We start from the raw sequence: 72,089 nt of genomic DNA on the forward strand, positions 1-72,089 counted from the left end.
AGCAGTAGTGTAAAAGGTCTGCCGTTGAAGTTTGCATTATGCCATATTGTTGCCCCCAAAATACATTTAATCTGAAAGCATTTCAACAAGAAACCATGCAGTAATGCAGCGGTTCCTCCAAAGTAAAGTTAATATGGCAGTCGTTCACCAAATATAGACTTATGCTTCATACACACTTGAGATAAAAGTCTTTGGAAAATGAAAGATCACAGACCAATTTTACCCCCTTCCATGTAATATGAGAGCCATACTCTACACAGTCTATTGTATGGAGCTGCACTCCCCATCAGATAAAATCTTTGCAGGATGCTGCACACAAAGATGCCCGTACACACTCAAAAGATCATTATCTGCAAAAGATCTGTTCCTGCAAAAGATCCATTCCTGCAAAATGCATTCATAGTCTATGATATCTGCAGATCCTCATACACACTTGGTTTAACAGACAATCATCTGCAGATCAGATCCACCAGGATGGATTTTCAGATCTGCAGATGATTGCCAGATATGCAGATGAAGTCTGTTAAACCAAGTGTGTATGATGATCTGCAGATCTCATAGACTATTAATGCATTTTGCAGGAATGGATATTTTGCAGGAACAGATCTTTTGCAGATAATGATCTTTTGAATGTGTACGGGCATCTTTGTGTGCATCATCTTGCAAAGATTTTATCTGATGGGGAGTGCAGCTCCATAGAATAGACTGTGTAGAGTATGGCTCTCATACTACATGGAATGGGCTAAAATTGGTCTGTGATCTTGCCTTTTCCAAAGACTTTTATCTCAAGTGTGTATGAAGCATTAATCTTGCATAAGTCGTTCCCCCAAATACCCATAATTTGGCAGCGGTTCCACAACATATGGTTAATCTGGCAGCGGATCAACAAAAATTCAAGTAATCTTGCAGCAGCAGTTCCTCCAAAATACACAATCGGGCAGCGGTTCCCCAAAAATACACTTAATCTGGCAGCTGTTCCCCAAAATAGTTAATCTAGCATGAGTTCACCCAAAATATGTGCAACCAGTGTAGTTAACCAGGTCAAAAGCTATCCCAAGTGGAAGTAACCAGGCCTATACGTGTTGCCTTTCTGGGTATCCAGGTTTATAGGTATCCCCACATAGGTAGTTAGGTCTCAGTTTGTCCCCAGAATAGGTAGCCATGTCTATGTGTGTCCCCAGTACAGATATCAAGGTCTACAGGTGACTCAAGAATAGGTAGCCATGTCTATAGGTGTACCCAGTATATGTAGCCAGGTGTATAGGTCTTCCCTAGTATATGTAGCCATATGTATAGGTCTTCCCAGTATATGTAGCCAGGTGTATAGGTGTTCCCAGTATTTGAAGCCAGGTGTATTTGTGTTCCCAATATATGTAGTCAGCTGTATAGGTGTCCCCAGTATAGCCGGGTCTATAGCTGCCCTCAATATAGCCTGGTCTGTAGGTGTCCCCAGGAGGGTAAACAGCCAGTGAAAGGGAGCAATGAGCAATCTGCGGAGAAGGGGTAATGTTTCCCCCCCTTCAATCCCCTTTGGGGCCCCCCTTCCCGGCTCTCCCCTCCGCATTAATAATCTTTATTAGTATAGGCGTAGCGGCTGATAGCGGGCAGAGACTTACCTCTGTTCTTCCAGCCGACGGAGGGAGTTGTTATATGAGTGCCGCAAGTCTGGTCTTGAGTAGACCAGACTATCGGCACAAAGATCAAATCTCCATCAGGTGGCTGTGACAGCAGTAAGTCAGGCCCGCTGTCAGCCACTGTGCCTAGACAAAAATATATTATTAATACAAAGGACAAAGACGGGAAGGGGGCCCCAAGGTGAGGGAAGGGGGGGAAACGTTCGTCCATCCTTCTCCGCCGCTTCCCCCATCACTTCCTTTCACTGTCTGCTTCCCCACCTGCTCAGTGTGCTCTGGCGGGCCACCCCTGACCACAGGCCCTTGGTTTTTGTCCGAGTGCCCGAAAGGTCAGTCCGCCCTTGTCCCTATTTATGGCTTACCTTACTTCAGGTTGACAATTGTGCATTATTAAAAAATAGGATGATGAACACAGAAGCTAGATTTCTTAATTATCCGCAGGCATGTTGGTGAGTAAAAACGCAAATCGAATTTGTGGTCCGGAGACAAAAGGGGTAGAGGACAACACCACTGTTGAAAAATATCAGGATTCCAAGTTTTCATCGTGTTAGAGGTTTGTATGTGTTTAAACTGGCAATACGATGTGCCGGTATAGCTGATCCGATGGAAAGGTGAAAAGTAGCTCGCATCGACAAGCTATCGTAATTTTTGGACTATTAGGCGCAATTTTTCTCCCCCAAAAGTGGGTTGACAAAATTGATGCGTCTTATACTATAAATGCAAAATTTTCAGCCTCCCTTGTCCCCTGTGCTTTGCCCCCCCTGTTCCCTCTAGTGTCTGCTATGCCATCTCCTCAGTTCCTTCCTTGCAGTGTTGATACCTCCTGCACCCTCTACAATGGCCTCAATTCACGGAGCTTTATCAAACACTTTTTCAAACGTTTGATAATTTACCTCATTGGTAAAATTTAATTTTATATTCACTAAGGTGTTATATATTTATCGAATGTTTTACCGAAATAAAATTTAGATTGAAATAAAAATTAGATTTTACCCATGAGGTAAATTATCAAACGTTTGATAAAGTGTTTGATAAAGCTCCTTGAATTGAGGCCAATGTCACTGTTCCCTGACCCACCGTCCCCTCTGGCGTCCATTACATAACAGAGGTGGTGGCTCTACAAGTTTATACAGGGTAGGTCCCCTCCGGCTTCCAATACATCACGGTGATGAAAGCTGCAACAAACTTGTACAGGCTATGTCCCATCCGGCGTCCATTACATCCCGAGATGAAGGATGCAATTACCCAGAAATGAGTAGGAAGTAGCCGCACAGTTTTGATAAATATCGGCAAAACAGGCTGAAGGGCGCTACCCCAGACCTCCAATGGCAGCTCTCGCTGCTCTCTTCTCCTTTGCTGATATCTGTCGAGGTCTTTTGGGTGGGTCGATTTTCCGTCATTGGGGCCAATCACTGCACAGCGTGCAGTGATTGGCCAAAATGAAGGAGACTCGTCCCGCCCGAAAGACCGTGACAGCAATCAGCAAAGGAGAAGAGAGCAGCGAGAGCTGCGATTGGGGGTGTTGGGCAGTGCCCTTCAGCCTGATTCGCCTATATCTTTCTAAACTGAGCGGCTACTTCCTACTCACTTCTGGGTAATCGCATCCTTCATCTCGGGATGTATTGGAAGACGGAGGGGACCTACCCTGTATAAACTTGTTGAGCCATCACCTCTGTTATGTAATGGACGCCGGAGGGGACAGCGGGTCAGGGAACAGTGACATTGTAGAGGGTGCAATAGGTATCAACACTGCAAGGAAGGAACTGAAGAGATGGCATAGCATACACTAGAGTGAACAGGGGGACAGGCATTCCAGAAAACACCGGGACACTGGAGGACAGAAGGACACAGGATGACAGGTAAAGAGGACGAAGGACACCTGGGGACAGAGGACATAGAAGACACAGGGGGTCAGGGGACACAGGATACATAAGGACACAAGAGGTACTAGAAAGGCAAAAGGTGGACAATAATTATGGGAAGTAAGTTACAAAAGACGCAACCGCACCATGGAGGCACCAGGTTCAATATAATTTCTCCCCTCCAGTTTTTGGCCTCTAAACCTAGGTGCGTCTTATAGTCTGCAGCGTCTTATAGTCATAAAAGTACGGTACTTATCACCTTGAATACCATTAATTACTCTCTATATTACATTAATAATTATGCTTGTTTAAAAATAAAGTTTTGCAATCCACATTACATGACATTTACATTACAGCCTATGCCTGTGCAAAGTTCACCTGATATTAAAACACTTTGTAATAAAAAATTACGTGATAATCTATAATCATTTACACAACGACATTATAAATATTAAAACTTTTTTATTTTAAACAAGTTCTATATTTATTATAAATTATAAAAGAAAAATATAAAAAGGTATAAGCAAACAAACAAATGCTAGAACAAAATGGATAACAAGTAGTTACTAACAATATGTAGATTTTTCATATCTTCTTCTATTACTTCTTCTATATCTTCTTCTATTACTTCTTCTATATCTTCTTCTATTTCTTCTTCGTCCTCTTCTTCTATATCTTCTTCTTCCTCTTCTTCTATATCTTCTTCTTCCTCTTCTTCTATATCTTCTTCTTCCTCTTCTTCTATATCTTCTTCTTCCTCTTCTTCTATATCTTCTTCTTCTTCTTCTATATCTTATTCTTCTTCTTCTATATCATCTTCTTCTTCTTCTATCTTCTTCTATATCTTCTTCTTTATCTTCCTCTTCTTCTATATCTTCTTCTTCTTCGTCCTCTATATCTTCTTCTTCTTAGTCCTCTATATCTTCTTCTTCTTCTATATCTTCTTCTATATCTTCTTCTTCTTCTTCTTCTATATCTTCTTCTTCTTCTATATCTTCTTCTTCTTCTATATCTTCTTCTTCTTCTTCTTCTTCTTCTTCTTCTTCTTCTTCTTCTATCTTCTATATCTTCTTCTTCTATATCTTCTTCTTCTTCTATATCTTCTTCTTGTTCTTCTATATCTTCTTCTTCTTCTATATGTTCTTCTTCTTCGTCTTCTTCTTCTATATCTTCTTCTTCTTCGTCTTCTTCTATATCTTCTTCTTCTTCTATATCTTCTTCTATATCTTCTATATCTTCTATATCTTCTTCTTCTTCTTCTTCTATATCTTCTATATCTTCTTCTATATCTTCTTCTTTTTCTATATCTTCTTATATATCTTCTTCTTCTTCTATATCTTCTTCTTCTTCTTCTTCTTCTTCTTCTATATTTTCCTCTTCTTCTATATCTTCTTCTATATCTTCTATATCTTCTTCTTCTTCTTCTATATCTTCTTCTATATCTTCTTCTTCGTCTATATCTTCTTCTTCTTCTTCTATATCTTCTTCTTCTTCGTCTTCTTCTATATCTTCTTCTTCTTCTATATCTTCTTCTATATCTTCTATATCTTCTTCTTCTTCTTCTTCTATATCTTCTATATCTTCTTCTATATCTTCTTCTTCTTCTATATCTTCTTATATATCTTCTTCTTCTTCTATATCTTCTTCTTCTTCTTCTTCTTCTTCTTCTATATTTTCCTCTTCTTCTATATCTTCTTCTATATCTTCTATATCTTCTTCTTCTTCTTCTATATCTTCTTCTATATCTTCTTCTTCGTCTATATCTTCTTCTTCTTCTTCTATATCTTCTTCTTCTTCTTCTTCTTCTTCTTCTTCTTCTATCTTCTTCTTCTTCTTCTATCTTCTTCTTTGTCTTCTATATCTTCTTCTTCGTATTCTTCTTCTATATCTTCTTCATCTTCTTCTTCTATATCTTCTTCTTCTATATCTTCTTCTTCCTCTTCTTCTCTATCATTATATTATGTGTCTTGGACACCTCTAAATTAATTACAATTTTTTTTTCCTAATTGATGCAGGCAGGAGGCAGTTATTTTTGAGCGTAATAGCTGGTGGCGCATGGGCAGCAGCACCTTTGAATGTGTTCCCTGGCAGTGGAGACACAGACAGCAGGAGGAAATACAACAGCAGGCAGCATGAGGAGGTTGAGTGTGTGGCAGACTGGCAGCAGGCAGGAGGGCAGGCAGCGAGACATAATAGGCCCTGGGTCCTAGCGGTGGCTCCAGGACCGTAAAAAAAAAGCATGAGGATCCAGACAGTGGTCGTGAAGCCCACATTGTGTCCAATACAAAATTGGGACAGCACAGTTTTCAACCCGGACACCTGTAAAATAGTTTAATAGACTACATTTTGTTTAAATAGTGCTTCCAAATCTAGATTGTCTTTTACTAAGCAGTTCAGTTTTGTCTGGCATAGGTACTTTTGCAATGTTTTTTGGTAAAGTGGCAGACATGGACACCCATGAAGAAGTTTGTGTTCCATCGTGTAACTGTAGTGTATCAATAAGAATGTCCTGCAGGAAATCAAAAGATCGATCTGTGTACACATTTCTTGTTGTCCACTTTCCTTTACCTTTTGGTGCATAATATTTGACCCGTTTTGTGCCCAGTTCTCCGCTACGTCGTGATTTTCTTGTGACAACTAATTGTTCTTTATCCGTGTTGTAGTTGTTGGAAAGAATAGCTAGAATGGTTCTGGCTTGCATGCCGTCATATCCAAAATGGATGCGTTTGGTTCGGTATTTCAACACCGTGCTGTGAAACACCTCCAATGGCCCAGTGTGACATGACCATGTGAGGTGTTTGAGGTCTGTAATAATGTCATTGCTCTCCACAATACTACAAAGTTTGTCATAAGCTGTTGTCTGTTTGTGAAGCCAGTTTCCATTTTCAAGTTCTTCAAATGTTAGAGGAAGATGTGAACATTTGTGGAGAACTCCATCTTCATACCATTCATGCTCGTTGACAACATGATGAAGTAAAGATAGCCAGTTTTCTTTCAATAATTTTTCATCATTTCGGCAATTTTTCACACACCACCAGAAGTGGTTGTTGATCTTGTTTATCCACTTGTTTAAAGTAGAACAACCACTTTTACGGCTTCCCTCACGCACTTTTTTGGAAACACTTTTAGCGAAATGCCAGACATCGAATTGATGATCGATGTCCGGGTACTCCTCTCTCATGCATTTTCTAATGCTTACGTGACGGTCTGTAGCAAAATGTTCAATGTCTATATTTTTCTCCACTGTCCGAGTCATACATTTTTCAAATCCATACTTTTCCATGGCATTAGATGATTTGCACTGGGTGACTTGCACTAGTTCAAAGTCTAATATTTTATAGGACATTAGATCCATCATAGTGTAGACGCAATATTTTGCATTGTGGCCAGGGCTGTCACACTGCCCATCTCCACCAATTGTGACCGGTCTTCTTGAAATTTGACTTACTACTGAGTTTCGTTCCTTTTCCCATGCGTTATGGATTGCTGGGAAACACAGCGTTTTCTGGTAGTGATGAAAAGTTACCTCTGTGAAAAACTGTAAGCCAAAAATGTTGAAGAAATGAGAAATTTTTGCAAAATTACATCCTGAACAAATCAAAGAAGCAGATAATAAAATGTTCCCTGCATAACTTTTTTGGATCTTCGGTTGTGACTCAAAAATTTTAAATCGATGTCCGTCCTCACAAACACCGCGAACTATAATTGCTGAACCTTGGGGTTGTTTGCTTATATTGATGACAGGTTTTTGACATAGCTGAGTGTGTTGACATTTGACCTTTTTAAACAGATCATCCAAACATGACTCGAATACAATAAATTTTCTCATATTCACATATTTGGTGTAGATGTTGGATTCTATTTCTTCAGTTTCTAGATGTAGATCTTGATTGTCTTCCATCATGGTCATCATTTCCGATTCCGTTAATGTTACATCGAAAGGATTGAACTCCTCTCCACTGGATTGTTGATGCTGATCTGAAATGTCTGTAATGTCAGCTGACTTGATTTCCGAATCATCAATTTGTGTTGGTGGCTGATTTGCTGTTGTAGTTTGTGTTTCCATTTCTATATCATGATGTGGTACCTGGATTGTTGGAGTCTCCCGTAAGCTGAATAGTGGTGGACCGAAAGTGATCGGACTTTCTTGCAGTGATGACATACCAAAAGGGGTAGATTCCGGAAAAACTGTAACTTCCTTCAATGGTGTTGAGAAAGATGAAACCTGTATATCTGTTTGTGGTAGATTTAGTTGTCCTTGATTAGAAATATCAAATTGTAAGTCGTCTGTTTGTGTGCTTGAGTCAACAAATGTTATAGTGGTTGTCATTGATTTTTGGCATTTAGTACAAATGTTAGAACTTTCCCCAGTCTCTACTTTTTTTTTCTTCACAGGGGGTCGTTTTTTCCCAGATGATAACACCCACTGTTCATCTATTACTTTATTATTTTCAGCCTGTGGAAAAATGCTTGGTAAAGCCAGTCTCTTTAGCACTTTTCTAGTGCCTTTTGATTCATAGCTCTCATTAGTAAAATGGCTAGAACACATTCGGTAGGTGTCGTGCTTCTTCCCTTCTACGATTTTCGCTATCATGCTGTCAATATCATCAAAAACTTGTCCGGTGCTCTCCAACCATCTTCTTATTGCAATTGGTTCACTTGGAAATACATGAAGTATTATCCCTTGTTGTGTTAAATTTTGAGCAGAAGAGTGTGGACATTCATCAATAATACAGCTGGGCATGATTGAAGAAACTGGAAAAATAAAATTGAAATAAATAGTAGAAAAAGAAAATGTAATTTATCATAAATAATACATGAAATATAAATAATACATTATATTAATTAAAAGAAGATCTACATTACAATATTTAATCCATGCAAACAGTATAGGTAGATATAATGGAACTGGTTGAGGAGTTTAACCGGTCAGTAAAAATTTAATTGATCAATTTCTTTGGGAAGCTTTGCAGGTGGATGGCCATGCAGTGTGTTATTTCAAAGAAGGTTAAGCCAGACTTTAGTTGACTTAGCTGTAGTGAAGGCCACAGTACTGACTTACCGAAATACAAAGCACCTATAAATAACTATCTATAGTCAAAGCACCTATACCTACCTACATATAGTGAAGTCCCCTATAACTACCTACACTGAGGGACACTATACCCACTTACCTATAATGAATGCACATATACCTACCTATATTGAGTGCCCTCAGTCGTACTGTGGTATGATGAAGTCCACTACACCTACCTATATTGAGTGCCCATATTCACACTTACCTATAGGGAAGGCCCCTATACCTTAAAAATGTTGCCTAGTATATTCATACTTGCATATATTGAAAGCCACTAAACTTACCTATTTTGAGTGCCCATATTGCTACTTACCTATAGTGAAGGCCACTATACCTACCTATTTTGAGTGCCAATATTCCTACTTACCAATAGTGAATGCCCCTACACCTACCTATATTGAGTGCCCATATTCCTAATTACCTATACTGAAGGCCCCTATACCAACTTACATATAGTGTAGGCCTGTATACCTACATTTAATGAGTGTCCTTAGTACTACTATGCTATGGTGAAGGCCCCTATACCTATCAATGTTGAGTGCCCATATTCCTACTTGCCTATAGTGAAGTCCAGGGGCGTAGGTATAAATGGCTGGGCCCCATAGCAAATTTTTCTCTTGGGACCCCCCACCCTACCCGCAGCTCCTCCTGGGTAAGGGGGGAGGGAGGTGTAGCTTTGGGGCCCTAACGGAGGAGTGGGGAAGAGGAGGGTGCCACTCAGGAGGAGGGTGCCACTGGATGTGGAGGATGATGCCACTAGGTGGGTTAAGGGTGCCACTGGGTGGGGAGGATGGAAGAGGAGCATATAACTTGTGAGGAGGGTGCCACTGGTTGGGGAGAAGGGAAGAGGTGGGTGCAACTATGTGGGGGGCAGGGAGGTGCCACTGGCTGTGAAGAAGGTTGTTACAGGGTTGGGAGAGAGGAGGGTGGTACATGGTGGGGAGTAGGGGAGAGGACGGTGCCACTGCGGTGGGGAGGAAGGGAGAGGAGGGTGATAATTGCCGGAGGAGGGGAAAGGAGGGTGCCACTGGGGTGAGCACAGTCAGTGTCGTGACTATGTACTCTGTAAAATGCTGCAGAAGATGTCAGAGCTATATAAATATATAATAATAATAGTAATATGGTAGTGTAGTAGACTATGACTATGGTAGGATTAGATTGTGTTCTTCTTTGGAGACAGTCAGTGACATGACTATGTACTCTGTAAAGTGCTGCAGAAGATGTCAGTGTTATATACTGTAAATACATAATAATATGGTAAGACATTTGAGTAGGACTATGGTAGGAGTAGAGTCTGAGCTCCTCTGAAGACGTGAGTGACAACGATGTACTCTGTAAAGTGCTGCAGGTGGGTGGGCTAAAAAATTACCTGTTCGGGAGGGTAGTTGAGATAAAAGATTATCTGGTCGGAAGGCAGTGTGAGCTAAAAGATTATCTGGTTGGGATGGAGGGTTGGTGGGTGTGTGGGCTAAAAAATTACCTGTGAGGGTGGGTGGGCTAAAAGATAACCCGTGATCTAAAAGATTACCTGGGTCTGGGTTGGTGGGCTGTAATATTACCTGGGTCTGAGTTGGTGGGCTGTAATATTAGTTGGGTCCAGGTGAGTGGGTGTCCTGTAATATTACCTGGGTCTGGGTGGGTGGGTTGTAATAATACCTGGGTCCTGGGCTGTAATAGGACCTGGGTCTGGGTGGGTGGGTGGGCTGTAACATTACCTTGTTCTGGGTGGGTAGGTAGGTCGGTAGGTTATTACCTGTGGGTGGTTGGTTGTTTGATTACCTGGAGGGTCCTTTTGATTACCTGTGGGGTCTGGGTGGGTGATTAACTGTGGGGTCTGGGTGCATGTTTGATTACCTGAGTCTTTGGGTGAGTGATTACCTGGGTCTGGGTGAGTGTTTACCTGGGGGGTCTGGGTGGGTGATTAGCTGGGGGAGCTGGGTGCGTGTTTGATTAGCTGGGGGGTCTGGTTAGGAGGGTGGGTGATTACCTGGGGGGTCTGTTTGGGAGGGTTGCTGATTACCCGGGGGATTTGGGTGGGTGATTACCTGGGGGGGTGTAACGGTGGTTGGTTGGTCAGGTGGAAGATTGCCTGGTCAACTCAGGAGGGTGGGTGGACTATTTGCAGAAGCTGGGAGGGAGGGGGGCCCGACTCTTATCACTCACTCTCACCTCGGCGGGCCCCCATCCTGTTATGCGCGGCACCGAGGCGGAAGTATCTGTATCAACTATAGTCTCTGGGCTGCAGCAGACTATAGAGCTCCAGCCGTCTGGTCCACACTGTCTCCTCCTCAGCAATACCGCTCGCACGCACTGAATCAGGAAGTAGTGCGAGCGGTATTGCTGAGGTGGAGACAGGAGTGGACCAGGCGGCTGTAGCTCTAGAGTCTGCTGCAGCCCGTAGACTATAGCTGTATCTTCCGCCGCAGCGCCGCGCGTAACAGGAGGGGGGCCCGCCGAGGTGAGGGGGAGTGATAAGAGTCGGGCCCCCCCGGGGAAAAAAGTGAGGGAGGGAGGGAAGGGAAAATAAAAATAAAGCCAGGAGCAGACCCCGGCCCCCCCCCTTCCCTTCTTTGGCTACGGGCCCTATAGCAGCCGCCATGGCTGCTATCCTTATTGCTACGCCACTGGTGAAGTCCATTATACCGACCTATTTTGAGTGCCCATTTTCATAATTACCTATAGTGAAGTCCACTTTACCCACTTACCTATACTGAGAAACCCTATACCTACCAAACTAACCATAATAAAAGTTTCTATACCCCCTTACCTACAGTGAATGAACCTTTACCTACCTATCCATACTGAAGGCCCCTATACCTACCAAACTACCTATAATGAAAGTCCCTACAACCACTAATTTTTAGTGAAGGCCCCTATACCTAACTATACTGAGGGCCCCTATAAGTACATACGTATCGCGAATGACCCTATACCAGGTTACCTACAGTCAAGGCAATGATAAATACCTATATATACTGAAGGACCATATACAGAACTATCTATACTGAAGACATAGATACATACCTACCTATCCTGAAGGCGTGATCTTTACCTAACTACCTAAGCAGAAGCAAAGACCCTGGGTAAGCAAAGCAACAAGCCCAGCAAAGCAAATCACCAAGAAAAGGAAAGCACAAGGTAAAAAAAAAAAACCAATGCCCCCTGTCTCAGCAAAGTAAAGCCATAGGGCTCCAGCCAAGCAAAGCAAACCACACCCCCCCCCCACCCCTATCCCCTGCCCTACCTTATGCTGCGAATACACAATAAATTTTTCAGTTATACTGGGCATACATGGTGCGTTTCTGCGGCTGAATTGAGCCATTAGATGGCTTGCTTGATAATTTCAGACATGTCCAATCACTCTCCAGATCTATTCCACGCTTCATAACGCGGTCGGGACAATGGAAAAAAAGAGCAGACGATAAGAGAAGTGCCCGCGTTGACGAGCTAAAATAAATCAACATGCGCTTGCGGACATGCGGCAGTCTATCCGGCGGCATTATCAAGCCTCAGAAAAGCACCATGTATACCCAGCATTAGATTTACCTGCCAGATAGATAAAGTTCTACTTGTTTGAAATTCTCTATGTTACCATCTATCTGCCTAGTAATTAGGCATTGTTCTACTCAGCGAAGAGATAAGATAAACAGAAGACAATGCACCAGAGATAATGGCCAGTCTCTACAGAAAATAATCTAATTATGCATTCTAACAGAAAAACTAACAAACAATGTTATGGTGTATTCCCAGCATTAGAAAAGCAAAGCCCAAAGATCAACAAAACAAATGACCAGTGCCCAAGCTTAGCAAACTACAGGCCCCAGCAAAGATAACCTCTAATGCTGGGTACACACTATGAGATTTTCTGGTCGATTTATTGTCAGATCGATTATTTACAACATGTTCGATTTGCTTTTCGATCGTTTTCCGAGCATTTTCCGATCAATTTCCTATTAGAGTGCACGGAAATCAATCGGAAAATGCTCGGAAAACGATCGAAAAGCAAATCGAACATGTTGGAAATAATCGATCTGACAATAAATCGACCAGAAAATCTCATAGTGTGTACCCAGCATAAAGGTGGCCATACACTGGTCGATTTGCCATCAGATTCGACCAACAGATAGATCGCACTCTGATCGAATCTGATCAGAGAGGGATCGTATGGCCATCTTTACTGTAAAACAGATTGTGTATCGATTTCATCCTGAAACCGATCACAATCTGTGGAGCTGCCGCTGCTGATGACCCCCCCGCATACATTACCTGTGCCGGCCGGCGCCAGTCCCCTGATCCCTGTCTTCTTCTCCGCTCCGGGCTCCAGACCGTTCCTGCAGCTACTGAACTTCCTGTCCAGGGGAAGTTTAAACAGTACAGGGCGCTGTACTGTTTAAACTTACTGCCAGGACAGGAAGTTCTGTGTAGCTGCAGGAACGGTCTGGAGCCCGGAGCGGAGAAGAAGATGGGGACCAGGGGACTCTCACCGGCCGGCACAGGTAATGTATACCCGCTGTATTGCGTTGGTCTTCGGGCATTCGAACGCCGCTATCGACGCACTCCCAAACCGCCGGCGAACGAGAAAAATCTTACGCACTGATGGATCGACGAGAATCGACGAGAACGATCGATTTCAGACGGAAATCGATCGGTTTGTCAGCGGTGTGCGCAGTGATTTCACAGCCGATTCGATCACTGTGATCAAAACGGCCGTATATCGGCTGGAAAAGCGTTATGTGTATGTGCTCCTTTAGCCTTGACAATCCACCATCAAAGCCTCTGGGCATCATACAAGCAAAGCGTCCTAACAATCCCCTCACCACAGCAAAAGATAATGGAAATCACCCAGGACACACCAAGAACGGATCAGCATAACAGCGGAATGACCACACACTTTTTTGCTGCATTATCACACACGGTCACTCGGTTTTGGTGCACAGGGGTGCCCATGATCTCACAGAAATCAAGAAACTCCACTTGCACAAGCGCTGAATAACAGCAAAATGCTGCATGTAAGGCGTTTGTAGTACATTTTTGGGCATGCATTGTACATCCAATATGCCTGTAGTGGAAACAGGCCCTAAAGTAAAGATCAATCGCATAAAAAATGCAGCATCATGAGCATTGTGCTTGCAATACGATAAGCTTGCACTGATAATAATTGCTGCTGCCATTTACATTGTTGTAACGTATTGTGAGTCTTTCAATCAGAATCACATCACAAATCAAGGGTAAAGGCCCATACACACGTCAGATTTTTCTGAACGACGGATCGTTTGAACGTCCCGTCGTTCAGTCGTTCGCACGCGGAATCCGACGTGTGTACAGACTATCGTTCGCGTGATAAGACTGGTTGGAAACCAGTCTTATCACGCGAACGATAGTCTGTACACACGTCGGATTCCGCGTGCGAACGACTGAACGACGGGACGTTCCAACGACCCGTCGTTCAGTCTTATCACGCGAACGATAGTCTGTACACACGTCGGATTCCGCGTGCGAACGACTGAACGACGGGACGTTCCAACGACCCGTCGTTCAGAAAAATCCGACGTGTGTATGGGCCTTTAGTTCCAAAGGTCTCTTATACTTGGAATACACAATACGTTTTTCAAGTTCAATTATGCATTCGATCTATTAGCATAATTAGCACCATTCTATTCTCATCTTCTGCTCGTTTTTATTATCTTTTTCCCATTCACTTCTATTAGAAATCAAGCATAACATAATCAAATGTATAGTCGGACGTTTAGTATAGTCCGACGTATAAACGTATAGTCGGACGTATAGTTGAAACTGCAGCAGCAATTTTGTATTTGTGCTCTTTTCCACTAACAATTGCTAGCGTTCACGCTAAATGCTAGTGATTGCTATGCATCAAAAGTACAAAATTGTGAGGTGATTCACCGACATTCACGATAGTGATTTTGCTATGCTATGCAGTGCATAGCAAAATCGTCGCATTAATCTTTCCAACACGCGACTGCGATTTGTTAAAAAAAGGTTCGCGATAGTGTAAAGGACCTACCGCGATTCCTATGTTCAAAAGCAAACTGTAGCGATTTGCAAATCAATAGCGGTTTGCGTTTTTTTTAATTCAGCCATCGCAAACACAGTAGTGGAAAAGAGCGCAAAATTTGTCATATCAATAAATAACATATAGAATGCAATTTGATAACATATAATTAAATAAATAATGCATTGCTGAAATTGAAATATCTCATATACAATGTATATGTAATGAATAAAAATGTATTTAGGTTTTTTTTTTTTTCTATTTGTAGGCTATAAAATTTACAATCATAAATATTTTCTTTGGAGTAATACAAATAAAATTAAATTGATATATAAAATGTTATACTTACATTTGTATAGAATGCTGTGTGTAAGAAATAAACCTTCTTCCAGTGTCTCCCAAAACGTTTGGACAATGGAGGGCAGGGCACAGTTGTAAATAATGACTGCTGTGCTGGACAAGATATTTAGAAAGCTGTGCAGTGCACGATTGTATTGTATGCTAATCGCGCCGTGCACGCGCGCCCCCGCGCCGTGCACGCGCGCGCCCGCGCCGTGCACGCGCGCGCCCGCGCCGTGCACGCGCGCGCACGTTTCTGATATTAGGGCACTAGCACAGCGCAGTATAGGCTGCGGCGCCGGCGGCAGCAGGACCCAGGAGTGAAGGGAAGATTTATCTGTTTACATTCCTGGGTCATTCGCCGTCAGGCGCCGACAGGGCTTGCTGTCAGGGAGGATTAGTGGGACACGGAGGACTCCAGAAGAAAAAAAAAAATGCAGTAAGTCTTTTATTTGCCTAAACTATTTAGCAAACTGTCATTTTTTAAAAAAACGTTTGGCTTAAGTGCCTCTTTAAGTTACATTAGTTATGTTAATTAGAATAGATAGGTAATATAATCTCTTACCCACCCCATTTTACATGAACAGGCAAATGTTTGTATTTCATGGGTGCTTCCATCTTTGTCGTGGGGCAGCCATCTTTTGGTTGAAAGGAGGTGACAGGGAGCAGGAGACACAGTTCCAACTGTCCTGTGTCCTGATCACTCCTCCCAGCTGCACGTGCTAGGCTTCAAATGTCAAATTCAAAATGTAAAAAAAAAAAAAAATTGCACCAAAACAGCAGACTGAGAACAACAACATCAGAAATCCCATCATGCTTTGCACAGCATTAGGGGAAAAATGCCCAGGCAGTTTTTTTTTGTGCAGCTAAAAATGAGGCTTGTATAAGAGAAAAAATGTTCTGATGCTGTGAAACAGTTAAAGAAACACCAGGCCTTTCCAGTGCTGCTGAGTCAAATTTTAGTCTGGAGGTTCACTTTAAGGATTTGTACTTTTTCAAAAGCAAGCTTACATACCTTGGCCGGGAATTGAACCCAGGCTGGGAATTGAACCCAGGTCTCCGTGTGTAGTAGGTATCTGACTTACCCCCTAGACCACCAACCACACTACATGCTAAAGCTAGCCTAGCATGTACCATTATGATCAATCCAAGAGAAAAAGTAGCATGCTTAAGGATTTGTGCTTTTTCAAAAGCCAGATTACATACCATGGCTGGGAATTGAACCCAGGTCTCAGTGTGTAGTAGGTATCTGAGGTATCTGACTTACCCCCTATACCACCAACCACACTACATGCTGAAGCCAGCCTAGCATGTACCATTATGATCAATCCAAGAGAAAAATGAACTCCAGGTATGGCCTTGCCTTTTGTGTTCAACAGTTGTCCGAAGAGAACCCCAGATAGCCAGGTAGATTCATCTCTCTCTCTCTCTCTCACTCTCTCTCTAGTAGGGATGGTCACCGCTTTCCGCGGAATTGTATTTTCTGGAATTTTTAGGCGGAAATTGGTCATTCCATTCCATTTGGTCGGAACGAAATTGCTTTTTCAATCTGGCGGAATTCCAAAAATGCCTGTGAAAATCTGCCGGTATCCGTTGATGGTTTTAAGCTGAAAATTCAGTTCAATGGCATCAAGTCCTAGAGAGAGAGAGAGAGAGAGACAGAGCTCATTTTTCTCTTGGATTGATCATAATGGAACATTCTAGGCTGGCTTTAGCATGTAGTGTGGTTGGTGGTCTAGGGGGTAAGTCAGATACCTACTACACACTGAGACCTGGGTTCAAATCCCGGCCAAGGTATGTAAGCTGGCTTTTGAAAAAGTACAAATCCTTAAGCATGCTACTTTTTCTATTGGATTGATCATAATGGTACATGTTAGGCTGGCTTTAGCATGTAGTGTGGTTGGTGGTCTAGGGGGTAAGTCAGATACCTACTACACACTGAGACCTGGGTTCAAATCCCAGCCATGGTATGTAAGCTGGCTTTTGAAAAACTGCGAGAGAGAGAGAGAGAGAGAGAGAGAGAGATTGATTTGTGTTTTCCGGAAAATTCCGCAGAAATAAAACCATTTCCGTGGAATTCCGTTTCAGAGGTTTAGCAATTCCGTTCCGACTGCCGGAATTGGAATTGACCTAATTCCGGCTGGAATCGCGGAATTAACTATTCCGCGGAATCCAGCGAGCATCCCTAGGAGACACCCTGCCAGAGGCTTACAATCTAAAGCAGTGGGGTGGAAACACTAGGTGAGGCTGTTAAATGTATTTCAGTAGAGAGTTACTGTGTGGTAGGGGGTGGGTAGGCCATCTTAAAGAGGTGGGTTGTGAGAGTTTGCTTGAATGTGCTGAAGGAGGGAGCAAGTCTGATGGGCGGTGGAGGGGCATTTCAGAGGGTGGGGGCGGCTCTTGAAAAATTTTGCAGGCGGGCATGGGAGTGGAAAATGCGTGGGGCGGTGAGGCGAAGGTCATTGGAGGATCGGAGGGGATGACCTGGTGTACCTGTGAACAAGCTCAGAGATGTAGATAGGGCAGGTTTTGTGCACATATTTATATGGCAGGCATAGAATCTTGAAACTTATCCTGAAACGGATAGGGAGCCAGTACAGGGATTTACAGAGGGGAGATGGTGATGCGGAACGTTGCGAAGAATGGATGAGTCTTGCAGCCGTGTTCACAACTGATTGAAGGGGGGCAATGCGTTTCAAGGGGAGGCCAGAAATGAGGGAGTTATAGTAATCGAGGTGGGAGATGAGGAGGGCATGGATGAGCAGTTTGGTCATGTCCAGGGTTAAGAAGGGGCGATTCTTGGAGATATTATGGAGGTGGAAATTGCAGGCACTGGTGATGTTTTGGATGGGGATGAAGGAGAGGTCAGAGTCCAAGGTGACACGCAGACAGCGGACCTGGGAGGTAGGGTGAATGGTTGTGTTGTTGATTGTGAGGTGGAAATCTGGGAGGGGTGCAGCAGCATCGGGTGAAAAGATCAGGAGCTCAGTTTTTTCTAGGTTACGCTTCAGGAACCTAGCTGACATCCAGGAGGAAATTGTTGAGAGACATGAGGAGACCTTGTTCATGGTGGTGGATGAGATATCGGGGGTATGGAGGTAAATATGAGAGTCATCTGCATAAAGTTGATATTTGAAGCCCAGGGAGGAGATAAGTTTGCCAATTGAGGAAGTGTACATGGAGAGCAGAAGGGGGCCCAGAACAGAGCCCTATGGGAGTCCAACTGAGAGGGGGGGAGGGGTTGAGGAGAAACCATTGAAGGAAGATGTGAAGGAGTGATTGGATAGGTAGTAGGAGATCCAGGCCAAGGTGAGATCATGGATGCCCATGGACTGTAGTGATTGGAGAAGGAGGGAGTGGTCTACAGTATCAAATGCTGCGGAAAGGTCAAGGAGGAGCAGGACCATCCATTGGAGTTCTGGTTCACCATGAGATTGCTCGGTAGTCTGATACTCTGGGTGTTTCAAGTCCTACCCCAAAGAGCCACATTAACCCATGCCATACACTGATGAGGATCAACCAATACGAAACAGTCTGTATGCATGTTGGATTATTGTGGCTCTGTACAATTAACAAGCTGAAACATTATTGCATACCAGCGATCCTGGAGTTGTGTTTAGCTTTCAAGAACAAAAGATTATTTGCATATTCAGCAGTGATGCATCGTGTATGTATGTATGTATGTATGCTCGCTTCAACCTGAATAATCGCAAATACCTTCTGTTTTACCTTCAGTTTTAAAAAGGTAAACTTTTGTTTTGCATGAAAGATTTGTAAGTCTTTTATTAGCTATGTGTAATCATGTCAAGCTTCTGCTTACCGTATAGGCTAAAATGTCTATGAGCAGCCAATTCTCTGCCAGGATTTCTTAAAAAAAAAAAAAAAAAAAAAAAGTGATCATGAATTTCTTTAGGGAAAAAAAATGATGATCTCTAGTTGCAGGTTGCAGCGCTTTCATCTTTCTGATTCAGCACAGAATTTTGTTACTGTCACAAAAACTACACACATAGGAAACAAGCACCATGCTATTTGCATGCAGGGATACAAGGGTGCCAGGATCATGCTTTGGGCTATTTCATGAGCCACAGTGTAGCAGTTTACCCTTCAGTGCAGGAAAGAATAAAGAATAAAATAATACCATCACACTAGTGGTACATGGCATTCAATCATTACTACAATGAAATAAGATTTATAAAGATAATAATGCCCCCCCCCCCCCCCCCACACACACACACACCAAACACCCAACACCCCTTTCACTTGTCCATAATGGCTTAATTCTGTACATTTTGTATATTTGCAACTCCATCAGACCTTCAATTAGTCACAGCTTGAACACTGGTGATGAATGACACCTCTGAATGGAGAAGGCACTTCACTGAAAGTTATGTTAATGTTGAGAATTGCTCACTACTTCTGTGGTGGAGGGAATCATCCAGTTACTAAACAATGGTCCTCTGCAAGTTCAGCACAAAAACAAACCAATAACATAATATACTTGTAGCTCGCAAGGGCACGGCTCTCTCATCTTTTTCTGTCTTGGAATTTTCTATATATTTTGTTTATCATGTTACATTTGTCACTGTAATTACTAAAGCCTGGGTGTCCTGAGGAGGCATAAAAACACATGAAAGAGCTGTCAACATGGGTGGCTCTTTTTACCTTTTGTAACTAACTGTGCTTCCGTAAAAAGATCTTGCATTCCAGTGCTGGAATCCATCCTACCTATTCTGTATTCTGTACTAATGTCTATTTTTTGTGTGTGTGTGTGTGTGTGTATACAATTGTCTTACTCTGTACAGTGCCAAGGAATATATTGGCACTTTAAATATTAATAATAATCAAACATGGAAGAAGTGAAAGCCTTTAATAAGTTACTTCTTTCAACCATCAAAAGCTAAGAGCTTGAAAAAATATTGTCGTCACTGTGTTTTCCAACTTTTAAAATATACATAAGCAACTACACTCACCTAAAGGATTATTAGGAATGCCATACTAATACGGTGTTTGACCCCCTTTCACCTTCAGAATTGACATGGTCAAGCTTTGTGACATGGTGCATTATCCTGCAGGAGGTAGCCATCAGAGGATGGGTACATGGTGGTCATGAAGGGATGGACATGGTCAGAAACAATGCTCAGGTAGCCCATGGCATTTAAATGATGCCCAGTTTGCACTAAGGGGCCTAAAGAAGTGTGCCAAGAAAACATCCCCCACACCATTACACCACCAACACTAGCCTGCACAGTGGTAACAAGGCATGATGGATACATGTTCTCATTCTGTTTACGCTAAATTCTGACTCTATTGAGACTCATCACACCAGGCAACATTTTTCCAGTCTTCAGCTGTTCAATTTTGGTGAGCTCGTGCAAATTAAAGCTTTTTTTTTCCTATTTCCAGTGGGGATGAGTGTACCTAGTGGGGTCTTCTGCTGTTGTAGCCCATCCGCCTCAAGGTTGTGCATGTTGTGGCTTCACAAATGCTTTGCTGCATACCTCGGTTGTAACGAGTGGTTATTTCAGACAACATTGCTCTTCTATCAGCTTGAATCAGTCGGCCTATTCTCCTCTGACCTCTAGCATCAACAATGCATTTTCACCCACAGGACTGTTGCATACTTGGTTTTTCCCTTTTCACACCATTCTTTGTGAACCCTAGAAATGGTTGTGCGTGAAAATCCAAGTAACTGAGCAAATTGTGAAATACTCAGACCGGCCCGTCTGGCACCAACAACCATAGCACGCTCAAAATTGCTTAAATCACCTTTCTTTCCCATTCTGACATTCAGTTTGGAGTTCAGGAGATTATCTTGACCAGGACCCACACCCCTAAATGCATTGAATCAACTGCCATGTGATTGGTTGATTAGATAATTGCATTAATGAGAAATTGAACAGGTGTTCCTAATAATCCTTTAGGTGAATGTATGTGTGTGTGTGTGTGTGTGTGTGTGTGTGTGTGTGTGTGTGTGTGTGTGTGTGTGTGTGTGTGTGTGTGTGTGTGTGTGTGTCTATGTACTTTTTCAGTATGCTACTAATGCTTATCTTAATTCATATAAACATACAGGACTAGCTCAAGCTCACAATGATATGTTCTTGGCCTTGTGATCCAAAGATACTTTGACTTCAAACAGATTGAATATATAAGTATTGCAGGGGCTGTTTGGAAAATATATTCCTTGATTGAAAAGTATTTCCTGTGCATACCATGTCATTTATTTGGATAAATAAGCTATACTGCATCGATTGTTAGAGGTTTGCTGAAGAATAACTAGTATAGATGCATTTCTATATAAGCTGTCCTATCAGCAATTATCTACCTGATCCATTGTCAGTGGGGTCGCCTCTCTCAGCATTAGTTGATGGATGCTTTTTATTCATTCCTAGTCAAGTATACTCTAATCATATGTATAGAATTCTGGGTATTAATCCCAAGAATGTTTTGTATCTGACTATATGTTTTAATGGGTTAGATTCTGACTCATATATGTACATGGACATAAGTAGACATCATTTTCGGAGGTGAATATATATACATTTTAAAACAGATACATGATACAGTTGTGCTTAATTCCGTTTCTTGTCCTATTGCATATCACAATAAGAAACTGTATGAAAAGCTTTATTAAGCTGTTTGTTATTGCTTTTTGCATGTAGTTTTTATGTCACAAATACATTATTCATGAATTTTCACTGCAGACTTATTTTCAGCTGTTGCTGTAAGTCAGCAGCAGATTTTATAGCTGCCTATCTTCCTAAACAATGTGCATTAAATTACTGTAACATTGTTGATTTTATGCCAAATGAATGCTGTGATTATGCTTATAATGTGTGCTAATATCTCTTTTTTTGTGTGATGCTAATTTGCTCTTCAGTTCATACGAAGAGGTGAATACATTACTGACTTAAATCTAATAAATATATGTGCTATACAGTATGTTGATGTAATATAAGAGTTTGGAATGTTTGTAAATGTTTTTAATAATTAGCATTTTACACCAAAATGTTACATTTCATCTTGTTCTAACTTCCAGTTAGAACAAGTCGCTATAATTAAGGTGATGGCAGTTTAGCAACATTACATGATGGTGTATAACGGTGAATTTGTAAATCTCGAAGAAAAGCATATGGAAACAGTAACTGAGCAGATGCTAACTGGTAACCAAGTTTAATCTTTAAAGTGTACCTAAAATGACATTAACATGGGTAAATATAAAATAGTAAGAATACGTAAAATGTTCCTGCGTTTGTAGGGCAAATAAAGCAGTGGATCAACAAGTTCAGTGCAACCACAGTAGTCTTGAAGAGTAAACAAATCAAAATAGTTTTATCTGTATGAGCACTGCTAATAATAAAAAAAACTGAAAAGTTGGGGGGTTTTGGCAGCTATATGAAACAATGAACTGAAATGGCTGCTGTGCAGATCTGAGAATTAAAATTAAACCCCTTAAATGACAAATAGGAATGTTATATGGCAGAGATGACGGCTGTTTCTTGGGCAGTGCGGGCAGGACGACTGCCCTGGGTGCAGACCGGCAAGTAGAAGAAGGGGACGCAGGAAAAAAGACATAACAGCTAAATGGAAGAAGATTATCAGTGCGATCACCTTCCTTGACTCCATCTGGGCTGCCTGCATCCAACATCAAGTCATCATCATGTCAACACCGACCGCGTGATGACACCTGATCTCTTGTAGCATTACTGCAGGCTGTCAGTGTGCAGCGCACATGGAGGAGTCAGCTTTTCAGGCTCTCTTCGCCTGTGTGTTTTCCTGCTCCCTGCCTTCTCCTGGATGAGCAGCTGGTCACTAGTAAGTAGGCAGATCTACTTGTGACCTGTGGCTGTGTGACTGTCACTATAGAGTAAGGGTTCGCAACTTCACGGGGTGTGGGGGGGGGGAGAGGGTGCAATTTATCTTAGAAACTGCCCTGGCCTCGATTCATAAAGCATTACCGCATACAGTAATACAGAAAACAGCTGACTTTACTGAGCACTTAGGAAAATGTATGAATGTCTAAAAAGCTGAAATTACAGAGCAGTGAGGTAAATTATTGACTTGTGCGGTAAATACCTCAACAAATGTCAGTAAATGTCAATTCATAAAGACTACAACATGCAATAGTGTCCAGAAATTTTACCGCCACCTCTGGAATGGTGAAATCAGAGTGGAGACTATGCGAGATTGTGGGAAGCCAGGTGTGACTCACACAAGCAGAGAGGGATAAGCTATGACTGACAGGAGTAGAAGCCAATAGAACCAGCCCCTGTCTCCTGCAAGTCCAGATGATTGGATTTTGATAGGTTGCACAGGCTTCTCAGGAGGTTCCAGCTTTTTTACCCCCCCAGGCAGCAGGCAGAAAGATCGGAACAAAAGAGGCTTCCCTGCAGCTGTTCGGCCGTTTAACCCCTTTGGTTCCTGTTTCAAGATGCAGAGAAGCTAGTGGAGAAATCACCTAAGCATGGCATGTGTAATGTCTCCTGGAAGTTATTCTAAGCTGTGGAAATTAAATAAAATGTTAAGAAAGACTAATAGATAGAGATGTCACGAACATTGAATTTTCCATCAGCAAACGCGAACTTCCGCAAATGTTTGCGAACAGGTGAACCTGGCAAACCGCCATAGACTTCAATGGCTAGGCAAATTTTAAAACCTACAAAAACTGGCCACAAAAGTGATGGAAATTTGTTTCAAGGGGTCCAACACAGAACAGGTTGTTGTCAATGGGGTTCGGTAAATTACCGAACTTCTACCGCACCTGTGAACATTTTTATGAATTAGCACACAAAAGTCTAAAATACAGAATGCAGTATTTTACTGTCCATATTTTTTTATTGCACAGCCTTTTATGAATTGTGGCCTATGAGTGCAAACTTGACTTGTTATAATTTAGACAAAACCTCATACTGCATAGGGGTCAGAAAATTTGAACAGAGATTGGTTATCTGGTTTGCCAAGTAAGGAGGTATGCACTCTTAGCATCCAAAGTTTAAGTAATTCATGGGGATGGTAGCACTGTAATGTGTACTAGTATGCTCTGCTGCACATATTTTAGCCCTCAGCACACTGATTTCCCATTCAGGGTCCTTTCACACTTCTTGGTTTCTGATGCGATGCAATTTTTCTTCAATCGCAATGTAACAGTTACAAAAAAAGACATCTCACCTTAACAGTACAGCACAAGCATACAGTGAGGCTTACATTACAATGAAAGTAAGCCTCACTGACAGTGCATTGTCTTGTACAGCAAGAGTATCTTGCACCACACAGTGAGCAATGTGATATCCTTACAGGGCTACCATTGCTTCTGCGTCAGTATGCAACAATTGTGTTCAAAGCAATGCAACAGCTTAAGTGTGAGAGAAGCCTAGGTTTTAATGATGAATAGGGTCAACACTGCAGCCCTTTATTCTAATCTAACACACAACAATAACAATAACATTTTTCTAACACTTTTTTTCCCATAGGACTCAAAGCGCTTAGACTCTATCAGATTCAGTAGTTGGTAGTAGGATGAAATATTCACACAACAAAAATTATATTTCTGCAAATGCCAACACATGTGGATCTTAGATTGCAGGGATTGCTATGCAGCAGTAACATTTCTTTCATGTATCAAGGGCCCAGATTATGTAGTGATTAAAATGTCAGTAGATCTGCCAACCTTAGTTCATACCTTCATTACATCCCGACTAAACTACTGTAATGCTCTCTACACCGGCCTTCAAAAAAAAGGACCTGTACCTCCTACAGCTGATACGGAATACTTCTGCCAGACTGTAAACCAACCAACCCCGTCACTGCCACATAGTGTTGGGCGAACACCTGGATGTTCGGGTTCGGGCCGAACAGGCCGAACATGGGCCAGATGTTCGGCATGTTCGGCCCGAACGCCGAACTCAATGGAAGTCAATGGGACCCCCGAACATGCCCATTTTGGGGGCCCTATGGGGTCGCAGGCATAAGGGGGGAGCATGCCCCGATCGCGGGGGGGTCGGAAATTCCCCCCACCCCCTCCGCTAGCGCTCCCCCCTCTGCCCGCTTCCCCATAACAAAAGTTTAAGGCAAGTTAAATAGTACTTGGTGGCTGGCCTGGCACTGGCAGTGGAGTGAGGAGGAGTCCAAGTAGCAGAGTGACGCGTTGAGGCCGGGCAGCGGGCGGTTCAGCGGTAGTACCCTTGTGGTACTTCCGCCCTTTCTCTGACCTCACGTCCTCTACATGATGACGCATACGAGGGTACGCGTGACGCGTACCCTCGTATGCAGAGGACGTGAGGTCAGAGAAAGGGCGGAAGTACCACAAGGGTACTACCGCTGAACCGCCCGCTGCCCGGCCTCAACACGTCACTCTGCTACTCGGACTCCTCCTCCTCCTCACTCCACTGCCAGTGCCAGCCACCAAGTACTATTTAACTTGCCTTAAACTTTTGTATGGGGAAGCGGGCAGAGGGGGGAGCACTAGCGGAGGGGGTGGGGGGAATTTCCGACCCCCCCCCCCGCGATCGGGGCATGCTCCCCCCTTATGCCTGCGACCCCATAGGGGGGCCGTATTGCGGCATGTTCGGGCGAACAGGGCCCTGTTCGGCCGAACAGGGGCCCTGTTCGGCCCTGTTCGGCGGCCATTCAGTAGTTCGGGACGAACCCGAACTTAAAAGGCCGAACACCATCAGGTGTTCGGCCGAACTCGAACATCACCCGAACAGGGTGATGTTCTGCAGAACCCGAACAGTGGCGAACACTGTTCGCCCAACACTACTGCCACATAACGCCAGTCCTGCACTCCCTTCACTAGCTACCAATAAAATGGAGGGTCCTATTCAAGATCGGCATATTGAATAGGACTCTCCATTCTATTGGTAGTCAGTAAAGGGAATGCAGGACTGGTGTTATGTGGCAGTGACGGGGTTGGTTGGTTAACAGTCTAGCAGCAGTATTCTGTATCCGCTGTAGGCGGTACAGGGAGAGCATTACAGTAGTCCAGTCGGTATGTAATGAAGGTATGAACAAAAGTTGGCAGATCTTCTGTGGGGGAGTGAGGTGCTTGATTTTTGTGATGTGAGTTCAAGCAAATACCGCTGCAGCGGTTTGTCATATGAGCCTATGAAAAGCATTCAACTGCAATATATTATTATTGTGAATCACAGCAGTTTTAAAAGGAACTTTAAGAGACGGCGGACAGCCATTTGGAGTTGCATTTTGCACTATTGATGTTGTATGAACCTTAATTGAATGAAGAATTGAATAGCAATGTGCTTTGTTATCACTTTACATCTGTGAAGCACACCTCTGGGGGACTGTTTTGGCCCATATACGGGCGGTTCTGGGATTAGTTTGATAGTCTCAAGGCTGGCTTTTGGGCAAACAAGCAGACAAGTAAGAGTGTGTAGACAGTCAATGTGAAGGCAGTTTGGATGTGTGGAGGTGAGACCAGACTGAATGTCCTGTATGCAAAGCAATATAACTGCAGCTGAATATTGATAGAATGAATCAGTATTTTTATATATTTATTTTTTGTGCTTATATGTTTTAATAAAAATTTTTGAATACTCAAGGTTAACAATATTTTTTTAAGGCACAGGAGTTTCAATTATTCACTAATGTTATATACTACAGAAGTGATCTTATCCCCCCAAAAAATATTATATTTGGTGAACAGTGTTAGAGTCCCTGATATTTTAAAAGGGATATCTGTAAAAATAGTTAGTAGTAATATATCAAGTGTAATATATGAAGATGTTAGTGTGCCTTAGGCAAACTAATTTAATTGTCACGTGTACCACCTGGAATAAGGAATATCTCAAATGTCATGCTCTTTGATCGTGTCAGATGAAAAGATTCCTCAGCAACCCCTCCCCCACACACACAAAAAAAGTTTCATCTGATTATTATTATTTATTTATTTTTGGACAGGTTAAGAGCATACATTTTTACTCAATAATTTGTTTCATTTTAAAGAGGCTGCCGGAATGAAATGTTATCTGTTGAATATGCCATCTGGAGCTTAATTGAAGAAATGCTAAGTTGCTAACCAAATGCATTCACCTTTTGTTTTTAACAATAACATAGTTTAAATCATGGAATTACTATTTTGTGATAATAACCATTATGTCCAAGGTCATCTCAGGGTTTGGTGACTTGTATGGCCATGGAATTCAGAGGTGACTTTGGATGAAATCACATTAGAGGATTCTGATGTTCATCATTTCTATTTTTTCTCTGCTGCCAAAAACCATTACAGTCAATTTACCTCTGGTGTGTTGGATAGCATTTCAGAGAAGTCTTTCTTCTTTGTTTACTTTCATCAGACAAATGCCAAGACATGTTTTATAAACTTTAGCAGGTTTGCTTTATTGGCATGGTCTTCTTTAATATGTACGTATGCTGGGTCATTCAACTAACTAGCTAGGCAAAGCAGCTATCTTTTTATGTTGAATTCAAGGCAAATAAATAAATTTATAAAATTTTCTTCTTTGTTTTTTATATCAGTAATCATTTGAAATGATGTAGCAATTTGGTTAGTAGTTTAATATGTTTAACTGGTTCATTTGTCTTTGGCTATACTATGACCTAGATAAACTCATTTAAAGTCAGTCAGTAGTGTACACATAAAACAGATATAGTGTATGTAAGTTTATCTCCAGAGGCCAGCGGCTCCTTGCTTGTGGATGTGCCTGCATATGTGTGCATTGCCTAATGTCCGATTTGCTTTCCGATAGATTTCCTATTAAAGTTAACGGAAATCGGTATGGAAAACAAATCGGACATGTTGGAAATAATCGATCTGACAGTAAATCGACCATGACATCTCATAGTGTGTACCCAGCATTATAGTTTGTAGATCTCAAGTGTACACAGATGTGGCTTTGTTTCTGTGTGCATGCATGCTTATTTCAGGGAGAGTACTTTACTGGCAGCATGATCAGAAGCTCTTCTGATAAAACTGCTGCTTAAAAAAAGGGAGTTCTTTCGCGAATGATGAAAAAAAAAAAGTGGTTTACGCATAACCTATTAAAAATCCTTCTAAAATAGTGTGAAAAGTTTTTCAAAAGAATGAATGGTTTCATCAAAGCAACATGTTATCCGCAGTGTATGTAAACACTGACGGGTGACGGACTGGGAGGCCATTCCATTTGTTATGGGTGTTTTTTTTTACTTGCATTTCACAAACATAACTCCTGCCTACCTAGTTTTCGGTGGTGTAGTCCACTGCTGTCAGGAGCTGCCGTTACAGCTGTTATGATAACTGCTGATCTCCTCCGTATTTCCTTCTTGTACTCACACACAGAGAAAGGACCCCCCTCCCTGCAGGAATGGCTAAGGCAGATGCCGGCAACTATTCAGCAAGTACATTATGTTTACATAGTTGCCCAGCAACCAGACTCCGACATCTGTGCAGAATAGTTGTATATTCTGCAAGCAAGTGTGTCCCCTTATCTTGTTTTAGCTGCCAGAAGAACTTAGAGTTCAATAAGGGGACACAATACAGCTGATAGCAGATGACTCGCTTGCAGAAGATACAAACTATTCTGCACAGATGCCGGAGTCTGGTTGCCGGGCAACTATGTAAACACATGGCATACTCACTGAACAGTTGCCGGCATCTACCTAAGCCATTCCAGCAGGGAGGGGGGGTCCTTTCTCTGTGTGTGAGTACAAGAAGGAAACTTTTCAGTATGGATGAGTTGCACTCTCTGGCCATCCACCTGTAGCTAGAACAAGGTGATGAAGCGTGCAGGAAACCTTCCCAGGATACCACAGGGACTTCAATAGGACTCAGCAAATAGAAATCCGCACCGCTTCAATAGATAAATCTTGTTTTATTGATATGAAAAACACATATATTAAAAAGAACCGTAGGGCAAGACAGTCCACTGTTTCGGGCTCCTGCCCATCTTCATGTTGCCCGGTTCAACCAATTGAACCGGGCAACACGAAGATGGGCAGGAGCCCGAAACAGTGGACTGTCTTGCCATACGGTTCTTTTTATTATATGTGTTTTTCATATCAATAAAACAAGAGTTATCTATTGAAGCGGTGCGGATTTCTACTTGCTGAGTACAAGAAGGAAATACGGAGGAGATCAGCCGTTATCATAACAGCTGTAACGGCAACTCCTGACAGCAGTGGATTACACCACTGAAAACTAGGTAGGCAGGAGTTATGTTTGTGAGATGCAAGTAAAAAAAAACACCCCTAACAAATGGATTAGCCTCCCAGTCCGTCATCAATCAGTTTTTACATACAGGGCCGGCCCGCTCATGAGGCGGGGTGAAACTTTTGCCTCAGGCGGCATACTTCTAGGGGCGGCACCCACCCGTCCGTCTGCTTCTTAATTATTTAAAGCTAGAGGGGAGCGCAGATCGGGTGACCCAGGCGAGGGTCCGCTAGGCCTAATACCCCCGTCCTCCCCACCGCTAGGCCTAATACCCCCGTCCTGCCCGCTACCCCTCCAGCTCGGCGGCCCCCCACCGAGGGGGTGGGGCGGCAATTTTTTCTAAATTTGCCTCTGGCGTCAAAAAGTCTAGGGCCGGTCCTGTTTTCATACACTGAGGATAACATAAAGTGGAAAGTGGAAAAACCGAGAGCCCAATATAGTGTAGTATGTTAAAAACAATAGGTATTAATGATTAGTGAGATAGGTATACTCACAAACATGGGTTACTGCTAAAGACACCACTGTATAGGCAGGTGAGGAGATTAAGCCTGTCCTCACTCAGGATTAAGAAGTCACTCTCTGTAGATCGGAAAGAAAGGGGTAGGTCACCCCTCCACCAGGGGTGGACACGATATAGTAGTAGAACAGAGGCGCTAGCAGGATAAAAGTGGATAAAACCTCTAAAATATGTTCGGAGGAAGCGGTGGACTTACCTCCAGAAAAGCAGACACAAAAGACTGAATAAATATAAACACATTTATTATGTATAGTACCCCAAAGATGCAACGCGTTTCGCAGGCACAGACCGCTTCATCAGGCAATAAGGTGGGGTCAAACTGTAAACAATGCTATAATCATTTCTGCAGTGAATGTTATACAACACAAAATATGCAACATTACGTTAAGGTGAGAAACGACGCCAAAGTGATGGTATACAACTCTGTATACGTAAAGTAGAAAGAAAATAAAAAACCGAAAGTGCTAGTGGTAGGGTTTATTTATTATTTATTTATTTATTGTATTTATAATGCGCCAACATATTACGCAGCGTTATGATATTAGGTATATGGGACACTAAATTAATATGGAAAAGTGGACTGTAGGATAATATTCTTAAATACAATTAGATAGCAACTTGAACTTGATTAAAATGAATTGTATAAGGGTGCATTGAGAGTATACAGTACAATGTGCATATATGACAATCAAATAAGAAAAAAACTCACCAGAAATTTGGCAATAGCAAGTAAAGCGCCTCTGTAATGCAATGAGGACGCTTTCTTCTTTATATGTATATGCTAGGCCTGAACGATTTTAGGAAAAGACTGAATTGCACGATTTCTGGCAGAAATTGCGATTTCGATTCAATACACAAATTTCTACTCACAACGATGGATCAGATCGCTCTGACCATCCATGACACAAAACCTCAACGTGTGTGAACCCAGGCTTAACCCAGGTGTAGAATTTAGTAATAGGTGCCCCTTTTATGCAGCTTATTACTCCTGGAAGAAAAAAAAAATATATAAGGCAGCAGAGTGGCGTAGTGGTTAGTGCTCTTTCCTTGCAGCGCTGGGTTCCTGGTTCAAATTCTAGCCTGGTCCTAGCCCTGCGAGGAGTTTGTATGTTCTCTCCATGTCTGTGTGGGTTTCCTCCGGACACTTTGGTTTCCCTCCCACATCCAAAAAAAACCTACAGAGAAGTTAATTGGCTACTGAAAATTGGCCCTATACTATGGTACATATATATACATACGAGTATGGTAGGGATTAGATTGTGAGCTCCTCTGAGGGACAGTTAAGTGACAAGACAATATACTCTGTACAGTGCTGCGTAAAAGATATATATATATATATAGAGAGAGAGAGATATAGATATAGATATATATCTATATATTTATATTATATATTACTATACATTTATCAGTACTGTGTGACATGACAGCGGTGACTCCACATGCCTATCAGGGTGACATTTTCAGTGTCAATCACTGTCACCCAGGCATGCAGCAGCACACACCACAAGGCATGCAGAGAGGAGACCACAGTAATAGTAGCTTGCTGACTGTCCCCTGCCAGGTAGAGAGCAGAGAGAAGTGTTAATTAATTACTGCGTGAACGGCTCGGCTCCCCGGGCAGCGCGTCTCTAAGGGTGGCCACTAATGATCCAATCTTTCTCATCCAATCTTACCATTTCTATGTAATATAAGGTAACTGCCTGAAGTATCCATTCAGTATATTCACTCAATTTACCCTTATACTACATAGATTTGGTAAGATTGGATGAAAAAGATTGGATCATTAGTGGCTACCATTAGGCGCTTCTCATTTTCCGGGCGAAGGGGGACGGGACAAGCCATCCTTCCTGTGTATGCCTGTCTGCCCCATTCACCAGCCTGGCTGTCACCCAGAGAGGGAGGGGGAATGATCCGACTCATTAACCCCCTCACTGGCCCCCTCTCCAGCACCTACAGGGAACATTTCTGCTTTTGCTATACGTGACTGAGGAGGAGGGAGCCGGAAGCAGAGCAGGAATCAGCAGCTGCAAAAACTGCAGCTCTGATGATCTCAAGATCGTCACACTGCTGATAGCGATTTTCGGTTTAAAACCGAAAATCGTTCAGCCCTAGTATATGCCATTACTAATGTGGCCAATCGGAGGACCGGAAGGGCTTCAGTGGGTGGGGTTTGGTGCCCAGGCAACCATGCTAGCAGCTAATGGGCTGCTGCCAGCTGTGCACACATGGTTGGTGCGCCGAAAAAGGCGCATTAGGTGAAGTAGTAACGGTGCATGCGCCGGCGTAATGTGACTGCAGCAGGACATTTAGCCAATCCTCTGTCAGTGGGTGTGTAGCAATAGAGGTGCGATGAAAACAGCGTACCGCGTGAGTGAGAGGTACGCATGTGCTGAATTTGTCGCACCACGTGTGGTAGAGTGACGTGAATGCCGCTCGGCTCTCTCCGGGACTTAGTTTGCATAATGAAGAGCAGGCTGCGCAGGCGCAGAAAGAATCTATGTTGTAAAGTGCCCATGTTGCTGATGGGCGAGTAATGAGACAAGTAGTTATTAAAAAAGGGGGGCATTATGAAAAACCATCGTAATCAACGGGCCTTTAGTCCATTATTGAAAAATTTGTGGGAAAGAAATGTATACTTCCCACGTAGAGGGGTTCATGTGATAAAACGGTGTTATGCTGCCATCTAGAGGCAGAAAAAGGTTCTGGCAATACCCTATAATGCAAAATCAATTGCAATCATTTGGACTAAAAATAAGAGACAATAATCCATAAAATGCAGTACTAGAGGATCATAAAATCAATTGCATATAACAGCAGAATACATATTACAACAGCCATGCTTTTGGTGTATATGCAGAGCTTCTGTTTGGGTTCAAGGTGCGTTTGTAGTTCCTGGGGGGGTTCAGCGCATCTCTGATGGAGGCCATTCGGAGGCGGCCTGGTGTTGCGCTGATCCACCTTTTGCGCAATTTTCAATTTTCGATTTTATTTGATTAGCCGCACCCAGGCTATGCATATACATAGGTTAGGATTTAGTTAGTGTTAGGCCCCTCCCATGGAGGATTGACTTCTTCGCAGTGGGAGGGACGAGTACTTAATAGGTTGCATGCAAGCTGTTAATGGAAACCAACATCCTCCTCTAGTGGTAGACAGGTCATGTGTATGCTCGGTGTGTATTCGACCCCACAAGTGGGGCTTGCACTCTTTTGCAGGTAGGCACTAGTCTGTTTTTAAGTAGCGCTGCTCATTTCCTTGCTATATTTCATATATAAATAAATCAATATATGGATGCATATTTGTATGTTTACATTATGTGCAAAAGTACAATAAAATATTATTTAAAAAAACAAACAAAAAGAAGGCTAAAAGAGAGCGGCCAAGATAAAAGAAAAATGGTAAGAAAGGTGTTTAGTAAATTTTCTGTAAAACTTCATTCAACCCTTCCGGAGCGAGGGTTTTTAAAGTTTGGATCCATTACATTTCGTACTTCTTGAGATGTTCAAACGCATTTGACTTTCTTGCATCAATTGAGTCGACTAGTGTAATACTGAAAAATTGTGGGTTATTGGCGTGGTGAGTGCAAAAGTGCCGTGATAAACTGTGAAGGGGGAATTTATTGGTGATGTTTCTCTTATGTTGTCCGATTCTGCTACGGACCAACTGGGTAGTCCTCCCCACGTACTGGAGCCGGCATGGGCATGAAATCAGATAGATAACATATTTTGATTCGCAGGTGAAATGTTTCTTGATGGGATATTGGATACCGGTGCTCGAGGAGTTCAATGATGAGCCAGTGTTAATGAATTGACATGCTGTGCAATGATTTTTGTTACAGGGAAAACAGCCGGGCTCCTGTGGCTGCGTGGTAGTGGATTGGTCAGTCTTTGGTATACACAGTCTGCTGGGTGCCAGGATGTTTCAGAGATTGAGTGTTCTCCTGTAGGTAATTGATGATACTTTGGGTAATATGGGCCGTAAAAAAGGGTCCTGCATGAGGAAGTCCCACCTGTTTTTTAGAATATTATGAATGAGCAGGTGTTGGGCATTAAAACGGGTAATAAATCTAGGTGGGCCTGTTGTATTGGTTGGTTTGCTGGTAGAGGATGTGGGGTTAGATTGTTTAGCTCTGTATTTGTCATCTTTAATTAGTTTTTTGGGGATAATGGCATTCTGTGAATTTTTTAGTGAGAATTTCGGATTGGATGTCAAATTGTAATGAGTCAATTGAGTGCAATTCCTATGTACAGGTATTCTTCTATATTGACTGTAGGGGGTGTTGGTAATCCATGGGTGATGAATTTATGAAAGCTATTGAAATGTATGTAATTATTAGCATCTACCGGTTTGAAGTATGTCTTCGTTTTTATGTGATTTGATTCTATGTATAGTGTAAGGTCAAGAAATTCAATGGATGAACTGTGATAATGATGTGTGAATTGGAGTCCTGCTGTATTGGAGTTAAGATAGCTGACAAATTGTGGGATGAGTGCAGTATCGCCTTTCCAGATGAAAATAAGGTAATCGATGTAACGTTTATAGAATACAATGTTATTGAAGAAGGGGTTGTGTGTGGATAATTTGAGTTGTTCAAGAAGGCCCATAGTGAGATTAGCGTATGACGGGGCGAATGAGTTCCCCCATCGCGGTCCCGCTCGTCTGATGGTATATTTTCTCATTGAACGTGAAGATGTTATTATTCAGAATGAATTCTGCGCATTGCAACAGGAAGGTTTGTTGTGCAGGTGGCATGGATGATTTAGTAGCTAGGAAGTGCTGTAGTGCTTGGAGGCCAAAGGAATGGAGAATGTTTGTATAGAGGGCAGTAACATCACATGTGAGCCAGACGTAATCTGGCTGCCACACGACGTCATGTAAGAGGAGTATTAATTGTTGGGAATCTTTAAGGAAGGAGGCGAGGGATTGGACATGTGGCTGTAGGTGTTGATCAAGAAATCTGGAGAGGTTGCTGGTGATGGAATTTATCCCCGATATTATGGGTCTACCTGGTGGCTTCTGCAGGCTTTTGTGTATTTTGTGTAGGTAATAAAATATAGGAGTTATTGGATGGGTGTTGATTATAAAGTTTCTTTAATTTTTTGTGATAATGTTGGACAAGAAAGTGTTGTTAATAAAAGTTTTGAGTGAGTTGTTTAGGGTAAGTGTTGGATCTGTGGTCAGGGTTTCATAGTGTTTTGGATTGTCTAGGAGCCTGGCTGCTTCCTCTAAATAGTCAGAACGGTTCAGCATAACAATGCCACCCCCTTTGTCTGCAGGTTTGATAACTACATCTTGGTTTCTCTGTAGTTTTCTCAGGGCCAAGGATTCACGTTGACTAAGGTTGGATCTGGAAGAGGGTGGATTATTATGTAAAGTTTGTAAATAGTCGAGGACCATGCAATAAAAAGTATCGATGAAACAACCCTTTGATGCTACTGGATAAAAATGTGATCTCCCTTTCAACTGGGTGGTGATGTACTTTTCTGTATCTATTTCAGAGTGGTATGTGATTACGGTTGGTAATGTGTCATTTTCAGTGATGAGAGAAGTAGGACCAGTACCTGTGGTGGGTTTAAGGTTTTTGATGGCGTAATGTCTTTTCAGTGTAAGTTTACGGATATAGCTATTGAGATCTGAAAAATGTTTGAATGTATTGATTTGGTTGGTTGGACAGAAGGATAAACCTCTTTCTAAGAGGGTGGTCTCATGAGTGCTAAGAGTGTGGTCTGATAGATTAAAGATGCATTTGAAGTTGTTTCATCAATACTTTTATTGCATGGTCCTCGACGATTTACAAGCTTTACATAATAATTCACCCTCTTCCAGATCCAACCTTAGTCATTGTGAATACTTGGCCCTGAGAAAACTACAGAGAAACCAAGATGTAGTTATCAAACCTGCAGGGGGTGGCATTGTTGTACTGAACCACTCTGACTATTTGGAGGAAGCAGCCAAGCTCCTAGACAATCCAAAACACTATGAAACCCTGACCACAGATCCAACACTTATCCTAAACAACTCACTCAAAACTTTTATTAACAACGCTTTCTTGTCCAACATTATCACAAAAAAATGAAAGAAACTTTATAATCAACACCCATCCAATAACCCCTATATTTTATTATCTACACAAAATACACAAAAGTCTGCAGAAGCCACCCAGTAGACCCATAATATCGGGGATAAACTCCATCACCAGCAACCTCTCCAGATTTCTTGATCAACACCTACAGCCACATGTCCAATCCCTCGCCTCCTTCCCAACAATTAATACTCCTCTTACATGATGTCGTGTGGCGGCCAGATTACGTCTGGCTCACATGTGGCGTTACTGCCCTCTATACGAACATTCCCCATTCCTTTGGCCTCCAAGCACTACAGCACTTCCTAGCTACTAACTCATCCATGCCACCTGCACAACATACCTTCCTGTTGCAATGCGCAGAATTCATTCTGAATAACATCTTCACATTCAATGAGAAAATATACCATCAGATGAGTGGGACAGCGATGGGGAGCTCATTCGCCCCATCATGCACTAAGCTCACTGTGGGCCTTCTTGAACAACTCAAACTATCCACACACAACCCCTTCTTCAATAACATTGTATTCTATAAGCGTTACATCAATGACCTTATTTTCATCTGGAAAGGCGATACTTGACTCATCCTACAATTTGTCAGCTATCTTAACTCCAATACAGCAGGACTCCAATTCACACATCCTCATCACAGTTCCTCCATTGAATTTCTTGACCTTACACTATACATAGAATCATATCACATAAAAACTAAGACATACTGTATATTCCTGCGTATTAAACTACTTTTTAACACTTGAAAATCTTCTGAAAAGTTGGGGGTCGTCTTATACGCCAGGTGTCATTGACACCAGGTGATACGCCCTATCCTGTTACCGCCTCTCAGATCTCACTGCTGAGGACTGTATTGAAGCGGCGCAGGCGCATATATGCGAGATCTAAGAGTCAGAGAAGGAGGCAAATAGGATACAAGGGTGGGCCAGACAGGTGAAAGAGGTGGTTTTATGAGCACAGTGCGATCTATTCTCCCATACCGCTCTGATAAACCAGTAGACAAGGAGAGCTGACCAATCCACTTATGGAGAGGGAGAGTTGACCAATCCAACCAGTCAATTGACTTTATACTGTTATATACTGGGTAACACATACAGTACAGCACCAGAATATGTCCATATATAACACCAGTATATGATTTTTTTTTTAATTTTAATGTGGTGTACATTGGAAGAGGGGTAGTCTTATATGGCGAATATATCCCAAACTCTATATTTTAACTGTAAAAGTTGGGGGTCGTCTTATACGCCCAGTGGTCTTATACACCGGAATATACGGTACTATAAACCGGTAGATGCTAATAATTACATACATTTCAATAGCTTTCATCATCACCCATGGATTACCAACACCCCCTACAGTCAATATAGAAGAATACATAGGAATTGCATAGACTCATCACAATTCAACATCCAATCCGAAATTCTCACCAAAAAAATTCACAGAACGCCATTATCCCAAAAAACTGATTAAAGATGCCAAATACAGAGCTAAACAATCTAACCCCACATCCTCCACCAGCAAACCAACCAATACAACAGGCCCACCTAGATTTATTACCCGTTTAATGCCCAACACTTGCTCATTCATAATATTCTAAAAATACAGGTGGGATCTCCTCTTGCAGGACCCTTTTTTACAGCCCATATTACCCAAAGTACCATCAATTACCTACAGGAGAGCACCCAATCTCTGAAACATCCTGGCACCCAGCAGACTGCGTATACCAAAGACTGACCAATCCACTACCACGCAGCCACAGGAGCCCGGCTGTTTTCCCTGTAACAAAAATCATTGCACAGCATGTCAATTCATTAACACTGGCTCATCATTTACCTCCTCGAGCACCGTTATCCAATATCCCATCAAGAAACATTTCACCTGCGAATCAAAATATGTTATCTATCTGATTTCATGTCTGACGGCTCCAGTACATGGGGAGGACTACCCAGTTGGTCCGTAGCAGAATTGGACAACATAAGAGAAACATCACCAATAAATTCCCCCTTCACAGTGTATCATGCACTTCAGCACTCACCACGCCAATAACCCACAATTTTTCAGTATTACACTAATCGACTCAATTGATGCAAGAATGTCAAATGCGTTTGAACATCTCAAGAAGTACAAAATGTACTGGATCCAAACTTTAAAAACCCTCGCTCCGGAAGGGTTGAATGAAGTTTTACAGAAAATTTACTAAACACCTTTCTTACCGTTTTTCTTTTATCTTGGCCGCTCTCTTTTATAGCCTTCTTTTTGTATTTTTTAAATAATAATTTATTGTACTTTTGCACATAATGTAAACATACAAATATGCATCCATATATTTATATATTTATATATGTTTGAAATATGTTTCTTTTATTGTATTTAATTTTTACTATTTATTAACATTATAAAAGAAATTGGTCATAATTTACATATAATTTTTCATTTATTTCCCATGGTTATGGCTGTAATATGTATTCTGCTGGTATATGCAATTGATTTTTATGATCCTCTAGTACTGCATTTTATGATTATTGTCTCTTACTTTTAGTCCAAATGATTGCAATTGATTTTGAATTATAGGGTATTGCCAGAACCTTTTTCTGCCACTAGATGGCAGCATAACACCGTTTTATCACACAAACCCTTCTACGTTGGAGGTATACATTTCTTTCCCACTATTTTTTTCAATAATAGACTAAAGGCACTTTGATTACGATGGTTTTTCATAATGCCCCCTTTTTTAATAACTACTTGTCTTATTACTCGCCCATCAGCAACATGGGTGCATTACAACATAGATTCTTTCTGCACCTGCGCAGCCTGCTATTCATTATGCAAACTAAGTCCCCGGAGAGAGCCGAGCGGCATTCACGTCACTCTACCACACGTGGTGAAACAAATTCAGCACATGCGTACCTCTCACTCATGCGGTGCGCCGTTTTCGTCTCGCCTCTTTTGCTACACACCCACTGACAGAGGATTGGCTAACCATCCCGCTGCCGTCACATTACCCCGGCGCATGCGCCATTACTACTTCAATCACAAAATGTGCCTTTTTCAGGGCACCAACCATGTGTGCACAGCTGGCAGCAGCCCATTGGCTGCTCGCATGGTTGCCTGGGCACCAAACTGCGCACACCGAAGCCCTTCCGGCCCTCCGATTGGCCCCATTAGTAATGGCATATACATGTAAAGAAGAAAGCGTCCTCATTGCATTACAGAGGCGCTTTACTTGCTATTGCCGAATTTCTGGTGAGTTTTTTCTTATTTGATTGTCATTTATGCACATTGTACTGTATACTCTCAATGCACCCTTATAAAATTCCTTTTAATCAAGTTCAAGTTGCTATTTAATTGTATTTAAGAATATTATCCTACAGTCCACTTTTCCATATTAATTTAGTGTCCCATATACCTAATATCATAACGTTACCACTAGCACTTTAGGTTATTTATTTATTTTCTTTCTACTTTACGTATACAGTATTGTATACCATCACCTCAGCGCCGTTTCTCACCCTACCTCAACGTAATGTTGCATATTTTGTGTTGTATAACATTCACTGCAGAAATGATTATAGCATTGTTTACTGTCTCTTGTTTACAGTTTTTCCCCACCTTATTGCCTGATAAAGTGGGCTGTGCCTGCGAAACGTGTTGCATCTTTGGGGTACTCTACATAATAAATGTGTTTATATTTATTCAGACAGTCTTTCGTGTCTGCTTTTCTGGAGGTAAGTCCACCGTTTCCTCCAAGCATATTTTAGAGGTTTTATCCACTTTTATCCTGCTGGCACCTCTGTTCTCCTACTACTGAGGATAACATGTTGCTTTGATGAAACCATTCATTCTTTTGAAAAACTTTTCACACTATTTTAGAAGCATTTTTAAAAGTTTATGCATAAACCACTTTTTTTTTCATTGTTCGCAAAAGAAAGGACTATCGCGAATAAAGTAGGCAGTTAAAATATTACAGAACCGACAGGTTTTGGGCCAGTCCACTTCCTCATAGGGAATTCTCAGGGTTTTCTTTGTTTTCAACAGCATTTCCTGAGCAGCAGTTTAACTGCCAAAATAGTAAGATACCAGCCAGGCTCCCTAATCACTTGCACACTATTTTGTCAGTTAGACTTTGCAACTGCTGTTCAGGAAATGCTGTTGAAAACAAAGAAAACCCTGAGAATTGATTTCAAAAGTATTAGTGAGGAAGAGATCTCAGACATCCTCTGTCGTCTCCGCCAGACAACCTGCGACCTGGACCCTGGACCAACTAAACATATGCTGAAATGCCCTGACCTGCTTGGTCCAGCATTTCACAAAATAGTAAATTGCTCTCTGCAAGCAGGGAGGTTTCCTACCTCTCTAAAAGAAGGAATCATCAAGCCCCTTCTTAAAAAAACCTTCCATGGATCCAGATGCTATGAGCACCTACAGACCTGTCTCCAACCTCCCCTTCTTAGGTAAAGTTATTGAAAAGGCTGTCTATCTGCAACTTGAAACCAGGCTGTCAGTAAACAACATCCTGGACCCTCTACAATCTGGCTTTAAGAAACACCACAGCTGTGAAACAGCCCTCATCCAAGTCTGCAACGATCTGCTCATGGCAAGGGACAGAGGGGAATGCTCCATCCTAATCCTGTTGGATCTCTCAGCTGCTTTTGATACAGTTGACCATGAAATCCTGCCTAACAGACTGCAGGAGTACTGTGGCATCAGTGGATCAGTCCTCCAGTGGTTCAGATCATTCCTGACTGACAGAACACAGAGAGTATCCCTAGGACCTATAATGTCCAAACCTGCACCTCTACAATTCGGAGTGCCACAAGGATCAATCCTATCCCCTCTGCTGTTTGCAATCTACATGTTGCCACTCGGTACACTTATCCAACGACATGGCCTGACGTACCACTGCTACGCCGATGACACACAGCTATACCTGTCCTTCAAACCTGGTGGAACAGACCCTACCCCAAAAATAAACTCTTGCTTAGCTGAGCTTCAGGCATGGATGAATGATAACTGGTTGAAACTGAATGCTGACAAAACTGAGGTCCTGTTTGTCCAAAGCCAGTGCTCGCTATCAAAACAGCTCTATCCTAAAGCAACACCAATCAGGATTGGGAATTCAGACATAAACAGCTCCAACCTTGTGCGCAGCCTTGGCGTACTAATCGATGGGGAATTGAGTTTCAGAAACCAAATTTCATCTGTAGTTAAATCTTCCTTCTTTCATCTGAAGAACATTGCAAAGATTAAACATCTGATTCCCCCAGAGGATCTTCAAACCCTAGTCCACGCCTTCATCACATCACGGCTGGACTACTGCAATGCCCTTTATGCTGGCCTCCCCAAAAAAGACCTGCGTCGCCTGCAATTAGTGCAGAATGCTGCTGCCAGACTGCTAACAAACCAGCCTCTCTACTGTCACATTACACCGATCCTTCGCTCACTGCACTGGCTACCAGTAGAATGGAGAATACTCTTCAAGATTGGACTGCTGACATTCAAATCCCTGCACAATCTGGGCCCTGGATACATGAAGGACTTGCTGAAGCTGCACCACACCTCTCACAACCTCAGATCAGCAAGTTCTATAAACTTGGTCACTCCCAGAGTGCACCTCAAAAAATCTTGAGACAGAGCCTTCTGTCATGCTGCCCCTACTCTTTGGAACTCCCTACCACACCCAGTAAAGACAGCACCATCCCTGGAGCTATTCAAATCCAGACTGAAAAGCCACCTGTTTAGCCTGGCATTTCCAGATTTATAAAATTCTTCCTCTGTACCACGATGGTCGGAGCCATGCTTATGCGCTTTGAGTCCCACGGGAGAAAAGCGCTTTACAAATGTTATTTGTTGTTGTTGTTGTTGTTATGAAGATATAGACTGGCCCAAAACAAGAGAGAGAGAGAGAGAGAGAGAGAGAGAGAGAGAGAGAGAGAGAGAGAGAGAGAGAGAGAGAGAGAGAGAGAGAGACACTGTGGTATCTCAAGACATTTGACCTACTCCACAGAAGCTTCTGAAGTCTAGTTTTATTCAGGTCCGTAAACAGTTAAGGAACAGAGCCATCCTTTTTTTTACACTTTGATCCTGAACAGTGCATGGAGCTCAGCTGTCATTTAAAGAGTAACTGTCAGGCTGCAAAAGCTAATTTAAACCTCTATTCTCCTGTGTTAAACAGTTTAGAAGGAAGCCAAAAGGCAATACTGCAGTTAAAAATCTTTCTTACTTTAGATGTTTGCTGACAGCAAGGCTCCGTATTCCCAGGCTCCTAAGGAGGACGCAAGCCGAATAACAGATACTGCAAAGCATTCTGGGGCCCTCCCCTGGCTGCTAGTGAGGCTCAAGTTTCAACAGCATGTAACAGTCTAGCTCACAGCACTAATAAATCTCGGGCAGAGTACACTGCAAGAGTCCGCTATTGTTCCTAGCCACATGGCTAATTAATATTTACTGCACAGTAGTGTTATTCATTGCCAGCGTTTGTGAGAGTGGAATCATCAGGAAGCAGGCAGGACATGACGACACATTTGGCTTCATAGGAGACAGACAAACATGGAACCTGCCATGAGCTGTCAGGAGCATCATTCTCTGCAAATACTATATAAAAATGATGTGAAGTACAAACGTGGACAGTGAAATGCATATGTAATGTAAGTACAGCCAATCTTTAGCTACTGATATATGTGTTTATTTTCTCTGAGACCTTATACCTAACAGCTCCTCTTTAAACAACTGAGTGAATGGGCTGCAGTGCTGGCGAGTGATTGAAATGTATGCCCTGGCTGGATTTACAAAGGGTCGGCAGGTTCTGGACAGCACCAGATGAGTTTTGTAGGCCTTGCACCACTTGTGCCACTGCCGAAGGCCTTCTCTGTTCCTGGCTTTGGATGCAGAGAAAACCTTTGACAGGGTACACTGGGGTTTTTTGAATGCAGTCCTCTTTAATTTTGGCATCCGGGTCCATTTCAAACAGCCATTATGGCACTTTACAAATTTCCTTCTGCAAAAGTAAATGTTTTGGGTTTTTGTCAAAGAGCTTTAAAATAACAAACGGTACCAGGCAGGGATGCCCCCTATCACCTCTGATATTTGTGATGTTGATGGAGACCTTGGCTACGTCTACATGTAATAACGCAAACATTGAAGGTGTAGAATTAAAATCCTTGATAAATCTCTTTGCAGATGATGTTTTTTTGACTCTTTCGGATCCCTACTCCGCCTTAACCCAACTAGGTTTTGAAATCGCTATTAGAATTTTCTAAAATATCCTTTTCTAAAATTAATTAGACTAAATCACCTGGACTTTAATATGCCTCCGAACTCCCGAACTAAAAAAAAAAAAAAAAATCTCAACCGACTTCCCATTTCCATGGGCCAAACAATCCTTAAATTACCTGGGCAGCAAAGTACCCAGAAGATTTAAAGACTTATATTCCTGTAATTTTGCCCCTCTACTTAGCAAGTTACAAGTGGAATGTCCAACATATCCAAATTAGAACTATCTCCATCAGGAAATATCGCAGCATTTAAAATGCAATCACTACCCAAAGTCCTCTATTTATTTTGCACCTTTCTATATCCCTATAGCCCCCCCCCCCCCCCCCCCCAAATTTTTCAGATAAATCAAAACATTTCTATTGTCCTTCCTATGGGGGAAAAAGACACAAAATAGCATTTAATATTTTTACCATCCCCTCTTCTCAAGGAGGATTTGGGTTGCCAGACCTCTAAAAATATCACCAAGCATGTATATTATATATGGCCAAATATTGGTGGTCCTCTACACAACTCCGAAAACTTGGGCTAGGTGGGAAAGCTTACAGAGTCGTATTACATCTCTGAAAAATGTACTACTTCTCAGTAGTCAAAGGAGAGAATTAGCTCACTTTACTAGAGTTGGGCCGAACCTCCGATTTTAAGTTCGCGAACCGGGTTCGCAAACTTCCGTGGAACGTTCGGTTCGCGGAAAAGTTCGCGAACCGCAATAGACTTCAATGGGGAGGCGAACTTTGGAAAAAAAAATTCTGCTGGCCACAAAAGTGATGGAAAAGATGTTTCAAGGGGTCTAACACCTGGAGGGGGGCATGGCGGAATGGGATACATGCCAAAAGTCCCCGGGAAAAATCTGGATTTGACGCAAAGCAGCGTTTTAAGGGCAGAAATCACATTGAATGGCGGGTTCACTGAACAGTACAGGTATACAGTGGCGGGTTCACTGAACACAACAGGTATGCAGTGGCGGGTTCACTGAACAGAACAGGTATACAGTGGCGGGTTCACTGAACAGTACAGGTATACAGTGGCGGGTTCACTGAACAGGTATACAGTGGCGGGTTCACTGAACAGAACAGGTATACAGTGGCGGGTCCACTGAACAGAACAGGTATGCAGTGGCGGGTTCACAGAACAGGTATGCAGTGGCAGGTTCACTGAACACAACAGGTATGCAGTGGCAGGTTCACTGAACAGGTATACAGTGGCGGGTCCACTGAACAGAACAGGTATGCAGTGGCGGGTTCACTGAACACAACAGGTATGCAGTGGTGGGTTCACTGAACAGGTATGCAGTGGCGGGTTCACAGAACAGGTATGCAGTGGCGGGTTCACAGAACAGGTATGCAGTGGCAGGTTCACTGAACAGGTATGCAGTGGCAGGTTCACTGAACAGGTATGCAGTGGCGGGTTCACTGAACAGGTATGCAGTGGTGGGTTCACTGAACAGGTATGCAGTGGTGGGTTCACAGTACAGGTATGCAGTGGTGGGTTCACAGAACAGGTATGCAGTGGCAGGTTCACTGAACAGGTATGCAGTGGGCTCACTGAACAGAACAGGTATGGTGGGCTCACTGAACAGAACAGGTATGCAGCCAGGAACAAGTTAAGCCTAACTAATCTTTCCCTATTAGAGACAGTCTGCAGCAGCTCGCCCTACTCTCACTAATGCAGGCACACGAGTGACCGTAATGGCCGCCGTTGGCTGCCTTATATAAGGGGGGTGGGGCTCTAGGGGCTAGTGTAGCCTAATTGGCTACACTGGGCCTGCTGACTGTGATGTAGAGGGTTAAAGTTGACCCTCCATGGTGCATTATGGGGCGAACCGAACTTCCGCAAACGTTCGCCTGCGGGACGCGAACGCGAACCACGGAAGTTCGCATGGAACCGTTCGCAGGCGAACCGTTCGGCCCAACTCTACACTTTACATCCCCAGTCATGCAGGCTACTATGTGTGCATGGTCTGACATGCTCTTGGACATCTCCTACAACACGGATTGCGCAGTAATCCCTATACACATATCATCTCTAGGAGAAATTATCCCAGACTTTAGACACCAAAAGTGGACTTATTTAGGTATATCTCTAAAAAATACTACAGCTCAAAATAAATTACTAACTTTTGCTACTCTCTCTCGCCACACTTTTCCAATATTGTCAGGTAGACCATTGGCTACATTCCGGCAGCAATATTTCTATTGCAATCCACAGTACTCTCCTCCCTATGCCAGATATGTGTAGGTCACTCAAAGGGGGGATCTCTGCCTGGTACCAATTTATGTTACAAAAAAGAAGCTCATTAGATAAATATGTCCTATACTGGTCAACAGAAATGCATGTTTCTATAACCACAAGCAACTTTATTAAGGCTCATAATGCTCTTAAAAGACTCTCCAAATGCACCACTCATCTTCAGACTTCAAAGAAAATATTTTATAAATGGTACTTATCCCCCAGCTTACTAGCTAGTATTTCTAATAAAAACTCTTCCAAACGTTGGAGAGGTTGTGACATGATTGATACAATCTGCCACATCGTATGGGAATGCCCAAAGATCAAACCACTATGGCATCTTTCTCCTAAATAATTCTATCACAAACCTATCCTTAGTGGAGAGCCCAGAGCTAGCCCTCTTACTTATAGGTTTGCACAAAATACCTATTGGTCACAGGAAATCCTTTGTCCATATCATATGTGCTTCACGTCAAGCCATCCTGAGTGAATGGCCTCCGATCAGGTACCCACTCTTTCCCCGATAATCCAAAATACTCAGTATAATCTTGAGATGGAAGCCAAATTATGCCATAATACTACTTCCCCTTTCATTCTCCTAAACATACCAATTGCTTGGAAAGACATTTTGGACTCACTTCACAAACAACAATAACCTAAATGACTATTACCCTTGGCTTATCATATCTTAGTTCTTCCTTGGAGATTTACCAATAAGTCAAAAGCATCTCCCTTAGCCTCATCTAACTGGAGTGTCGTTGTCCCCTCCCCCAAATCCCAACCCTTCCCTATTTCCCTCTGCTGGGACAAATTGCTCATGCCAGTTCCCCCTACCATGGGCCTGTGTGGGTAGGGTAAGAGCTGACAAGTTTATGATTCCCCATACCTGTGATTTAGCTACAGGTTAGTTATAGGTCAAAGAAATAGCTTCATTATACATTAAGTACCAATAAAGCTATATCCGCCTTTTCCTACACATTGGCTTTATTGTAAGTTCATGCTTTTGACAACCATCTTCTTAGAAAGTATTACTAATCCATAATGGTTACTATTCTTACAACATAGTGACTATGGTACTTTTAATATTTCAGTGTATGATTGTTCTTTACAAGACTAAAAATCAGCACCAAGGAAAAACACTAGTTTGATCGTTGCCGAGAAAGGACAGAGTCCAAAAGTCCACACATATAGAAGCTATTGAAAAGTCAGCGCAGATCGTACGTTAATTCACTATTTCACAGTCAATCGTCTTTCACCAAAGTCATCATTGAGTTCTCATATCCAAGAGGTAGACCGTCACCCAAAGGATTAGAGGGAGCTTACCAACTGCTGACAACTCACGTTATAAGGTTGTATGTCTCGCATTCAGTGATAAGAAGAGGACCAGGAACCACCCAGGATCCAGGACTTCCACAAATCCTTATGTTAGTTCGGGTACACCATCCAGAAGATTAATGCCAATGAAACATGCAAATAAATGGTAGATCTAAGTGTAACCCGTTTATTAAAAAGCATAGCACATAGCCATAAAAAAAGAGAATAAAAATCAATAAAACTTACATACGGGGCCCAAGCAATGGGAACCCCGAAATAATATTGCGCTTGTATGCTGGTCCACAACCAGTAAGTAAAAAAGGTGCCGCCTGTCTCTTTCCCGACCGGTTTCGCAGTCTTGCGTCATCAGGGGATCAAGAGAGCAGTCGGCTGGCACCAAACTTATAAACTAATGAACAAGAGGGAAGGGATGGGCTCAAAAACAGGCCACTCCCCTATCAACCATATTGGTTGTTACAAAAAGGAAGGGGATGTACCCCTCAAAAGATCCCATTGGTTATTGTAGAAGAAAACAAGGAAGTATCACACTTCTAATCTTTAATACTTTTATCACTGTGTGGGTATACTTAGAAGTGTGATACTTCCTTGTTAACCAGCATACAAACGCAATATTATTTTGGGGTTCCCATTGCTTGGGCCCGTATGTAAGTTTTATTGATTTTTATTCTCTTTTTTCATGGCTATGTGCTATGCTTTTTAATAAACGGGTTACACTTAGATCTACCATTTATTTGCATGTTTCATTGGCATTAATCTTCCGGATGGTGTACTCGAACTAACATAAGTATTTGTGGAAGTCCTGGATCCTGGGTGGTTCCTGGTCCTCTTCTTACCACTGAATGCGAGACATACAACCTTATAACGTGGGTTGTCAGCAGTTGGTAAGCTCCCTCTAATCCTTTGGGTGACGGTCTACCACTTGGATATTCAATTCAATTCACTTTATTGTCATTGTGTAACACAACTAAATTACTTTTCATGACAACCCCACGGTGCATATAGGGAACATAGTGATAGTAATAAGGAATAGTGTTGGGCGAACAGTGTTCGCCACTGTTCGGGTTCTGCAGAACATCACCCTGTTCGGGTGATGTTCGAGTGCGGCCGAACACCTGACGGTGCTCGGCCAAACCGTTCGGCCACATGGCCGAACTAAGAGCGCATGGCCGAACGTTCCCCGAACGTTCGGCTAGCACTGTGATTGGCCGAACGGGTCACGTGGTTCGGGCCCGAACGCGCTCTGATTGGCCGAACGGTCACGTGGTTCGGGTAAATACCCGAACCACGTCATATCTCCGCCATTTGTCTGTGGGTTTAGCTTTGGGTAGGCAGGCAGGGTAGTTCGCTCTCCAGCCACGCTAGCCAGGGTCCCCCCCAGTCATTGTGTGTCGCTGCTGGGAACAGTAGTACACCGCTCGCTCAGCCACACTATATATAGCATTGTTTACTGCCACTGTGTACCTCGCTCAGCCACGCTATATATATAGCATTGTGTTTTCTGACACTCTGTGTAAACGGCTTAGCCTGACTAATATAGCATTGTGTGTACTGCCACTGTGCACCTCGCTCAGCCACGCTATATATAGCATTGTGTGTACTGCCACTGTGCACCTCGCTCAGCCACGCTATATATAGCATTGTGTGTACTGCCACTGTGCACCTCGCTCAGCCACGCTATATATATAGCATTGTGTTTTCTGACACTCTGTGTACACGGCTTAGCCTGACTAATATAGCATTGTGTGTACTGCCACTGTGCACCTCGCTCAGCCACGCTATATATAGCATTGTGTGTACTGCCACTGTGCACCTCGCTCAGCCACGCTATATATAGCATTGTGTGTACTGCCACTGTGCACCTCGCTCAGCCACGCTATATATATAGCATTGTGTTTTCTGACACTCTGTGTACACGGCTTAGCCTGACTAATATAGCATTGTGTGTACTGCCACTGTGCACCTCGCTCAGCCACGCTATATATAGCATTGTGTGTACTGCCACTGTGCACCTCGCTCAGCCACGCTATATATAGCATTGTGTGTACTGCCACTGTGCACCTCGCTCAGCCACGCTATATATAGCATTGTGTTTTCTGACACTCTGTGTACACGGCTTAGCCTGACTAATATAGCATTGTGTGTACTGCCACTGTGCACCTCGCTCAGCCACGCTATATATAGCATTGTGTTTTCTGACACTCTGTGTACACGGCTTAGCCTGGCTATATAGCATTGTGTGTACTGCCACTGTGCACCTCGCTCAGCCACGCTATATATAGCATTGTGTTTACTGCCACTCTGTGTACACTGCTCAGCCAGACTATATACCGTTGTTTACTGACACTCTGTGTACACCGCTCAGCCAGACTATATACCATTGTTTACTGACACTCTGTGTACACGGCTCAGCCTGACTATAAAGCATTGTGTGTACTGCCACTGTGCACCTCGCTCAGCCACGCTATATATAGCATTGTGTTTTCTGACACTCTGTGTACACGGCTTAGCCTGACTATATAGCATTGTGTGTACTGCCACTGTGCACCTCGCTCAGCCACGCTATATATAGCATTGTGTTTACTGCCACTCTGTGTACACCACTCAGCCAGACTATATACCGTTGTTTACTGACACTCTGTGTACACCGCTCAGCCAGACTATATACCATTGTTTACTGACACTCTGTGTACACGGCTCAGCCTGACTATAAAGCATTGTGTGTACTGCCACTGTGCACCTCGCTCAGCCACGCTATATATAGCATTGTGTTTTCTGACACTCTGTGTACACGGCTTAGCCTGGCTATATAGCATTGTGTGTACTGCCACTGTGCACCTCGCTCAGCCATGCTATATATAGCATTGTGTTTTCTGACACTCTGTGTACACGGCTTAGCCTGACTATATAGCATTGTGTGTACTGCCACTGTGCACCTCGCTCAGCCACGCTATATATAGCATTGTGTTTTCTGACACTCTGTGTACACGGCTTAGCCAGACTATATAGCATTGTGTGTACTGCCACTCTGTGTACACCGCTCAGCCAGACTATATAGCATTGTGTTTACTTCCACTCTGTGTCTGCTGGGCCTGGGAACAGTAGTACACCGCTCACCCACCACTGTATAGCATTGTGCTCTGTGTCGCTGCTGGGAATAGTGGTACACCGCTCACCCGCCACTGTATAGCATTGTGCTCTGTGTCGCTGCTGGGAATAGTGGTACTGTATAGCATTTCTGTACTGCCACTGTACTGCTGTCAGTCAGCGTGTACTGTAAGGATAAGTGAAATGAGGAAGAAATCCGGTGAAAGAGGAAGGGGCAAGGGAAGAGGTGTTTCCCCTGACGGTTCACGTACAGGCCACAGGGGAGCACCCAAGAAAACCCACTCAATACCGCCCATGTTGTCCAGGACAACAACCCTCACAAATCCAAAAGAACAGGACCAGATAATTACTTGGATGACCTCTCAAGCGTCCAGCAGTGGGTTAAGCAGCACCAGCACATCACGCATGAGGTCCGAGTCCTCAGCCAGTTACAAGGAGCCAGTGGGCACAAAGCTGACACAACCGGCAGCGACACCACGCACACAACTGCCAGATAACCAGTCCTATGAATTACCTCAGGACACAATGGGGTATTCGCAGGAGCTATTCCCAGCGCAACAAACTTCCACCTATGAAAGGTCAATGGAGGAACAGCCAGAAATGTTGTGCCCGGATTCACAACCATTAACTGTGGGAAATGCACCGCGCACTGAAATACAAGGCGAGTCCGAGGAGGACTCGGAAACCCAAATCCCAGAGCAAGTTGGGCAGGAGGGGTTGCAATTGCAGGAGGTCGGCCGACAAGATCTGGAAGACGACGTTGGAGTGAGCTGCGCAGAGGTTGTTCTGGGGAGCTCTACTCCACGGCGGCGGCCCCCCACAATGACATATGACGAGTTTGAGGAGATGGAAGAGGAGGGTATGGACAATGTGGACAGAGACCCAGATTTTATTTGTGAACGAGAACATCGCCGTCGTAGCAGCAGCACAGATGAGTCTGTTGAAGAACCCACTGCTGCACGAGTTCGCCTTGTGCCACAAGGTAGGCGGCGCGCAATTTCAGGCACCACAAGCGTGGAAGTTCAAGTGAGAGGCAAAAGAGGAGGAAACAGAAATCGCCAGCAAGGAGGCAGGTGCTCCAAAGTCTGGGCTTTCTTTGAAGACTGCACTGAGGATGTTACCATGGCGATTTGCAAGGTGTGCAAGACTCGCCTGAGCAGGGGGAAAAGTATTAACAACCTCTCCACCACCAGCATGAGCCGCCACATGCTATCCAAACATCCCACTCTGTGGGCAAACGCGGCAGGACAGGGTACCAGCAACACTGCCTCCCTTGGGTTCACCAGACTCACCACCAGACCCACCTCAGCAGCAGCAGTAGCCCAGCCATTGCGTGGTTCACAACATTCACAAACATCAGACGACGCTGACACTGTCACTTTCCGGAGTAGTGCTCTTGAGGTCTCCCAGTGTTCATCAAACACAACAATCAACAGCCCTTCCGTGTGCAGCGCTACGGTTCAGTTGTCTGTGTTGGAGATGTTTGAGCGCAAGTGGAAATTGCCAGCAAATGACCCCCGGGCCGTGGCAGTAACAGCCAGCATAGCCAAGCTTCTGGCCTGCGAAATGCTGCCATATCGAGTGGTGGAGACAAACAGCTTCAAGGGCATGATGTCAGTGGCCATCCCACGTTACGTGGTTCCCAGCCGCTACCACTTTGCGCGCTCTGCAGTGCCTGAGTTGCATGAGCACGTGGTCAGCAAAATAACCCGAAGCTTGAAGAATGCCGTTGCCTGCAAGGTTCACCTCACCACTGACACTTGGACGAGTGCGTTCGGACAGGGTCGATACATCTCCCTTACCGCGCACTGGGTGAACCTTGTGGAGCCTGGCAGCGATTCCTCACCTGCTACGGCGCGGGTGTTGCCCACGCCGCAAACAGCTGCACCGCCGTCCCTCCCACTGGATAACAACAGCAGCACCTACCTCTCTGACTCCTTCTCCTCCAACGCATCTCAAAGCTGTACCTCATCCGGAAACGCTAACCCAGCAGCAGTAGGATCGTGGAAGCAGTGCAGCACAGCTGTTGGCATGCGTCAGCAAGCGTTGCTGAAGCTGATCTGCCTTGGGTATAAGCAGCACACAGGGGAGGAAATTTGGAAGGGAATAAAGGAACAGACGGATTTGTGGCTGGCACCGCTGGACTTGAAACCGGGCATGGTTGTGTGTGATAATGGGAGTAATCTCATTCGCGCTTTAAGGTTGGCTAAGCTGACACACATCCCTTGCCTGGCGCACGTGATGAACCTAGTAGTTCAGCGGTTCCTGAGGACATACCCAGGTGTGGCCGATCTTCTGTTGAAGGTGCGTCGAGTGGCCAAACATTGTAGAAATTCCAGTACTGCTTCGGGGGCACTCGCCAAGATGCAGGAGCGCTTCAATCTCCCCCACCATCGCTTGCTGTGTGATGTCCCTACGCGCTGGAATTCTACGCTGCACATGCTAGCACGCTTTTGTGAGCAGAAGAGTGCAGTGGTCCAGTACATGACGGCGCAGTACCGAGGCGCATCCGGACAGCTGCCAAGCTTCTGTGGATCCGATTGGGCCAACATGTTGGACCTCTGCCAAGTCCTCCAAAATTTTGAGCAATCCACGTTGCTTGTGAGCAGTGACAACTCTTCAGTCAGCATTACCATACCACTGCTGTGTTTACTGAAGAGGTCAATGTTGAAAATCAAGGAAACAGCTGTCATGATGCAACTGGGGGAATCTGAAGGAGAAAACGATCAGCGTGATGGTACCAACATCAGGCCATCCGCCTCAGGGAACGCTGGCCCCAGCAGCTATGACGAAGAAGAGGAGGAGGAACAGCTGGAGTTGGAGCAGGAATTTCATGCCACCACTGACGAGGGCCAGAGCGGTGCACGTTGGACTTCCACAATTCAACGCGAATGGTCAGCAGAAGCAGACCAGGAGGAAGGTGACGACTATGATGCATCACAACAACTATCACAACGCTCACAAGAGGATGATGAGGATTCTGGTAGGACTCTGGCACACATGGCTCAATTCATGCTAGACTGCATTGAACGTGACCCACGCATTGTGCGCATTCTGGACAACACCAATTACTGGGTTTATACCCTTCTGGATCCACGGTACAAACACAATGTTCCAAAACTGCTTGAAGAAAGAGTCAGACAGGTCAAAATGGAAGAATACCAGCAGGCCCTTGTGGAGACTTTAGAGAGGAGATTGACATCCTCCCCCTCCTCTAGCCAGTTGTACGCAGACAGACTGACTTCCGCAAACCCAGGACGACCAGGAGGGCAGCAAACAACGCAAGCCGCAGCTAGTGCCCAAAAGGGAATGGTATCGGCAGTGTCCTTGGAGTGGGAAAATTTTCTGACACCCATGCAGCAGCAGCCCACTGAACAGCAAGCGTGCAGATCCACCTCCAACACCGATCGCCTGGAGAAGATGGTCAAGGACTACATGTCAGATGACGTAGCTGTGTCGAACAATCCATCTGCACCCTTCAACTATTGGGTATTGAAGCTAGACACCTGGCACAAACTGGCAATGTACGCAATAGAGGTGCTGGCTTGCCCGGCAGCCAGCGTTATGTCGGAACGTTGTTTCAGTGCTGCCGGAGGCATCGTCACAGATCGGCGTATCCGCCTCTCCACAGAAAATGCAGACCGTCTGACTCAAATTAAAATGAATCAATCCTGGATTGGAAATGACTACGCAACACTCCAGGACCCCAACCAAGTAACATGACCAATGAACATCTGGGATGGTGTAGCATTTCCGGTCCCTGTTTATTGAACCTCTCATCTGTATTACATTTATGACTGCATGGCGGCAAAAAGCATTGCTGCTATATCCGCACGCTTTTTGTCCTCATGCAAGGCCTAGGTTGTTGTGTCTCAAAAACCGTGGCCTTCTCCTCCTGCGCCTGCTCCTGTTCCATCACGTCTGCTGCTGCTGGGTTAGCGTTGCCGCGTGGTCCCTGTTTATTGAACCACTTATCTTTATTACATTTATGACTGCATGGCGGTACAAAGCATGCTATCCGCACGCTTCTTGCCCTCATGCAAGGCCTGGGTTGTTGTGTCTCACAAAGCGTGGCCTTCTCCTCCTGCGCCTGCTCCTGTTCCATCACGTCTGCTGCTGCTGGGTTAGCGTTGCCGCGTGGTCCCTGTTTATTGAACCACTTATCTTTATTACATTTATGACTGCATGGCGGTACAAAGCATGCTATCCGCACGCTTCTTGCCCTCATGCAAGGCCTGGGTTGTTGTGTCTCACAAAGCGTGGCCTTCTCCTCCTGCGCCTCCTCCTGTTCCATCACGTGTGCTGCTGCTGGGTTAGCGTTACCGGTCCCTTTTCCTGAAACCTCTTATATGTATTACATTTATGACTGCATGCCGACAAAAAACATGTTACCTGTGCAAAGAAAACAGACATTTCCCGCATTTAAAAGACAGTTTTCCCTTTGAAACTTTAAAATCGATTTTCTCAAAAACTATAAGCTCTTTTTGCTAATTTTTTTTTCCTCTTGTACCCACTCCCAAGGTGCACATACCCTGTAAATTTGGGGTATGTAGCATGTAAGGAGGCTTTACAAACCACAAAAGTTCGGGTCCCCATTGACTTCCATTATGTTCGGAGTTCGGGTCGAACACCCGAACATCGCGGCCATGTTCGGCCTGTTCGGCCCGAACCCGAACATCTAGATGTTCGCCCAACACTAATAAGGAAGAGAAGAAATTATACAAGTATGCCAGGTATTACAGATGTTTAAACAATGTGTACACAGTGCTAATTATTTCAGAGAGGATTCAGAGTTCATCAAGTTTATGGTGGATGGGAAAAAGCTGTCTTTCAGTCTGTTTGTGTGTGTGCGGATTGATCTAAAACGTTTACCTGATGGAAGGAGCTCAAACAAGGCATTTCCAGGGTGAGTGTTGTCCTTGATAATGTTTTTGGCCCTTCTCACGCTGCGAGTATTATACAAAAGTTCCAGTGATGGTAGTTCAGTGCCAATAATGGCTTCTGCTGTTTTAACAACTCGCTGCAGGGCTTCTCTAGTAGCTTTCGTGCAGCTGTTGTACCAAGCCGTCATGCAATTGGTCAGAAGTTAACGCTTTCTATAGTGCATCTGTAGAAATTAACCAGCAGCTTCTGTGGGAGGTTAGCGCTCCTTAGTTTTCTCAGAAAGTAGAGGGGTCGTTGTGCTTTGCCAGTTAGAGCTAAAGCATTGTCAGCCCAGGACAGGTTCTCTGCGATGGTGACTCCCAAAAATTTGAAGCTGGAAACTCTCTCCACAGCCTCTGCATTGATCATTAGCGGTAGGTGAGTGGTCTTTTTGATGGTCCTAAAGTCCAGAATAATTTCTTTGGTCTTCTTTGTATTTAATAACAGGTTGTTAATGTCGTACCATGCAGTCAGGTTCCTAACTTCTTCTCTGTATGCAGCTTCCTCATTGTCTCCAAGCTTCCTCATTGTACCAAGCCGTCATGCAATTGGTCAGAAGTTAACGCTTTCTATAGTGCATCTGTAGAAATTAACCAGCAGCTTCTGTGGGAGGTTAGCGCTCCTTAGTTTTCTCAGAAAGTAGAGGGGTCGTTGTGCTTTGCCAGTTAGAGCTAAAGCATTGTCAGCCCAGGACAGGTTCTCTGCGATGGTGACTCCCAAAAATTTGAAGCTGGAAACTCTCTCCACAGCCTCTGCATTGATCATTAGCGGTAGGTGAGTGGTCTTTTTGATGGTCCTAAAGTCCAGAATAATTTCTTTGGTCTTCTTTGTATTTAATAACAGGTTGTTAATGTCGTACCATGCAGTCAGGTTCCTAACTTCTTCTCTGTATGCAGCTTCCTCATTGTCTGATATAAGCCTAATGACAGTCGTATCATCTGCAAACGTAACAATCATGTTTGAGGTATGGATAGGCTGGCAGTCATGGGTGAAAAGTGCATAGAGGAGAGGACTTAATACACAGCCCTGTGGCACGCCAGTGCTCAGGGTAAGGGTGGAGGATGTCTGTTTTCCTAGTCTGACAGTTTGAGGGTGATTAGTAAGGAAGTCCAATAACCAAGTACATATGGAGGGAGCAAGACCTAGTGCATGGAGTTTGTTGGTCAGCTGGCTAGGTACAATGGTGTTAAATGCTGAGCTGTAGTCAACAAAGAGCATCCTAACATAGGAGTTGGGCTTTTCCAGGTGTGAGAGGGCAGCATGGAGAGCTACACAGATGGCATCCTCAGTCGATCTATTTGTTCGGTAAGCAAACTGGTGTTGATCTAGATTTGCTGGGATGGAGGCCTTGATGTGTGTGGCTACCAGTCGTTCAAAGCACTTGGCGATGACAGGGGTTAGAGCAACTGGTCGATAATCATTAAGACAGGTTATCCTAGGATTTTTTGGGACTGGCACAATGGTTGTAGATTTAAGGCATGATGGGACTACACCCATGAACAGAGAGAGGTTGAATATTTGTGTAAAAACTTTCGCTAGTTGACCAGCACAGGCCTGGAGCACACGTCCTTGCACACCATCAGGACCTGCAGCTTTCCTGGTGTTGATATTTGTGAGTGCTTGCTGCACTTCATGTATGTGAAGGATTAAAGGCTGTGAGTCTGTAGTGGGCCCAAAGTTGACTGGAGGCCGATTGTTGTCTTTTTCAAACCTAGCAAAGAAGTTGTTAAGTTCCTCTGCTAGGCTGGGGATGTTATTGTCCAGTGTATATTGAGTGCTATTCTTCTTTTTGTAATCTGTGAATAGTTGAATGCTTTGCCACATCCTCTTTGGGTTTGAGTCTTTTTTAAAGTTTTTCTCTATCCTTTGTTTGTATTTAAGTTTTGCATTTCGTATGCCTTTTTTCAGACTTGCTCTGGCTGAAGAATATGCTTCTTTGTCCTGTATTTTAAAAGCTTTGTTTCTATTCTTTAGAAGTTCCTTGTGTTCTTTTGTTATCCATGGTTTATGATTTGGGTAAACCGTAATTCTTTTGTTGACAGTGATGATGTCCACACAGAAATTAACATATGACAATACAGAGGAAGTACTCGTCTCCAGGTCTGTTTCATGAAAGAAAATATCCCAATCTGTATTTTCAAAGCAATCTTGGAGCTGAGAGACGGCAGTCTCAGGCCAGACTTTAACAGACTTGCTAATTGGTTTAGCAGTGTTGATAATGGCTTTGTATGCGGGAAAAAGAAACAAAGATAGATGGTCAGACTGTCCCAGTGGGGGGCATGGGGTGATCTTATAGGCACTTTTTATGTTTGTATAGACATGATCCAAGGTGTTTTCTCCTCTGGTTTTACAGTCCACATGCTTATAAAATCTGGGAAATACCTTCTTAAGATTTGCTTGGTTAAAATCTCCAGCAATGATGAAAATTGCATCAGGGTGTAAGTTCTGTTGCTTACTAATGACATCAAACAGTTGTTCATTTGCTGACTTAGTATTGGCATGAGGTGGAATGTACACTGCCATAATTATAATAAATGTATGTTCCCTGGGTAGGTAAAACGGTCGACATCTCAGCATTAGATATTCCACATCAGGTGAACAAGACTTGTTGATTATGGTTACGTTAGTGCACCAAGCATTACTGATATAAACACATAGTCCTCCACCTGTTTTCTTGCCAGAATCATGCTTTCGATAAGCACGGTGAAGCGTGTGACCTGCAAGCTCAACTGCAGCGTCTGGTATGGAATGGATGGGTCCAGCCATGTCTCCGAAAAAATCAAAAGCCAACAGTCTCTCATAGTTTTATACGTGGAGATATCCAGTCGGACCTCATCCATTTCATTTGTGAGGGATCTCACATTTGCAAGAAGTGCGCTAGGAAGAGGGGTTTTATGTGGCGTAGCTCTCAGTCTAGGTAGCAGTCCTGATCGCTTACCTCTCTTTTGTTTCCTCTTGCTTCGCTTTCTTCCCCGTCTATTTTCGAGGATAGCAGTGGTTAACGAAAGACCCGGTGATCTAAGAATCTCCTGCGGTATTGATTCCATGTTAAAGTATGAGAACTCAATGATGACTTTGGTGACAGACGATTGACTGTGAAATAGTGAATTAACGTACGATCTACACTGACTTTTCAATAGCTTTTATATGATTGTTCTTTGTTTTTGTTTTTATTGTTATCATAGTTTTTCTTCTATATTACTATCCGACTCAGTTGATCTTCTGTATTTGTTATGGAAAACTCAATAAAAATCTATTGTTAAAAAAAAAGAAATGTATGCTCTGGCAGGGATAAGAGACAATAAATAGGGTGTAGATCACCAATGTCCAGAAGCAGTTAGCTATGTACACATGCTGGACTAAACTTTGCCAGGGAGCCAATAAATACTGTCTCAGATGAGAATGCAGCATGTGTATGGGAGCCCTCGATGTTGCCTAAAGACCTGGCATGCCGTTTTTGCACCTGAGCACATTGATTTTCCACTCATCTGAGTTGAGTTCTCTCTCCTCCCTGTTCCATAATAACAGACATGTTGTAGCCTCTAGGCTAATGACACTCCTGTACATAAGTTGACCCCAAACTGTTGCTCCACAGGTCAAGTCCCAATCCCTGAAGCAGATAGCTATTGAAAGTGTGCAGGTAGCCTAACTTAGCCACTTCAGCCTAACTGGACGAGTATACACATCCAGTGTAATTGTGGAGAATGCACCACCAGTTACTAAATGAGGCACATGTGGTATCATTTTAATCAGGATGATTGTAGAATATATTTTGGTGTGTTTTAAAGCTTGGACCCACATAACACGAGAAATGGGTAGAGACAAACTCAATCCAACATAAAAAATAATTTTCAAAATTATAAATAAACTTGGGAAAGTTTTAATATAGCTACTCAAGACATATGGGGTAACATTTTAACCATGATATGTAGTAGAATAGATTTTAGGATGTTTTAGGGTTAAGGCCTATGTCTTGTGTATTCTTTTTAGTAACAAACTGAACCAAAAGCAATAAAAAAGTGTATATTCTGTATTAAAACCAAGACTTGTAATATGAAAACAAAGTGAAAGAATATAAAAGAAAATAACTATCTTTTTACCTTAGGAACTAGTCGTTTTAAATATGTATGCCATGAGGGTATATTACTGTTATTTTTGCAAATAAGGTTTTGTAATCAACAATAGTGTGCAATTAGAAAGCAAAAAACACAAAACAGAAAAAACACAACTTTATTTCCAAATACTATATTGTCACTATACATGGTACTAGGAACATTATCTAAATGTTGTAATAACCAGGATGGATAAGCAAATAAAATATGTGGGTTTAACTTATAGTTAGCACTGTTAATTGTAAAGATATAATGGATGTAAATAGAGAAATAGTGTGTTTTTATCATTTTTTTCCCCTTATTTTCCCTTTAAAATGCATAGAAAATAAGGTATTTACTAAACAAAAATATTACTCACTAAAGGCCTAATTTGTCCTGAAAAAAACAAGATCATTTAGATGTGATAAGTAGTAATAAAGTTATTGGCAAATTAATTGGAGCAGGGCTGATATGCGAAAATTGCTCTCGTCCTGAAGTGGTTAGACAGTGCCAGTGTGCCTACAAGGATTATGCAAAGCAAAGCCTGGCTCCTACTGAAACCACTATCATACCCTCACACCCCTATAGAATGCTATCTATCGATTTTATAGTCTTCTTGTTCTCCATCCCGGTGACCTTGACTACTATGGAGATTTTTCTTATGAACAGGAAGATTGTTGAACATTGTGGCTTACCTGTGGATACTGTTTTAGGAGTTCAGTTCACTTGAAGACACTACATGCATCCGTGTCATTTGGTACAGGTGCTCGCAGTGGCAAATTAAAAAGATTCTGGACAAAGGAGGCAGCAAGTATTCATGCCTGCTGACAGGTGAAAATCCAACATTCACCATGGGTTCGTGGGTGGGGGATTAGGAGGAGACACATACACTTTGGCAGGTGGCCCGGTGGGCGACAGCACTAGGATGATTTACATTATATTTTGTGCAGAAATCTATTGGGAATCTGTCTACAGTGTGTGGGGAGGTAACAGATTGCTCTCTGATCAGGTTTTGATCTGATGGTCGAACTGGTAGCAGATCAACAGTTTGATGTATGAACTCCTTAAGTGAGATTGCAAAAGCAAACCTGACAAGCTGGAATAATAAACAGACTCATTGTCACCTCTGCTGCACTAGTTTTCAGAAATTAGCTCAGTACATTATTTAATCATTTATGCCGGCTGCTGCACTGATGATGTCTGCTTCTGCTCACTCCCGCGGGCGATCGCGGACGTGCCCGTGTGCCCTCGTGCCGCCCCCTGGTAGCCTAGTGATCAATGAATGGGAGCGTTTCCCGTTCATCGATCCATGTCCCCCACAGAAAAAGCGACGGCTTCTTATCAGAGGCTGATGTCTTTCTGAAAAAAAAACGTTTCCTGTCCTCTTCTCGCTTCCTGGAAGCGAGAAGGACTAAAAAAATACTCAATGTGGCCATCTTATGGTCAAATAGTAAAACTACATCTACATACATATTTCAATACATAAAACACATTTTATTACATTTAAAATTAACTGTTTATTTCCCACACCAAAAATTACCCCCCAAGATTTTTTTAATGGAAAAAAAAACATATATAGTTACCTAAGGGTCTGAACATTTTTAATATGCATGTGAAGAAGGTATATTACGAACATTTTTTAAATTATAAGCTTGTAAATAGTGATGGACGCAAAACTGAAAAAATGCTCCTTTATTTCCAAATAAAATATTGGCGCCATACATTGTGATAGGGACAACATTTAAATGGTGTAATAACCGAGGCAAATGGGCAAATAAAATACATAGGTTTTATTTATGGTAGCATGTATTATATTAAAGCTATAATGGCCGAAAACTGAGAAATAATGAATTTTTTCCATTTTTTTCTTAATATTCCTGTGACAATGCATTTAGAAAAAAATAATGCTTAGTAAAATGTACCACCCAAAGAAAGCCTAATTAGTGGAGTAAAAAAAAATATAGATCAATTAATTGTGATAATTAGTGATAAAGTTATTAGCAAATGAATGGGAGGTGAAAATTGCTCTGTTGCATAAGGTGAAAAAACCCTGCAGGCTGAAATGGTCAAACTGTGGTACCTAGTCTAACACCCTAAAGGCAGGACAAGCACTCTGATAGACATAGTCATACAAGAAAGTATGTAAACCCCTTTTAGGTTTTCTGTGTATCCTAGGCTTGGCTTCCAAAATAGCCATTTCCTTTTAATACAGTATATGTCATGCCATATTGAAACAGTATTTCTGTAGTGAAATTAAATTTATTCGATTAACGGAAAATACCATAACAAAATTAGACATTTGCATAAATGTGGATACCCTGGCAGAGCTATGAAATCAATACTTGAGTTTCATTTTGCAAATATAACAGCCCCTAGATGCTTCCTATAGACTTTGATGAGGGTCTAGATTCCAGCTGGAGGCATGTTTTACCATTCTTCCATACAAAATCTCTTCGGTTTAGTTAAATGTAATGGCTGCCGAGCATGGATAGCCATAGTTTTTCAATGATATTCAAGTCAGGGTATACACAGCTGTACCAGAACTTTATACTTCTCCCTTTGCATGAATACCTGTGTAGATGTTGTTGACCTTTGTTTTTGTTCATTGTCTTGTGGAAACATCCAACCCCTGTGTAACTTCAGCTTTGTGACTAATACTTGAACATTATCCTGCAGAATTTGTTGATATTTGGTTGAATTCATCAAACCCTTGTCTTTAACAAGTGCCCTAGTACCTGAAGACCCACAGCATGATGGAACTTCCACCAAATGTGACAGTAGACAGCAGGTGTTTTTCTGGGAAAGTTCTTCTTCTGCCATGCAAAGTGCTTTTTGTTATGATCAAATAACTTCTTTTGTGTCTCATCAGTCCAAAGTCTGAGAGGGATTCTCATACTCTTCATATGACTGTAAGCCATAGATAATGAATTGTATTTTATTACCATACTTAAAGAAGGAAAAAGTGTTATTATAATAGTGTTATTAATCTATTGGAGCAGACTGGAGATGGGTGGGACACAGACATGGCTATATTGTGCTACTGGATAAATGGTAGGATTGGCTAGGTTGGTAGTATTACAAATCTGTTGACAGGTTATACATCTCACATATACTGTGCTTCAGCTCTGCACATAACTGTCTCCCTGGAGTTCAAATAAGCTTGTTTGTGGCATGTTTTTATACACGAATTGGATGAGAAACAGCTCTTCAGTTTTTTTTTATCACTACAGCACAATTTTTTTTCAACAGCACCAATGTGGACATAATTAAACACTTCCCAGAGATAACTATATGATGTCTCAAAAAGCCTAGTCTACGCAGACATCACCCAAAATAACATCGCTTGAAAGGTAAGAAGAGGTTACACAAAAGTTCACATACCTTACACTGCATGAAATATTCATCCCTTCATGGAGACCTGAATAAATTCTAGGAAAATATTGTTAAATTGGCTGTATTTTTAGATGACTAAAATATCTTATTTCGCAGATGCACACTAACTATCTGTCTGCTTCTTACATCTGTTAAAAAAAGGTTAAATATGATGGCTTGATGTTTCTGAATAGAAAGTGGTTCCTGCCTAAAGCTACGCTCACATAGTAATGCAGAGTACTAGAATAGAGCAAGTGATATTTGTAAATCTTGCAGTGAATTGGGCCTTTTTTGCTTATTAAAGTTTCCCACAAGAAAGTTCCAGTGGCTTGCCATGCATTCGCCTTCTAACCAAACGAGACAAGGCAAAGCTGGGTAGTGGTGCGGTTCCAAAATTTGGCAGGAAGTGTAGAATGGGTGTCTATCGAGCAAATCATTTGCTCCCAGGATGCCCATCAGCCAATGAGAAGAGATCCCACCACAGGTGGGGGGGCTGAGAGAAGGGTATGTCACTCAAACTTGTGTTCACTGCGTGATGGCAGCAGCTAGGGAGACAAGTGCATGTAGAATTGTTTTGGCGTCTACTTAGGAACAGGAGGAGGATGAGCACAGAAGTCTCCTCTTTCATATGTGTTGGCACATGTTATGGAGGGACCCCCACATTCGCAGCATAAACAATTGGGATGATTACTGGCTGGCCACTTCTAGATCACAGCTACAAAGATAAAATGTCAGTCTCTGCTCAACTCAGTGCAAAAGAAAGAAAAGCTACCCATCTATGCAGAATACTATGAAATACTATGTTGTGCAAGAAGCAACCCCCCCCCCCCTTACTATCACCACAAACCACACACAGATCTCAGGTAGACACTTTCTGCACCTTATTGGTCCTGTTGCAGCAGAAGTAGTGGCAACTTGCCGCACACATCTAACACATTAGGCCATAGGTTTCTGGTTGCCTTGCGAAACCTAATGCAGCCATCTCAAACAAATAAAGTGTGGGGCCATAGCCATTGAGAAAAGATGAAGCACATGGTGCATGATTACAATGGTTCTTTTCTGGCTGCTGCTGCTGGTGGAGGTGGCGGCAGAGAGGGGGGGGGGGGCACAACTCACTCAGCTATCATTCCCCTGTTGTGTTTGAAGCAGAGAGTAATCAGAATAAGAAAATGGGATACATACATGGCAGTGACTGCAAGCCAGATAACTAGAGATTAAGGAGAAGGATGGTAAATCTTGCTTGCACTGCTCAAACACGTCTTCTGACAGAAGATCAATGTTCAGGGCTGTGCAGCTGGGCTTGATACAAGCAAAAACAGATAAAGAGCACAGGAGCGCTCCGTAGTGTGATATCCTTTATTCAATAAAAACATGTGCAAAACATATTGCACTTACAAGATGTAAGTAGACAAAGGCGTATATCTGGGCTAACAAGCCCTCTTAACCGCAACCAACAGGGGAGACCTGGAAACTGCTGTGGCCAGTAGCGGTTTGGGTCCTGATGGATGGAGAGACCAGAAGTGTCTGCCGTGGTGCTAACCATGTGCTAATGATGTTATGACGCGTTTCCGCGTTCCACGCCTTTGTCAGGTAATGTCATTAGCACGCACATGTTGATTTATATAGTGCACTGTAAAGTAGTGGGTGGAGTGCCCATGGGTGTACTTGGGGGCATGACTGAGGGAAGGGAAAACACAAATGTGAACTCCCTGGGAAGTGTAAGGCAGCCTGGCTGTCAATTGGCATCCAGGACCAATAAAACTGCTTGCAGTGTGGAGAATTCATGGAGGCACTGTGGGTGCTCCCCATGAAAGTGTCCATAATCATATGGCTAGGCAGTGATGGCTGGATCGCCGATCACTGCGGGATAAAAATATTGGGCGATGTATCTAATCGCCATATAAACCAGGGACTCAGGACCTTAACTAGAGATTAAGGTGTTGGGGGCACTGGGGTGCTTCATAGTCTAATAGTAGTCAGTGTGTGACAGCTGTAGTGGAAGGGATGGAGAGGCGCACTTTGGTGTCTCAGCTTTGGGTGCTGGAGGACCTTGTCCCGGGTGGCAGCTGCAGTTATGAAGAGGAAACTTGCCTTTCCGTTTTGGTTCAATAGGTTTGAAATCTACCCACAGTTGGCATAGTATGTCCTCAAGCTTTTTTTTATGCCCGGCATCCGGCATTCTGTTTGAAAGAACGTTCATTGCCACTGGGGGAGTCAAGTAAAGCAGCTTGTGTTACCACACATAGCACAAATCAAATAATGCACACAATGTAGGCATTGCTACTATAATGCATGTTATGCTATTTACATAACATGCATTCAATTAGCCAAGGGTGTGCTGTGTACAAAATGCAAGTTGCACATTGTGCATAGAGCACACTATATTACTTGTATAAATAATGGTAAAACTGCCATGTGCTATCTGTGAACAGCAATTTTAATGGTTTGTTTGGGGAATCAACCCTCGTTGTTCCATAAGAAGTCCATTAAACTGGACTGTTATTTCAATCTCCAGTAATGCTGTAGGCCTCTCTCTCTCTCTCTCTCTCTCTCTCTCTCTCTCTCTCTCTCTCTCTCTCTCTCTCTCTCTCTCTCTCTCTCTCTCTCTCTCTCTCTCTCTCTCTCTCCTATATACAGTACTGTATGTAACTTCTAGCATGTAGATGGTAAAAGTTGATCCTTAAAGTAGATTATTTGGCAAATAACAAAAATCCTTGGAAAATAACAGTTTTATGCTTTACTTAGTCAGAGATTTAATTCTTTTAATGATATATGTCTGTCAGTTGTTTAAATGGTACTACACCCTCTGGTTTTATTTTTGACAGGCAGAACAGAGAACTTAAATTATTTTTTCTCCTTATGATTCACTAAAGTCTATTTCTTTAGTGAATTTATTCAAGTTAAATGAGTCATTACCAGAGCCACCCTACTAATCTTAATTGTTTGTCATATTTTTTCTAGTAAATGTTCTGAAGGCTTTTGCAGCAATGACTTTTCTGTCTACTATGATTACTTCTCAAAACTGATGCGATTGGAAGTTAAATGTACTAGACTGGGCTGGAATGTGTGTTCAGTAAATTGTACACATTTTCAATCCGGCATAGTGTGAAGCTAGCCTAAAGGTAAGACTTGCACTTGTAAAATGCTGCAACAATCATGCTTGCCATCTATATTCTTTGTCATCTTTGTGTGCAAATAAATCTCCATACATATTGATTTTAATACTTAGCCTAAGGTTAGGTTCACAGTGTTCGATTGCACTGCAGAATAATTCTGCTTGTCAACTCACTGCCCATGCAATTCTATAGGACTGTTCACAGTAAAGCGTTGAAACTGATCGTGTTAATCTAACTCGCTGCATGCAGGATTTGTATTAAAGTCTATGTCCAGTCTCCACTGCAGTTCACACTCATTTGAGCTGATTATAAGGCATGCGTTACACAACTGAGGTGAGTTCGAATCAGCCGATCGATTGATTTGCGGCCAATTTCGATCGATTTGATCTATCTGACTGGATGGAAAATGTAGGTCGATCTGCTGCCAGCAGCAGATCGATGGCCCATAGAGTTGCATTGGATCTATTGGTCCAATAATGCATTTAGATCTAATAGCAAATATATTGGCGCCAAGGAACAATGGAACCGCGGCCGAGAAGAACAATGTCCAAAAGTTCAGAAGTCAGGCAGACATCAAAGGTCAGCGCAGGTTTAGAAAGTCATTGTATGTAGGGAATAATACATTTTTCACCACAATATATCAAATGCTCAGAGGTAGCCATCCACCAAACATCAAAACAAGAAAAGGCCCACCAGCTCCCAACAACGCACATTACAAGGTTGCAAAATGGCTCAGGTCACAGATAACGTCCAGGGAACATCAGACGTCGTGAAGATCCAGTGGACATCCGTATGGAGGTAAAGTTTCAAGAATTTACATAGAAAAACAAAAACGGCATTTTATTTAGATAAAATTTCTTTAAATTTATTTTCTCAAAAACTATAAGGTCTTTTTGAAAAATGTTTTTTCCTCTTATTCCCACTGTTCTTCTTAACATTTCCTGCAAGTTTGGGGTTTCTAGCTTTTAAAGGGGCTTTGCTATTAACTGCTAAAGTCGGCGGGCGCTTAACTTTCCCACGGTCAGAAGGAGTTACTTTAAAATGATTTTCTCAAAAACTATAAGGTATTTTTGTAAAAAGTTTTTCCCCTCTTGTAGTCACTGAAAGATATATATATATATATATATATATATTTATACACACAATTGATCCTTACAGAAGTATATTAAAATATAACTTTTATTATTTATTATTTACATTTTTTTTCATTTTTCACTTTCTCATAGTACATAAAACCAGGTTGGGACCTTTAGTACTATATACAGCACTTGCACGATTTAGAACAGTTTTCGTGGCCGTGCTTCTGGACCCAAAAACCTGGACTAACTTAACTTTTGCTTTCTACATCTATTATAACCCCCCCCCCAATCGGCTTGGTGGGTTTTTTTATAATAGATGTAGAAAGCAAAAGTTAAGTTAGTCCAGGTTTTTGGGTCCAGAAGCACGGCCACGAAAACTGTTCTAAATTGTGCAAGTGCTGTATATATAGTACTAAAGGTCCCAACCTGGTTTTATGTACTATGAGAAAATGAAAAATGAACAAACATTTAAATAATAAATAATAAAAGTTATATTTTAATATACTTCTGTACGGATCAATTGTGTGTATAAAAATCAGGCTTGTGAATTGAGTCACTGAAAGATCTCAGGTGTTAGACACCTTGAAACATCTTTTCCATCACTTTTCTGGCAGCATAAATGTTTCTAGTTTTCAAAGTTCGCCTCCCCATTGAAGTCTATTGCGGTTAGCGGAAGTTCATGCGAACCGAACCTTCCGCGGCACTTCACGAATGGGGTTCGCGAACCGAAAATCGGAGGTTCGGCCCATCACTAGTAAGAAGGCAAAATAATATTTAGCATTGCTTTTTAATAGTGTGCTTTTCAGTCCCTTATAGCCCTTTGTACTTTCAGAGTGGTTCTGGGTCACAATGAGCTACGTGGGACCCACAACAAAGCCCTGTTGGGCATACTGTGCTCCCCCCCCCCTCTCCTAACAAATATTATAGAATTAGCCTGTGTGCACATATAACCCTTCCTGCTAGAAGTAATCTGTGTTCTCATATTTCCATCCCTCTCCCCAGGTAGCCTGCGTGTGCATATTTGGGGAAGGTCTCCTTCGTTTTTTTAATCACAAAAAAGCTCTTTTCAGAGCTAATCCTGCTTGTGTGATCATTTTTTTTCTCCTGTGTTTGAAACTGACACTTGTGTTGCTTAGACAGCATTGCTTATTCATACTGTGTGTGTCCCACTGCCAGCAGCCCAGCAGCAGCAGCACATTCAGTGACTACCTGTGTGTGTGACAGGGAGCTGCACATTGTACTACCCAGTACTGCATTTACCTACTACTAGTACCTGTTGTGTTTAGTTAACCCACCTCATCACTGCATACACAAACGTTTGTGTTGATTGAACCCACCTCGCTGCACATAACTACCTTTGTGTTGAGTGAACTCGCCTCACTGCATATAACTACCTTTGTGTTGAGTGAACTCCCCTGACTGCATCTAACTACCTTTTGTGTTGAGTGAACTCACCTCACTGCATATAACTACCTTTGGGTTGAGTGAACTCACCTCACTGCATATAACTACCTTTGTGTTGAGTGAACTCACCTCTCTGCATATAACTACCTTTTGTGTTCAGTGAGCTCACCTCACTGCATATAACTACTCACCTGACTGCATCTAACTACCTTTTGTGTTGAGTGAACTCGCCTCACTGCATATCTACCTTTTGTGTTCAGTGAACCCACCTCACTGCATCTACCTACCTTTGTGTTGAGTGAACTCACCTCACTGCATCTAACTACCTTTTGTGTTGAGTAAACTCACCTCACTGCATATCTACCTTTTGTGTTCAGTGAACCCACCTCACTGCATATAACTACCTTTTGTGTTCAGTGAGCTCACCTCACTGCATATAACTACCTTTGTGTTGAGTGAACTCACCTCTCTGCATATAACTACCTTTTGTGTTTAGTGAACTCACCTCACTGCATATAACTACTCACCTGACTGCTTCTAACTATCTTTTGTGTTGAGTGAACTCGCCTCACTGCATATCTACCTTTTGTGTTCAGTGAACCCACCTCACTGCATATAACTACCTTTTGTGTTCAGTGAACTCACCTCACTGCATATAACTACCTTTGTGTTGAGTGAACTCACCTCACTGCATATAACTACCTTTGTGTTGAGTGAACTCACCTCTCTACATATAACTACCTTTTGTGTTCAGTGAACTCACCTCACTGCATATAACTACCTTTGTGTTGAGTGAACTCACCTCTCTGCATATAACTACCTTTTGTGTTCAGTGAACTCACCTCACTGCATATAACTACCTTTGTGTTGAGTGAACTCACATTTCTGCATATATCTACCTTTTGTGTTGAATGAACTCACCCCACTGCATATAACTACATTTATTGTTCAGTAAACTCACCTCACTGCATCTACCTACCTTTGGGTTGAGTGAACTCACCTCTCTGCATATAACTACCTTTTGTGTTCAGTGAACTCACCTCACTGCATATAACTACCTTTGTGTTGAGTGAACTCACCTCTCTGCATATAACTACCTTTTGTGTTCAGTGAACTCACCTCACTGCATATAACTACCTTTTGTGTTCAGTGCACTCGCCTCACTGCATATCTACCTTTTGTGTTCAGTGAACCCACCTCACTGCATCTACCTACCTTTGTGTTGAGTGAATTCACCTCACTGCATCTAACTACCTTTTGTGTTGAGTGAACTCACCTCTCTGCATATAACTACCTTTTGTGTTCAGTGAACTCACCTCACTGCATATAACTACTCACCTGACTGCATCTAACTACCTTTTGTGTTGAGTGAACTCGCCTCACTGCATATCTACCTTTGTGTTGAGTGAACTCACCTCACTGCATATCTACCTTTTGTGTTCAGTGAACCCACCTCACTGCATCTACCTACCTTTGTGTTGAGTGAACTCACCTCACTGCATCTAACTACCTTTTGTGTTCAGTGAACTCACCTCACTGCATATCTACCTTTTGTGTTCAGTGAACTCACCTCACTGCATATAACTACCTTTGTGTTGAGTGAACTCACCTCACTGCATATAACTACCTTTGTGTTGAGTGAACTCACCTCTCTGCATATAACTACCTTTTGTGTTCAGTGAACTCACCTCACTGCATATAACTACCTTTGTGTTGAGTGAACTCACCTCTCTGCATATAACTACCTTTTGTGTTCAGTGAACTCACCTCACTGCATATCTACCTTTTGTGTTAAGTGAACTCACCTCACTGCATAAAACTACCTTTGTGTTGAGTGAACTCATCTCTCTGCATATAACTACCTTTTGTGTTGAATGAACTCACCCCACTGCATATAACTAGATTTATTGTTCAGTGAACTCACCTCACTGCATCTACCTACCTTTGGGTTGAGTGAACTCACCTCTCTGCATATAACTACCTTTTGTGTTCAGTGAACTCACCTCACTGCATATAACTACCTTTGTGTTGAGTGAACTCACCTCACTGCATATCTACCTTTTGTGCTCAGTGAACCCACCTCACTGCATATACCTAGCTTCCCCCCGAGATGGACAAAATGGACAAACCAGGTAGAGGAAGAGGTAGAGGCAGACCCAGAGGAAGGTCACCTGGCACTGGCAGGTCTGTGCGAGGTGGTGTTGCTGTGATTTCGTGTGGACCTGGCCCAAAGTACAGTGCTCAGAAGAAGGCACGTGCCATCAATTCCCAAAATTGTGAGGACGTGGTTGAGTATTTAACACAGAACACCTCATCTCCCCCAGCCACAAGCGCTACAACAAGCACCACATCCGCTGCATTTGACACTTCGCTGGAGTTATTTGGTGTGGAAATCACTGATTCACAGCCAATAATGCTACAACAAGATGAAGGCGCTAAGCAAGTTACAACACCTCCTACATCTGAGTTAGGTGGCGATAGTATGGACGTAACGTGTGAGGAGGGGGATGATGAAGTACCTGAAGTTGGTGCAGTTGTGGAGTTGACTGAGGGAAGCGAAGCTGGGCAGGAGGATTATGATGACAATTATACGGATGCCACGTATGTTCCCAATGGAGGAGATGACCAGGGGGACAGTTCAGAGGGGGAGCCAGAGAGGAGTAGGAGGAGACGAGTCCATGAAAGAAGCATAGGGAGCTTGTCCTCAGAAGCAGCTGGGGGCAGTGTCTGGCGCCATGTATTGCCAGCTATGGCCAGCCAGCCAACATGCCCTTCAAGGTCAGCTGTTGATGCCACCATAGTGCCATCACCCCAGGGGGGCTCAGCGGTTTGGAAATATTTTAACGTGTATACCTCAGATAGGAGCAAAGCCATCTGTTCTCTCTGCCTCCAAAAATTGAGCCGTGGAAAGGCCAACACCCACGTAGGGTCAAGTGCCTTACGAAGGCACCTGGAGAAAAGGCATAAACAGCTATGGGAAGAACACCTGAGGAAAAGCAGCACCCCTCAAAAGACAAGCCACCCTCCTTCTCCTCTTCCTCCTTCAGGTGCATCGTCTTCATCCGCTTTCTCCCTTGAACCTTCACAGCCACCCTCCTCCACACCGCCTCTGCCCTTGAGCGGTTCCTGCTCCTCTGCCCACAGCAGTAGCCAGGTCCGTGAAGGAAGTCTTTGAGCGGAAGAAGCCAATTTTGGCCAGTCACCCTCTTGCGTCTGACAGCTGGTGTGGCAGAACTATTAGCTCGCCAGCTATTACCATACAAGCTGGTGGAGTCAGAGGCTTTCTGTAAATTTGTGGCCATTGGGACACCGCAGTGGAAGATACCAAGCCGCACTTATTTTTCACGAAAGGCCATACCCAAACTGTACCGTGCAGTTGAGAGGCAAGTGGTGTCATCTATTGCGAAGAGCGTTGGGTCAAGGGTCCACCTGACCACAGATGCCTGGTCTGCCAAGCACGGGCAGGGCCGCTACATTATGTACACGGCTCATTGGGTCAACCTGGTGACCGATGGCAGCAAGCAGGGAGTACGTGGCTGCGCAGCAGACCAACTTGTGACACCTCCACGGCTTGCAGGCAGGCCTCCTGCCACCTCCTCTTCTTCTCCTCCAGCTACATCCTCTTCGCTGACATCCTCCTCCTCCTCCTTGGCTGAGTGGCAGTTGAACTCTAGCGGTGCTGCCATCTCCTCCTCTCCAGCTACACAGCCCCATCTCCCTATCTCCCCAGAACCTACGATGCATGTTAGGTACGCAGTCACGCAGTCTTAGACATGTCTTGCCTCAAAGCAGAGAGTCACACTGGACCAGCTCTCCTGGCTGCTCTTAACAAAGAGGTGGAGCAATGGCTGACCCTGCACCAGCTGGAGATCGGCAACGTGGTGTGTGACAACGGCAGCAATCTCATTTCCGTGTTGAATTTGGGAAAGCTGACACATGTACCCTGCATGGCACATGTGCTGAATCTGGTCGTGCAAAGATAAATAAGAAACACCGAGAGCCCAATATAGTGTAGTATGTATTGGAAACCGTGGATAAATGTAAGTGTGAGATGAATATACTCACAAACATGGGTTACCTCTTAGGCAACCACTGTAGATGCAGGTGAGGAGATTAGACCTGTCCTCACTCAGGATTAAGGTGTCGCTCTCTGTAGATCAGGAAAGTAGGGGTAGGTCACCCCTCCACCAGGGGTGGACACAGTATTATCGTAAGAGAACAGAGGCGCCAGCAGGATAAAAGGTAATAAAAATTTTAAAATTTGCTGGGAGGCAGTGGTGGACTTGCCTCCGGAAAGCAGACTCAAAATACTGTCTGAATTAAACAAATACATTTATTATTGGTACCCCAAAAGATGCAATGCGTTTCGCAGAGGCGCTATTCGTGCTACTGACGAGCTACTGTTTGTCCCCTATCTTATTGCCTGATGAAGCGGGCTGTGCCTGCGAAACACGTTGCATCTTTTGGGGTACCAA

This window comes from Hyperolius riggenbachi, chromosome 3 (assembly GCF_040937935.1).
Source record: "Hyperolius riggenbachi isolate aHypRig1 chromosome 3, aHypRig1.pri, whole genome shotgun sequence".
NCBI lineage: Eukaryota > Metazoa > Chordata > Amphibia > Anura > Hyperoliidae > Hyperolius > Hyperolius riggenbachi.